This window comes from Coffea arabica, chromosome 10e (assembly GCF_036785885.1).
Source record: "Coffea arabica cultivar ET-39 chromosome 10e, Coffea Arabica ET-39 HiFi, whole genome shotgun sequence".
Classification (NCBI taxonomy): Eukaryota; Viridiplantae; Streptophyta; class Magnoliopsida; order Gentianales; family Rubiaceae; genus Coffea; species Coffea arabica.
In genome coordinates, this window is record NC_092328.1 from 20,218,217 (window position 1) to 20,290,305 (window position 72,089).

The 72,089-nt window shown below is 36.5% G+C and overlaps 3 protein-coding genes across 5 annotated transcripts; 1 reads left to right on the forward strand and 2 right to left on the reverse strand.

The window, feature by feature from the left end:
* Positions 1-4,469: 4,469 nt before the first annotated feature.
* On the reverse strand, positions 4,470-12,293 carry LOC113712486 (tetratricopeptide repeat domain-containing protein PYG7, chloroplastic). The gene is made up of 5 exons (XM_027235940.2): positions 11,426-12,293; positions 10,323-10,377; positions 7,553-7,845; positions 5,886-6,032; positions 4,470-4,919 (listed from the first exon to the last, which is right to left on the reverse strand). Exons 1-5 carry the CDS (start codon positions 11,603-11,605, stop codon positions 4,638-4,640), a joined length of 957 nt encoding a protein of 318 aa, XP_027091741.2. The 5' UTR covers positions 11,606-12,293; the 3' UTR covers positions 4,470-4,637.
* A 6,306-nt stretch (positions 12,294-18,599) lies between these two features.
* LOC113712785 (uncharacterized) lies at positions 18,600-30,032 on the reverse strand. Of its 3 annotated transcripts, XR_011821949.1 has the most exons (8): positions 29,498-30,032; positions 27,368-27,538; positions 26,033-26,267; positions 24,588-24,810; positions 24,272-24,446; positions 22,987-23,107; positions 19,186-19,316; positions 18,600-18,782 (listed from the first exon to the last, which is right to left on the reverse strand). XR_011821949.1 is itself a non-coding variant. In XM_072067523.1 (6 exons), exons 1-5 carry the CDS (start codon positions 29,912-29,914, stop codon positions 24,305-24,307), a joined length of 1,188 nt encoding a protein of 395 aa, XP_071923624.1. In that variant the 5' UTR covers positions 29,915-30,032; the 3' UTR covers positions 22,985-23,107; positions 24,272-24,304. The 3 variants fall into 3 exon arrangements, 1 of the variants encoding a protein (XP_071923624.1); XR_011821948.1 differs by lacking the exons at positions 18,600-18,782; positions 19,186-19,316 and adding an exon at positions 22,460-22,893; XM_072067523.1 differs by lacking the exons at positions 18,600-18,782; positions 19,186-19,316 and having other exon boundaries at positions 22,985-23,107.
* Positions 30,033-31,959: 1,927 nt separating this feature from the next.
* Positions 31,960-35,175, forward strand: LOC113711374 (protein FAR1-RELATED SEQUENCE 5-like). Its single transcript, XM_027234540.2, has 5 exons — positions 31,960-34,077; positions 34,201-34,281; positions 34,449-34,520; positions 34,907-34,975; positions 35,104-35,175. The coding sequence occupies exons 1-5, from the start codon at positions 31,960-31,962 to the stop codon at positions 35,173-35,175; spliced, it is 2,412 nt and encodes an 803-aa protein (XP_027090341.2).
* Positions 35,176-72,089: the final 36,914 nt, after the last annotated feature.

A 72,089-nucleotide genomic window follows, 5' to 3' on the forward strand; every position in this document is an offset into this window, starting at 1 on the left:
TGGATAACTTCTTCATTTTGCATGATATTTGGCTTGTTCTGACTTTTGTATGTGTGTAAAACTTAAGGGTATCACGCTACCATAATTGAGGAGTTTCAAACCAATAAGGAAAAATTGAAATCTCATAAAAAGAAGCTTACTAAAGAAAACGTTGAACCAGTTGAGCAGGTATTGAAGTTTATGGGGAACTAGGCTAAAACTTCAAAGAAGAAATAGCTAAAACATTTGGAGGAAAAAGCTTCCAAGAAGGCTATGAAAGAGTTTGAAAGCCCCAAGAAGTCCAAAGACTTAATGGAGAAAGCTATGGAGGACTTCAAGGAAACAAAGGAGTTCAAAAACATGGTGCACCAAATTGAGATCTAGTATTACAGTATTGGATTTGATAAAACTATTACTAAGGCCAAATGTTTCTACCCACAGTTAGACTTTAACATGATTGAGATTAGAGATGACAATAAAGATATTCTTTTTCAGAATAAGCCAGTTGATGGAGTAGAGGATGGTATGCACGGGGTTTGCTTGGATTAGAGAGAGATTCCACTCTTGATAGTGCTGCAAAAGGAGTTGATGAGTAGGAAACTACCATTGACCATGGTGATGATACTTAATTTATTTTAGCACTTGATACTTTTGAGGCTTTGACTTCAAGCCTTTCTCCATGCTAGTTCTTTCTAACATAAAATTATAGTAGTTATTTTACTTGCTTTATGATAATGAAGTAGATAGTTTTGACTATGAAGAATATGAGCTGCGGCCTCCTCATGTCAGGCAGGAGTTTCAAATTTTAAATCACCAATCGCAAGAATTCATCTTGGGTGAAAAGAAACAAGACAAACTCATTGAAAACAGGAGCCCTACCTTATAGAAGGACTAGTCTTACTCAAGCAAGATCAAGTCATATTCCTTTAGATAATTTATATAATGTGAACAGTACATTTAAATGCCATGCTACAATGGGTTACTTCCAATTCCGAAGTTCTATTTAGCACTAATATATCATGTGAACAGTCCATTTGACTATTAGAATAGTAGGCTTCTAACTTCAAAGTTAATATCACTAGAAATAAATTTGAATGACATGTTACAGCTTCTATTTCTTATTATGTAAACTTGATTAATTCAAACTCAATTGTGCAGAAGTAACCCTACATGGTACACCATGCTTCAACCTACAATAAGATTTCAAACTCAAGCATCCAATAGTTACAAAAGTTTTCTTCAGAATCCAGTTGAATAAGGATTTCCAAGTACAATTTTATGTTGCATTGAAGCAAAACAGTGTACCGAAGCTGGAAATTTACTCATCCATAAAGCCATGTGCAGGAGTGTTCCTATGAGTGAGAGCAAGCCAATTTTCTTGTTAAGGTAGAATCTACCTCAAACACTCTACTCTCAAGAAGTATGAGTAACACTTGAAAGTAGGGGCAAATAGCGATACAAAAAATATGTGACTAATTATCTTTATTAAATGATACAAAAAAAAACGTCACGTGTCAAATGCAATTGAAGGATACAAATACTATCTTTTAGTGGATCAACTCAAATTTTCCTAGGTCCAAGCCTATCAAGGTTGTTATTACCTACTTAGTAAAAATTCCATTAGCTCTCTAGGATAAAAAGAAAAAGTGCAAGATAGATTATTCCATTCTAAATTTTCCTAATACAATTCATTCATTTATATTTAAATTATTCTCTTTAGGTCCAAGTTTTGAGTTGAACATCGGAGGCTCCACCCGGACACGAAAGCCCTGCTGCTTATTTGAATTTATGCTAGATATTTAGACATACGCTTCTGGATATATATACATCCAAATTAGGCATCTTCAAAAAGTTGAATACTATGTCTCCAGCTAGACCAAAGACTTTAGCTATTATATATTGACTACTCCAGCAAGGATTCATTTTCGTATATAAACTTTGCTTTTTAGTATCAACATTTGGTGCCAACTGTGGGAATCAAACTCACGTGTCATATGCGATTGAAGGATACAAAAACTATCTTTCATTGGACAAAGTCAGAAGATGTAGATAATACTACCATTATTTCTTGCACCAATGCCTCATTTAGAAAGGAATAAATAGAAAAACCATACCAGATGTGCTATGCCTTGCAAATAATTGGCTCCTCAATATGCTTTTGCTTTTACTTGTAATTTTAGAAAAATTGCTACTTAATAAAGCGACATGAAGGCATTATTTGTGGGATTGTTCTTGTTATTGTAAGTAGGACTACAACTTACTCAAATCAGCTCATGAGCACTCACGAGCTGGTGCCATTAAAACTTGATTCGAACTCAATTAACACTGAGCTTATATATTTTTAATATTTTATAATTTTAGTGACAAAATTATATGCATGTCCCCTATATTTTTTATTATTTACTAGAGTGAAATGTCTATTTTATCCACTTTTAAAAAATAAAAATATGCGTTTCTTATTTTTTTTAGATTGAGTAGGCTCAAACTTGAGTTTGACTAAACTCGGACTGGTGTTTGAGCTCGATCTCAAGTTTTAGAATGAAAGCTTATCGATTTCAAACTTTAGTTCGAGCTTGACAAAATTGAATTGAACTCAGTTCGATAAGACAAAAACTCGATTCATCTTGACTCATTTGCAACTCTAATTGCAAGAAGATTTTGAGCTACTGTTAGGAAAGTTAAGCCTAGTTCCAATAAAAAAAAAATCCACAAGAATAATAAGTGGCATGAACTACAGCTCCAGGTTGAACTGGCAACAAAGTAGAGTTGTAATTGAATTTGGCAAATCAAAATGGGGACCGGTGGCTGAAGGTTCTACTTTAAGTTCTTCAGGAATTGGGACAGAATCTTGGCGAAAGGTCCATTTTAGATTCTTCCAAATTGGAAGTAGAACCACAACTAGGGATTTTGGTCCAGATGTGGTTTATATCCATTTAAAAGGAAAAAAAAAAAAAGAGAAAAGACAAATTCTAGGCTATAATTCTTCATTTTTCCTCTACTCTCTAGCTCTCGATATTTCTCATTTGGTCAATATATAATTTTATAATTTCTTAAATTCTCTCAACATTAGTGTATTTGGATTAAACGTACTAAACCCCCTCTGCCCTAACTATGTACTGAAATGAGCTGAAATTGTAATGGAAAGGAACCAAACGTTAATTGGAAGGAATCAAAACCATAGTCTAAAGTTTCAAAGATGTAACTACAATTATACCTACAAAGTTCAGTACCAGTTCCACCTTTCAAAAGAATTATAACTGGCAGTTTTGGAATCGTAATTGGATCCATGGCAATGGCTAATGGTAATCGGTAAGTGTCACAAATCTTTGCCCAGTCAACCCAAGTAACTCTTTGTTCAACTGCTTCTTATCACTGCTGCATCCAGGTACAAATGCTATGACAAATTTCAGCTAAGACATGAGTATTTACCTGAAAAATTACTTTTCTAAAATATAAACAAAGCACGAAAGCTGCTTCTCATTACAAAATAGGTAGTCAGTGGAATTAAAATAGTCAGTGGAGTTAAGATCATGTTGCATTAACTGTCTCAGTCTTAGTATGACCCTGCTTGATCAATAAGGGATCAAAATGATCCCATCAATAAGTGAAGGCTTGTCACACATTCTCCACCTCCTTTTTCTTCTTTCCTATGCTTTCTGTTTGTCAAGAACCAAAAAAAAAAAAGAAAAAAGTTTCTGGTGTACATCCTTCACTACGCAGTTCAGGCTTGGAGTTAAGCCATTTGAAGGGAGTCATTTGGGAGTAAAGCCATTTGAAGGGAGTCATTTTGAGTATTCATCCATCATGCCTCAACTAAATAAATCACTTTATTCAAACAATTCTTCTTCCCCTTTTGCTGTGTATAAACTAAACCGACATTCAAGATATTACCAATCAGATTTTTCGTTTGAAGCCCATCGTCTTGTAACATCTGGCATTTAGTTCCTCATGCTTGATAAGAAAGATTGAAAGCGTGGTCCGAAAGAAATTGAAATTGAGAATTCCATTTGCTTGATAAGAAAGACTGATAGCGAGGTACAAAAGAAATTGAAGTTGAGAATTTCATTTGCAATTGCACTTCAAGAGCATATTCAATGCCTAGGCTTTCAGTTTTGACACCTAACAAAGATTATGAAACAGATAAAAAAGTTTGCAGGTATTAAGCAAAGATTTACCGATGAGAATATACAAGGGTTCAACCTCCGCCTTGAGTTGAACAACTCTAAAATGCAGTAGAGAAGAGGGGAAAATAAATTTCAGAGTTTTACTTGGTAGGCCCTATGCTAAACCTAATTTTAACAATTTTTGTAAACTTGTAAGCCTGATATGATAATCTTACTTCTTTTCGTAGGATAATGTGCTGTAGCTCGATTAATAGCTGATCAATTGCCAATGAATTGCACACATGTCAATCTGTGATAAGACGAACAATGTACTCATCTTTTCCGTAAACCCTCAGTAGAGCAAGATGGCTCATTCAAGATCATACCTCAAGGACAATTAAACTCATCATGGTTCATTGATAGTTGATACCACGGCATAGGATCTGTTTTGAAAATCCAGCTATTAATGTTTCAAAATTTTGGCTGGAGCAACTATTAAACCGGTAAAGTTCAGACAAATAACGACAAAGTTCCTAAGGATGAACATAATAATAATCAACTCTTCTTGGATTTCACAGGAACTCCTTTGTACACTTTCACTTTTTCCTTCAAGGCATCTCGCTTAGGACGTGCAATTTTGTTGTTAGGATCAAAAAGGAGAACTTCTTCATATGCTTTAAGGGCAGACTTGAAGTCTTTCTTCTTCTCATAGGCATCACCAAGGTTGTTCCAGGCAGTGACATAGCCTGGTTGAAGTTTTACAGCATTTTCAAACTGGGCTATTCCCTTCTCTAATTTTTCATCACGGATGTAACTAACACCAAGGGCGTTATAAACCTGTTAAAAGTTGGGGGAAAAAAGAATAATTATGAAAGCATGCGAGAGAATGTTCATGAGAAGTCATGAACAGTACATGAATTTGATTTCATTTTCTAATTTTAGTTTAATCAGTCAATTTTATCAAATCAAGGCATTTCCACATTTACTTTCACATGGAGGATAATGCCCTTATAGTTACAGCACAAGCAATTTAGGATGACTAAATGTCAACCTCAGATGAAAAGATTAAGGAAAGATCCTGAAGGATTTTCTAAAATCTCGACAAACAGAGGTAAGCTATGAAAAACCAAGTCACAAGAAACTAAATTTTAACAATGATAATAAGGAGAAATGGAATTAAAATCCTGTAATGCCTCAACAATTGTCCATCTTAAATTAGTCAGCGACCTCCACCAATTAGGATCATTTCATATTCTTGCTACAATGACCAGTTACAAAATTCTAATACAAAATCTATTGAAATGTATCCAAGACCAGTGATATGAGGTACTAGAATGTGCTGGTAATAGTCTCATCTATTTATCAGCTACTTCGATTCCACAAAAGTTTACAGCACTTTTCACTTTCTGAAGCCAGTCCTAAATTATTAGTTTAGCTGTTTCAGACATGAACAAAGTAATTAAATTAGTCAAACTAGGGTCTTTCACATTAAACTAGCTGTCTCAGCCATAAATTTTTTTTTTGGGTGACCCTTTTGAATTGTTTATCTGTAGATTCAACCTCTTTTTGTTAATCTCTTCATACTGGAAACTTTTCTTGGGGACGATGGGGAACATTATCTGACTATCACTCATTGCTTATTGTGCAACAAACAGTGGAATTTTAAGATGGAATTAACACAGAAATAGTAACACTGATCTCTTAAGATGAGGGACCAAAAAGTTTCAACCAGTTGGTTATGGAAATGTTGGAAAAGCAGTTATGTATTCTTGGAAAACTGGAAACTAAAAGAACTTATCTTACTTGAGCAAGATCCTGATCGTCACCATCCCATCTCTCAATTGCCTGAAGCAGGTACTTAGTAGCTGCTGGATAAAATTTTCTTCTCAGCATCACTGCTCCAAGTTCAAAAAACTCCGTTGCACTAGCATCTCCACTTCTAACCTGTTCCTGAAATTTATAAACTAGCATGAGAGAGAGAGAGAGAGGTAAAAAGGGGAAGAGTTCCTATAATTATCCATAGTGTACCACTGGACGGCACAATTAGTGAATTGCAAATTGTATTTAGACTATATCAAAGTGAATTTAAACTATATCAAGAAAAATTTTTAAGTTATGCAGAGTAAGATTGAATTAAGTATTTAAGTATTTCATTAGTTGACAGGTTAGGGAAAATAACCAAGAAATCAGTGCAGTGAGTTCAAAATAACAAGATATGCCAGTTGAGAAAAGACACAATCAACAAATGGATTGTGGAAGTGTTAGATGCGATTATGATTTAGTCTCCCCTCTATTAGCTTGAGCTTTTAGATTTCGTGACACCTCAAGATGTTGTCAAAGTATGCAAAGTTTTTAGGTAAAGTTCGCAGAACCACCTATTCCAAATAATTGGTTCATTGACAAGAACCTAGCTGGTAACCTAGACTATATGATTTAAGCATTTGGTCCTGGAAATTACACTCCTTCCTAACATTTTAAGCTTTTAGGTTAACTGGTAATTCAACACCAATGGACACCATAGGGCTAACAGTCAATGGATTAAAAAGATTTGTCAGAGTAATAAGCATTCTAGCATTAGAAACCAGCTGTATATGGATTAAAAAAAAGTGTAGTATATTGAGTGAAATAGAAACTAGCTGCTGTAGAACACTACACAAGTCAGCAATTGAAGAAAAGGTTCAATCCATGGCGAAGGAGCCTACTGACTTTGTCCAGCATGTATCACTTTCCACAAAAACCATCTTTACTGGTTGACAGGGATTGAAGTGGCATTTATCTTTTTCTTTAGGATTGAAGCATTAATTCAATTCAACTAAAAAAATTTCGATAAACATATTTCACAGTATTCACATAATTTAACTTTTTTCTGCAGAGATATTTGTTCAAGCCGTATAGCACAACACAACTACCTTTAGTCTCTGGGATATCTCATAGTTTTATTCCATTTTTCAATGTTATTCTATTTTGTCTATGCAAAATTAGGATCACTTATCATTTCCCTTTTAGTATTGCAATTGAACTCAGATTGAAATTTCTTGACATGAACACTCTATGCTGAAATCAATGTATCATATAGTCTTCAGATACTTATTGGATCCGATATACCATCATCTGGTTAACTAGCTTACTCTTATCTACTTTACTAAATCAAGCATTCATTAGATGGAGGTTTACTTAATTTCTTTAGTTTTGACAAATGCAGATTTCTTTAGTATTAGATAGGGATAGAGTTCAAAGGCCTCTTACACAGTTTAATTAACAACAAACCTTGAATCCTATGGAAACAGACTTTACGAAATGGTGTTTACCCATCACTCATAGTTATATAGAAGATATAATTGGAGGGGATTTCCTTGTTGGATAATGACTGCTACATGTTTGACAAATTTCTCTGAAGTTATTCCTCCAAGACATCTTGCATACTAAAGTTTGAGATAACAAGCTTAAAAAGATCTATTAAAACTGCTTACTTGCAATTCTTTTGCAGAAAGATCAAGCTCTCTTCGGACAAGTACTTGACGGATTACGAAAAAGCTTCCAACCCCAATCAACACCAGTAGCAGAAGCAAGTAGGTGAGCTGAATTCCTAATTCAAACAATTCCCCAATCTCAAAAACTGCATTCATTCTGACATTTTCACTTGCCAATGCAGCTTGTTCAGACACGAACCATGATATTGCTCCATAAGAGAGCTCCGCTGTGTAAATTGGTTTTCTATCCACAATAGTTAAATCTTCACTATGTGGTAGGTAACTTGAGAATTCTGCAGCAAGATAAACGTGGCAGATAGATAACTTCTTTACTAGACAACTGACTCGATACATCAATAGGGAAACAGAAAACATGGAAGTAAAAAGAAAATTTTTTTTGAGTACGATAGAGGAAACTTCAACTGCCTCAAGAGATTAACAATTTTTACCAATAGAGCATCAAACGTCATTGTCTACTAGCAACTATTGTAAACTTACTTCAAGAAGCCTCAAGGAAAATATCCAAATGGAGATGCATGGTGATTATTAGAAAAAAATAGTCTCAATTTTTGCAATAGCCTGGTAAGGCTTCTTCTACTGCTAGTTAAAGTTGCCATTGTTGAATTTTCTCGAAAAACGACCATGATGTTTTTATTCATTCTTCAGCCACATATCAAATCTGTAATAGCTTTTAGTAAGAAAGATGATTTGAAGTTTCAAGGTTTATAACTCAGTTCATCTACCAAGGACGTGCTTCTGATTTCCAGATTCCAAGAGCATGAATCTTAGTCCTCTCCATGTATAAGATTCTCCTTACAAATATGTGTTACACTAACTTGTATACCTACCTACCTGTAGCCTCTCAAACTAATAAACACAAACCAATCCTTGCAAAGAGTAATTGCTTATTGTCTAAGAATCCTTGCTTAAATATTAACTGCTTACTAAAGTACAAGAACTGAATTATAAGCCTGTTTCCTACAACTGATACCCTGACAAATCGATGGTGATTAGAGTCTACTCTCTTCCAGAGTAAATTGTAGTCAAGTCCAAAGGGAATGACCTAAAACAATGACAAGACATCAACTGTATATTGGAAATTTACCATTAGCTATTCCCTTTTAACTATGCTTCAGTTCAATTATTGATTTCTGTGCCAACAGTTGGACTGACAATTAAAGTTGACATTTCCATGGAAATTACAATCCAAAGAGAGGTAAATAGGCTTCAATTCTCTATAGAGGGAATTCCAACTCAAGTGTGCAATTTATTAGTTCAAAGCATAGATCAATAACTGTTAATGTTTAAACAGATACCAAAAGGGAATAAAACCTTGGAGTTGTTTAAACTCAAAAAGTATGAGCCAGTTAAAAATGGAAAAGGTCATGTTTGATGTCACTTATTTTCATAATTCAGAGCAAATGTCCACAATATTCTCCACCTTACACTGGCATGTCTGCTCATCATTCTTTAGACATTCATCTTGAGCATCACGATATATTCTAGAGCACCTTTTTCTCATATTCTTAGTTTTTTCCAATGGTGACTGACATGAGCATTTCCATTGGATACTGAGAGGTGAGAACTTTAACTTACCTTATATTGAGATAAAACCACTGGAAGATAATATAGTAAGCTTCAATTTATGTAATAAATTATCAATCTTTCAAAAGAGAAAATCTCATGATATTGATGCTTATGCTCGCCGTGTTTCAAGGAAATCCAGAGCTCCTTTTGTCCTCAGCATTATTACTTTTGTTTTCAGTGCCGAATGACATGCGGATTTTCACTGAATACTGAGAGGTGCGTACTTTAATTTATGTTACATTGAAAAAATGAAAGATAACAGTAGAGCTTCCATTTATGGAAGAAATCAAGCTTCAATTTATGGAAGAAATCATCAATCTTTCAAAAAATATCAGACTATCAATGCTTATGATCACTGTGTTTCAAGGAAATCTTGATCTCAGGTTTGACGAGCATTATATTTGTTTTAAAATTAGTTAAATAATCCATTTAATAAGAACCAAACGTAGATGAAGAAGAATAAAGAACACAAAACTAGTCTGTTAACTTTTCACATTTACTATAACTAGGTTTATTGCAATACGGATGTTTTATGCACTCTTCAATGGGTTAGATAACAAAGTAAACATTAACACTTTTCTCCTATGTATCTGCTACCCTCAATAATCCTCTAAAGTACTCTTCGCTTCTCTTATTTCTTAATAAGCGTAATGCCAGTAACCTAAAACTTCAGCCAGGTTTGACTAGATGACTTGGTGCTGGCAATATGGAGTTAGCATCTTCAGGTCCAGAAAACTTTACGTGTCAGACAAACTGTCTGCAATGACTCTTATATTGGAAAAATTGCAGCAATTTGCGGAGCAACAAGAAAAGGTCTTATTCCTTAGAGTCTTCTTGCCAAAATTAACGCCTGTTTGGTACTAACCATATAACATAAGTGGAAAGTGAATTTATGTTTAAACAATTCTAACCCAAACATCTAGTCCATGATTGCATTAACACAGATATTCAATAGTAAAATGTTCAGAGGAAGGCTCCAAAAGTAATTTAAGCCCCAGTCTCAGAATGGCACTGTCAAGTGCATAGGTTGACAAGCGAGATCTGAACCAAAATATGGTTGGAAGTTTCTTATCATTCTGCCAATGCACAATGCCCCTTGCATATTTTGCTTTATGATTGGAAAGTGTGTCATAATAACAGATATACTCTGAAATAAGTTATGAGATAGGAAAAAAGGAGCTACCATCTAGTCTTTGTAATGGCAAGAATGAAAAGCTGCTCACTTCCCTTCCGAGTATCTGTGGCCATCAAAATGATAGAGAAACTCAGAAGCTGTTTTACAAACAGGCATGACTACACTATGAACCATTAGTTCCTGCAAAGCAAGCACACACCCACACCCCTCCCTCCCTCCGCAACCCCCACCACCCCCCCCCCCCACACAAAAAAAAAAAAAACTAGTAAGGAAGGGGAGGCGGGGGGTTTTCACATTTGGCACAAATTAAATTTACAAGGAACATTATTCATAAGAGATCTGTCTCCCACGGCATAAGTCAGAAATTTTTTGAGCTCTGTTTGTAATCAATTAGGCAGCATGCAATTTGCTTGGACTGCTGAATATATCACAGTCAAGTACATAAACTATACACCATAGAACTTCCAACTCAAAATGATAAAAATGAACAGAACTGCAAAAGCGTGTTCCATTTTGTATAACTTGATCGTTTGCCAACCAAAACTAATTGTGTGGCTTTCATCACTTCAGACATACAAGTACAAATATAGGCTCTTAATAGCAAGCATCGCACACCAATTAACTGACTTGAAAAACGTACTTTTAAGACTTCGTCTAGCCATTTCTAACAATAGCTAATTACACCATATATGAAGATTACTAAAAATCGGATACATTTGGTCTCCAATCTCCCATTCAGAATATACAAGAAGATAAAGGTTCTGGTGCATTCTACCTAAGACTAAGAGCCAAAATCCAATGCTCTAGTAATTAATTACTAAATTCTTGAAACCAATGGAGCAGGAATTGATGCATGCAAAAAATTTAATATCTAAGATAACTCCACCAAGTGTAACTTCTGTGTCAAAAAATAAAAAATCACCATAAAATTCAGAAATTGCATGAATTTGGCACTCAAATAGAAAAGTAAAACAACCCACTATCCAGAAGAAAGCATTAATCTTATTAATGAAACTATAGAAAATAGGAAAATCATTACCAACAAATTCAAGGCTACATATACAAAATCAGCCCGAAGTAAAGAACGAAGTAAATAAAAAAAAAAAAAGTATATACAAACCTAAGATCCAAATAAAGGAGTGTTTAATAACCTGAAAAGAGAGGAGCTTCTTTGGAGGTTTCAATCTGACATTGAGAGTTGTATTTGTACATGGCCACTGAGGAACTGAAGCTGAGAGCTGAAAATTACTGTTACATTTGTGGGTTGCGGTTAGAATTGGTGGTAAATGCTGCAAGGGTGAGGAGATGGTAGATTGAACCATCGTCAGCATTCTCTCTTCTTCGCCTACGTATCTGTCTATCTATCTTAGCAGCGGTGTTATACACAAATCAATCTTGAAAGCATCAAGATTCAACAGTGGAAGTGCTGGGGTGGTTTTAGGATCATGTTTTTCTTTTTCTTTTCTTCAGAGACTCCACTTTCAGATAAGTTTAGTTTGTCTTTTCCAGATAAGTTAGTTTATCTTGACCAACCCCTCGTGTGCTCGTTTTACAGCAAAAACTTGGATAGACCCGGTCTGTGACCCCACAGCTAGACCGATTGATGGAGAATTTGTGCTAAACATTGAGAAACCAGAATTCTCAGCAAATAATCATCTCTTCTCTTCGTTTCTTCCTAACTCACACGACGCTAACCCTAAATCAACCCTTTCAGCCTGCTACCACCAGCCGGTGTTCCATTGATACGGCCTCCGCCGCCAACACCTGGACCCATTAAGACTCCATTTTGCAGTTTATGATATCCTTCCACCACTCTATTAGATTAAACCCTTAACAGCAATTGCTACCTTACCTCCTTTGCTTTCCTCCTTCACCACCATCACCGTCTAGTACCCCTTGCTATTGAGGAAGTAGCGGCAGTGCCTGCCAAGAGGAGGATATCTGCCAAGAGGGATCCACAATGATTTGCATGACCCTTTTCTTCCTCCTTTCAAGCCTCAAAACCTCATTCTCTCCACTAAATTAAAGGAAATTTTCCCCCACCTCCAAATCGTTATAAAGATATCTGTAGCCTGTTATGTTAAGTGAAGCTCATAAAACTTTTTTCTTAAAAAAAAAAAATCATAAATTTTAAAGAAAACCCAACACACATAATTAGAGAACAAAGCTAAATAAATTTAGAAGAAGAACAAACATGAAGATTGGGGGATGTGTAGATCTTACTAGAATGGTTCGACGGAGTATTATGTGGAAGAAAATAGAAAGATATGTTCGCTCTGATTTGTACAAAGGAAAAAAACTATAAAAAAAAAAAAAAAAAAAAAAGATAAGAAAAAGATTTGAGGGCCAGGCACGGAGTTAACGGTTATGATGAGGAGTTTTGAATTCAGCAGCAGGTGATGTTGGCAAATTCTTGACGACTTGGTCTACAAGTGGAACCTTAGATCGGATCTACTCAAATTTTTACCATATTTTGGCCTTACTGTGGAGCATGTATGGGCAGTTCTGATGAATCTAATTAAGTTGAATATTTAAATGTTTAAATTTCTTTGTTTATTTTAATGCTATGGAAATTGTTTCTTAATTCAAGTAATTTATTTACAGAGTTTGTAGCTTGAAGTTATTTACAGATAGAGTTCAAAGCTAAATGAGTTAAGACTAAACTAAACATGAAATTTTAACTAACTATCTTCATGTGTGATTGATTCCTTTGCAACGCATGAAGTTTATTGAATTTTTATTTTTTGGATGTAAATTTAAATATTACACTAATTGAGTCAAGTTTAAATCAAGCTTAAAATTTTAATGAACAGTACATATTATTTAAAGGGAAAAGAGTCCCAATGACCCTCCAACTCTTTCCCAGATAAAGTTTTAGCCCTCCAAAAATTAATGATAAAGTTTTGACCCTCGATCTAATAAAATAACATATTTGTAGCCCTTCTGTCAAATCCAACAGTTAAAATTGATGGGAAGTATCATTTCGTCAGACACGCGATCAAATATCAAGGGCATGATAGTCTCTTTCCCAGGACAGAGTAAAAACACTTTCACCACTGATTTTCGCTCCAACAATTTCCACTCCTTTTGCTCCAAAACCCTAGTGCAAAAAAATCAGACTACTCAATTCCGATGTTGCAGCGAAAGTGCTAATTGCCGGCATCGGAGGTGTGTTACCGTTGATTGTGTGGACAATAACAGCGTGGTGGCGGAGAGGGTGGTGAGGAAGGAGGTGGTGGGCAAGGGGTGGCTGGATCACTTGAGATTAGAAATGGACAATCTAGGAAAGGAAATTGAACAAGTTACTGGACGAGATAGTGCAGGAGGCCGTGGTTGAATTGACTGGCAGTGTGTGACGAGTTTTTTTTTTCCCCTATTAATTTATGAACTATCATATTATGTGTATTTTGTTGTAGTATCATTTTTCCAGAGAGATGGCCCACATTCGTCCAGCCCATCCCCAATTCTTTACTTCAGCTCCGCTTCTAATATCGTAATGTGCATCTGTTACCTGCAGTGTCAGAGATTTATCTGTAGGAAACTGTAACCTGTTCGGAGGTTCGTCACTGGCGGTGGCATAGGTGGTGTGGTGGTGGAGGAGTAGGTGGGGGCAGAGGTGACGCTGCTGCCTGGTGGGAACAGAAAGAGGGGAGGCCTGCCTATGAGGCAGTGGGGGTAGAAGCAGAGGAGGAGGAGGAGGAGGTGGAGGAGAGGAGGTGGAGGAGAGGAGGAGGAGGGGTGGAGTGATTTTTCCTTGGATTGGATGATTGTCGGGGAGAGGTTGGGCAAGATATATGCCATCCCAGGAGTTCCCGAATAACTAGCAATTTGGCAGAATTTGTGTTCTTCTTCTATTTGGCAGAATTTGTGTTCTTCTTTAGAGACTATAATACCCTTGATATTTGGTCGTGCGTCTCACGAGATGATGCTTCCTGTCAATTTTAACCGCTGGATTTGATAGAAGAGCCACAAATATGCTATTTTATTAGATTGAGGGCCAAACCTTTATCGTTAATTATTGGAGGGCTAAAACCTTACTTGAAAAAGAGTTGGAGAACCATTGGAACTCTTTCCCCTCACTTAAATGTGGTTTGATTTGTTAGCAAAGGAAGATTCTTTTCGAGTATGTCGGTCACATTTAGGTGGCATTTGGTTCGCACATCGGAATCGGATTCGGATTCGGAATCGGATATCTTGGGTTTGAAATGAGGTCATTCATTCCAATACATTTGTTTGGTTCAAGTACCTGGAATGTGTATCATTACTATAGTTGATGTTTGGCTCATCGACTCTTTCGAAATAGAATATAATAAATATATTATAAACCACATAGTAAATGATAGTTATTGGCTCTTTGTAAATGGGATTTAAGAAATTTTCACTAATTAAATATATTAGTATAAATGTATTAGTAAATTTAGTCTAACTAATTAATAATTTCTATTAGTAAACATGTATAATTATTAGTATAATTGATAATATTAATTATATTACATAAATTAATATACATTATATAATACATATAACTAATAATATTATTATTATAAGTTTGTAACTAAATAAATTAAATATTATATATATAATTAAATATAAATATACAAATTTTATAATATAAATATATAATTATAATTATATAATATATACAAATATTAATTATACTACTATTTTATATAAATATAATATATATTACATATTAAATATAGTTATTATTATATATTATTATATTTAAAATAATAATAATTATTATAATTATATAACTTATTAATATTACATACATGTATATATTAAAATTATATGCACATATAATATACATTTATAAATATACATATATATTATAAATATATTATTATATAATATTAATAAATTTATAATAAATATTATATAGGTATAATTATATTTAACTAAATAATTATAATATATAATTATATAATATAATAATATCATTATTATAAGTTTGTAACTAATTAAATTAAATATTAAATATATAATTAATTATAATTATACAAATGTTATAATATAAATATATAATATATAATTATTAATTTTACTAATATTTTATATAAATATAATGCATATTAATATTAAATATAGTTATTATTATATATTATTATATTTAAAATAATAAATATAATTATAATTATATAATTTATTAATATTATATACATGTATATATTATAATTATATGCACATATAATATACATTTATAAATATACATATATTATAAATATATTATTATATAATATTAATAAATTTATATTATATAAATATAATTATATTTAACTAAATACTTATAATATATATTTATATAATATACTAATATTATAATAAAATATTATAATTGTAATATATTATATATATGTATATGTAATAATATAAATATAAATATAAATATATAATAAATATAAATATTAATTATACTAAATATTATGTAATTATAAGATTTTGGAATCACACTTGGGTTTTGGACAAAACCCACCCTTTTACTAGGGAATGGAGAGATGCCAAATTTTTAGAAATCATTCCAAAATTTCAATTCCCATACCAGTGAACCAAACATCAGTTATGGAGTTTATTCCATTACTTACCTTTTCCTTTTCATTTTAATTTTTTAGTTTTTTTTTTCCATTTTCTGTGGTTGAAATTTGCGTGGTTATATATTTCGCAGGGGAATGTGGGGTGAGTGAATTGAGAAGTGGGCATGGGCCCGATATTTATAGTTTCCTTTATTAGTGTCATTGATGCGTCCAAAAAAGATTTTTAAAGCAAATTGTTAAAAAAGTTAATTGCAGTAAGCTCCCTAACATTTCCAAAATCACTTTGCCCACTTAAGTAATCTTTTTAGTACTTGACTCATTTTGTCGATTAAAATCAAGCTTGACCATTAAATAATAGCCAAATTTTCAAAACGACCCTTACTTTCATCCATAGGAAAACATTAGTTTGCAATTTACCACCAAAACTAGGAACTTAGTTACACAGTGCCCATTAAAGAATTTTATAGGTAATTTACCCCAGTGTTTTAACTATTTTATTTTTCTTTGTTCCTCTCATTTTTCTCTTTTATTTCTTTTGTATCACTATTAATAATTAACTAATCACAAGCTCCAAGTTTTATGTTCATATAGAAACATTTTTTATTTCTAGATTATGTATACTTTGTAATGCAAGCAACAAACCAACTGCATCCTACAACAAATTAGTGTTGGAGTTTATGATAAATTATTTCATGATGAAAATTAACAAATAATCAACATCCCACAAAATTAAAGAATAAGCCAAAGAAAGTTAAGGAAACTAAACTTTACAATATGATAAATTATATCTTACTTGTCTTACAAAGCATCTTTCATTTAGAAATTATATTATTTAAACAAATGCATAACAATAAAATTTGTGATTACTCATTTAAAAACAATAATATAATTTTTATTAATGGTAAGAGAGAATGGAGAACAATAAGGATATTACGAGAGAGAGAGAGAGAGAGAGAGAGAGAGAGAGAGAGAGAAAAGGAAAAAAGAAAAACAAAATTTTTAAAATGAATTCAGAGATAAATTCACTATAAAAGTTCCTTGGGAGCTTATTACAAAGAGTACTAATAGAATGCAATTGCTAACTTTAGAATACTTCGCCATTTATCAAGCAGTTACTTTTTGCGGTAAATTTGAAAGGCAAAGTGCTTAAATGATTATGTTTAGGGGCTTACTACAATAACCCTTGCTGAAATTGTATAATATCTTTGCAAATTTGGGATTCCACATATTTTGTTTTAATCAAGGAGTGATACACAACGTAGTTAACTAGTTGGAACAAAGTTCTAGATGTTTGAGAGTAAAAGTGCAATAATCATGTCCATGAAAAAGACAGCACTAAAAGTCGGACCTTTTTTGGCATTCAAAATTATTCATAACCAAAAAAAAAAAAAAAACAATCAAATCCCAATGGTAGACCTGGAATAAATCAGGCTAAGAAAATCATTTGCAAAACAAGTAACGTACAAAATGATTGAAAGAGATGGGCTTAATTTAGCAAATCAGGCCAAGAAAGTCATTTGCAAAACAAGTCACGTATAAAATGATTGAAAGAGATGGGCTATTTAGTAAATCACTCAACTGTCACCCACCTACAAATTGAGTTGGATGCCGAAGTAATTGTGAATTTGATCATTAATCATCACTTCTCAAAATCACAACCTTTCCGCTGTAATTTCTGATTGCAGGCCCTCTTGGACAGCTTTCAAGTGTTACGGGTTGTTTAATTTCTTATAAGTCAGCACAACGTACGATACTAGCGATCGTTCAAAATTTAAATTATGAACGGTTAGCTAATTCAACCTAAACATTAAGTGCGCGAAAATGTGCGGAAACTAGAGTCGTGAGCAAAGAAAGAAAGTATCGGAGGCAAAGGAAAGTTTGTATTACACTTGTGAACACTTACATATGGTTGGTTACAAATGAGGGGTTTTACCCTATTTATAAGCAAGTCAAGAACCTATACAACTCTCTAGAGAATTTTAGAGACTTGCACAGAGTGTAGGTACTTTTTTTGTGTAGGTACTAGATCGAGGGCCTACACAAAAAAAGTACCTACACTCTGTGCAAGTCTCTAGAATTCTCTAGAGAGTTGTATAGTTTCTTGACTTGCCACCTTGTGTAAGTGTTCACAAGTGTAATACAAACTTTCCTTTGCCTCCGATACTTTCTTTCTTTGCTCACGACTCTAGTTTCCGCACATTTCCGCGCACTTAGTGTTTAGGCTAACCTAACTAACTGTCCATAGTTTAAATGTTGAACGATCGCTAGTACCGCACAGCGTGTTGACTTATAGGAAATTGAGCAACCCGTGACACAAAGGCACCTCTAATAGACACATCTACCAGGAAGCAAACCAACGCGCTGACTTTTTTGCAAAAATAGATGTTGAAACTAATAAAGGTTTTTTGTCTTTTCCATGTAAACCCATTTTTCACTATCTATGGATTTTGGGGGCCTTTAGCTGCCTCTGTATGTAAACTCTTACTAATAGATTTTTAATATTATTATCATTTGTACCCAAAAAAAAACAAAACAAAATGGTTGAAAGTATTCAGTATAATGGGCCATAGATTTTTATTCATACGTATTACTCCCTCCATTCCATTAAAGGTGCCATACTTTCCACTTTAAGATTTTCTAAAATATTTATGATGATAAAAAAAAGTCAAATTACCTTGTAGTTTTTTTCTTCTAATATAGTCTGTGACAGCCCCACCTCCCCCTAAGGCGAACCAAAGGGTTCGGCGGACCGCATGCCCAGCTCTCGCCGGGATTCAGTCAGTCACTACAGTTCTCAAATAAATTACAATATATATCTCAAATTTACATCAAATTCGCCAATAATTACATGTCATAAGCGAGGCGGAAACAATTCCCCAAACTATACATAAAATGATTCCAAATCCAAACTGTACAAGATATATGCCATTCAGTCACGTGAATAAGTACTACAAGCCTTCCTTCGCCACGAGCCCTGTGGAGGGGAATAAAATATTTTTGGGGTGAGCTAGAAGCTCAGTGAGTAACCAATAAAATCAGTAATCAAATATATTTCACAATAATGCATTTCGATGATGTCATGATTCCAAAATCAAATGTACGTATTTTTGCTCTCATGAACCAGTGAAATCACTGCACTTAAACACCCAACGCTCAAATAGATCAGATAACAGATAAACAGGAATGAGGAGCCATCGTGCTCCAAATAACTAGTAAACAGATAGTGGAGACGTTGGATATAAGCACACGAATTCCCAAGAACTCATTTGAGCCAAATCATGTTATGGACTCACATGCGCGCACACATGATATGCAATTGAGTAACAATGCAAGAAACAGTTCAAAAGTGACTTTGGAAACAGTTTAGGGTCACTCACCTCCACGGCTCAGGAACCATCCATCATATATCCTTACCTTGTCCGAATCCAAACCCTAAATCACAAACTCAAAGCAATCATACACTCTATAAGTTCGGACAGCATTTCCCCATAAATGCTTCATTTTCAACCTACAAGCAACACCAATTCATCTCGAATTAACCACATACACATCATAAACTATCAAATACACCTTTCGGCACAATATCCATAACTGAAGCTACACTTATCGAATTGAAACGAATCTTATGGCGTTTCGAAGCAAGACATAAGCCTACATTTCTTATGAAGACTTCAAAAGCCAAATCATGCATTTTCATGGTAAAAAATGGAAATCTCCACGAAAATAGAAATCTGGGCGCGAAACAGGGTTCAAGGGCAGTCAAGGGTATTTCGGTCATTTCACATGCTACAGTGCTCGGATCGAGCTGAAATTTTGTAGGCAGCTAGTTAACACCATTTACTACAACTTTCATGTTTTAATCTAAGCCTGATTCGGCCTCTAACATGCTCAAATAAAACCGGACAGAACAGGACAGATTCAAAACCCTAACCTGGAATTTCCGCATAAAACCGAAATTTTCCGCAAACAATCGTAACTAACATATACAAGCTTCCTTTTACACCATTACCAGCCATCATACCATGATTAAACCATGATCATCATATAAAATAAGAAAAATCTCCAATAAAATCAGAAATTGAGCTAACTTCACTTTAATCCATAAATTCTTCCATAAAATCACATCTTTAACCAACACAAACCATTAATTTGACATTAGCAAGACCAAAGAAGGAATCCATTAGCTACTCACCTTGGAACCTCAAGAAAAGAGCCAACTAAGCACCTTTGTTTCTCAAACCACTTCACCAACTACCTCAAGACCACTTAGCAAAGGGATTTTATGGAGTGATTTGAAGTTTTATCGGTTTGATTTGCGAGATCCAAGCAAGAAATTGAAGAAATAAGTTGAGGGCTTTCTTTTCTTTTCTTGTAGAGAGAGAGTCGGCCAAGAGGAGCTAAAATGAAGAGATATTTTGATCAAAATTAGCTTTAAGAAGGTATAAATATCTTGGTCAAAAGTCCAAGGGTGAATTGGATGGTGACACTTGTCACCTTTTGGTTTAAAACTTATCTTTTTGTCTCTCCAATACTAATCCATATAGGTAACATCTAATTATCTCTTAGCACCTTGTAAAATAATATCATTTAATACAAAACTCCAACAAGTTGTCAAAAATATATTGCATTTACCGCACTAGCGGGTTCCACATTCATAATACTCTTCAAAATTAACGTGGACTAACTTGTATAAAGAAAATGATTTGAAAATTATATTCCTTTATAAAAATGTATAGAAAATTAATATCTTGAAGAAAGGTACAAAATTATAAACAAGGAAACAAAATAATGTCTAGAAAATATATAAAAATTTTCGGGTTCTCACACTCATTCTTTCGGGGTGTCACATAGTCTCTTCATTTAATCATATATATGTCATCTTTCAAATTCAAATTTTAAATTGTAAGGATAAGATTAGAAAGAGAAGTACAAATATCACAATTAAAGTACTATTATTAAAATGTTGGATTCTCGAAACACGAAAAACAAATTGGAACTGAGGGAATATACACTTCTCTACGAAGAGAGGTTGCTATAATCAAATAGTGAACTATAACTAGAATTTATCATATATACTTGTAGTATGATCAACTTTTCTTTGTTATGTTCAAACATTAGTACCTTAAATGTCGTCAAAAGTGGAAGAAATGAGGCATCTGATCACCAAATTTTGTTAATAAATTCTTTTTGTGAAATTTACCAAATTGATCCCTCACATTTAAATAAAAAATTTTTTAGTCCCTCACATTTAAAATCAATTACAATAGTTCCTCAAATATAGAAATGTCCTCTTAATTGGTCCCAAACTCATTGTTGCTCACTTTTCTATCTAAAAAGTGCACACCTCTCTCATGTGCTTGTAAAAAATACATTGTTTCCTTTTAAGAATGAAAACATACTTCGTTTTCTTATAAGAAACACATCAACTATCAAAATCCTAAATATAAACCTCAATTAAATAAGAAAAATTTTAACTTCTTCATTCTTCAATATCACACAAACAACTGTGTAAGCGACGAAAGTGCAAAGATCATATTACTTTTACCTTATATGCTTCATTTCCTCTTTAGACTACAGTTAAACTCTTGTTCAACATAATCAGTAAAATGCACATCCAAGAAACAAGCAAAGTAGCCCAAAATAAATTTTCTTTTCAAATTCTTTTTTCTTGCTCAGTTTCCAGCCGATTGATAGTCTTTAACAAGGTAGGTATTAATGATATTGATCTACTGCACATTGAGGAATCATGCCACTTGAAATAACGATAAGCACAATTCACCTAAATTGCAAGAACATCAAGTATTAAGAATCAATTTTCACCTCATATTAAAAACCAATTTTTTTCAAGACAACCAAAATGAAATGTGCTTAGGCTTACTTCATAGTTTCGACACCCATAGAATCTCCTTCCTGAATTTGTAGGTTTCCAAGAAGTCATAATCATGAGCTCTTTGTCAACAATAACATTGATCATTGATTATTTCCAGTGTATTTTTCTTAAATGTCTTTTCTTGCTCTTCTTCTACTACTTGTAAGTGACCATATTGACATTTGCTTCTTTGATTAGAGGATTGTAACTTACAATTAGCTTTTTGGTAGTTGAAGAAATGGAGGGAAGGGGAAAAAAAAGGTTTGGTGGCTTACATTTCCTTTTTATATAAAAAAAAAACTTTAAAATTATGGACACGTGAAAGAGATGTGCGCTTTTTGAGGAGAGAAGTAAGCGAAAATGAGATTTGCGATCAATTGGGTGGATTTTTTTATATTCAATGGACTATTATGATTGATTTTAAATGTGAGGGATTAAAATTTTTTTTTTTTGAAAGTGTAAATAACCAATTTGGCAAATTTCCCTTTCTTTTTTGGTTCAATATATTGGGGAAAGATATTTAGATATGGAACTTGTTACCACCTACAATGAAGTAAGCATCCAACGACTGAGCTACCAGTTCAATAGCCCGTTGTCTCAGATAAGGTCATCCTAAAGGTATGCACCATTACAGCATTGTGGACTGTCAGTTGCATTGAATACTTCATTTGTTTCTTTATCACAATGACGAAAATTTCCTTATAAATATTCCGTAGTCAACATGGTTCAGGAATTTGATCAACTGCTGATACTTAAAAGAATGTCAGAAGAGAGTGAACACATGATAATAAGTCGAGTAACTCGTACATACTGCCTGTTGTAGACACTGAAGAAGCTGCAGTTTTAGAATACAAAATAGACCAAAACACCACACGAAACAGAAATAGCTTCATGGGGATCTCCAAAATTTGTTTACCACCCTATTCCAGTATTCCACATAATTTATCAGCCCAAGGATTAAACAAGTATTGGTGTGCAAGGTGAGGAGGGTTGGGTTGGATGGTAAGGGTGGAGGGATTGTAAGTAGATGGTTCTAGATTCAAGACCTCCCACTTATCCAAAAAAAAAGAAAAAGTACTGGTATGCAAACAGCAAATCTTCATAGATTACTGCAACAGTTTATGAAATGACTGTTTCATTAACAGCCACCAAGCAGTTTATTTATCTAATCTCCATTATCTTCTAGTAGGCCAAAAGTACTAGAAATACATCCTTCCTGAAAAAGGGGGAAAAGGACCTTAAATTACCATTTTACACAACTAAACAGAGTCATAACCCCAGGAGAGCAAGATTGGAGATGAGAACTTACAGTGTGCTACATAGATCAAGTTCACCTTGAGGTGCAAATGCTGCTGAAATCAACTACTGTCCTTGGGTCAGGACATGATACCATTTCTTGAGATTACCCCTGCTGAGAGCTGACGGCATACCTTAAAATGTCACCACCAGCAACATCAATGAATAAAATTGAGCCTCACATTACACTAATATTTTACGCATCTGCTACTGACAGCTCTTTTGATTGTGACGTCTTTGTTTTACAAGAAGATAAACAAAAGCAAAAGTATTCTACAAAATGAAGAAACAAAATTTACATCTGCAATATAAGCATAAGAAAAAATGTAATGTGAGATAATTAGCAGAGGCTACAAGTCAAAAGATGTCCATAGAGAACCAAAAAGGCTGAGCAGATTTGTCATAATTAACAATTGGAGAAGCTAGCTAGTATAATTATTATGTAATTGTTAATGAAAATATAATATTCAAATCAAAAGCTTACAATTGCTTATGGCCGATATATTTCATACTTAATTCCCCTCATAAGTTTCCCAAACTATTGAAGATCTATAAATCAAAAGATTGCTGCTAGAGTTCCATGATTTTATTTTGTAATCTTAATAGGAAATGTTCTTACCACAGCACAACAGTCTCTTTATTCATACTTAAAGACCTATTCTGCTTTAAAGCTAGTTTAATTCATTGCAAAAGCTGGCTATATCACCCTATGCTCCCCCATCCCCAACCACCTCCCCCCCTCCCCCCCCCCCCCCCCCCCCCCAAAAAAAAAAAACTCCTCTTTCTGATAACCGAACAATACGATTTCTAAATCAATTGCCTTCAAATAAACTGCATATTTCTCTTTCATGCCTCTATGCATATAGATAACGGTCTTACTATTCCACCTCTTTGATCCTACAGAGAACAATGGAAATGAAGGTTCAGATGTATACTGATGTTCTTTGGTTCAGAAAAAATATAATTGATTTAAAATGATATGTACACTTGCAGATCCAAAACCATATACAGATCCATTTAGAGAAGTATATCAGTTTAATCTATCATTAGATTCTTCAAATGACACCTGCAAAAAACTCTCACTAGATAATTAGTATAGCTGACTATTAAGAATATACAACAACCTATAATCTTAACTATGAGCAGCAGAAGCATCAGCAGTTACTAAATAAAACTGGAAGGATGACAAAATTTTACCTTATAAGAGCTAGGAAAATTTAAACTTTGCAATGGAAGATTTAAATTAATTTAGGGTACAGAAGAATCTCAAACAAGTAGTAGGAGGGGAATGGTTCAACCTTTTAAAGACTTCAGAAGAGTCACTTCAAAGCTTAACCATTTGGATCATATTTACTTTGCCCATCATGATTCTCAGTATCCCTCAATAAGTTGATAAAGTTGGATAATACAACCAAATCATTACAACAATTTCTCCCAGAGAGCCACTTGTCCTCAATTTGTACATCAACATCCCTGAAATAAAACAATTCAGGTGCACCATGTTTTAAAGTTGACAACAATAATAAACTGAAAGGACATCAGGATTGGAGAAGGGAGAGGGCTTAGTCATTCCTAAAGGAGTATAATTGAAAACAAAAAAGTAAAACAAGCAACCTCTTCAGGGAAAGGACTTGATAGTTTTTTCTTAAATGATCGGCATACTTCATAAGGGCATCTTGGGCATATGCTCTGCCTACAGTTCTTACAGCTGCAGCACTTAGTAGATTTTCAAGAGACCCATGCTTTTTCAAGAGCTTTAAAGCAGTCTTTCGACCAAAACCTGGAACAAAATGTTGAATTCCAGGAACACCATCAACTTCATCACCCAAGAAGCATCCTGTGTAACAGTAGCTTCAGGAAGTTACAAGTAAAAATAAATAAATAATGAAAACTAAAAAGAAATGATGAAGCATTATTTGTCAAGGAACAAATCTTCATGATTTGGGCTGAGAAATAAAACAAAAAATAGTTGAATCTCTTCCAGAAATAGTATTTTCATGATCAAGTAATGTTCTGCAAATCCTGGATCACCAAAATACTGTTTGTGGAAGAGGCTCAACTCTAATAATATCTGTTCATTTCTCAACATAAAATAACTTTTTGTTTATCCGTTAGGTACTTATGAATAATGACCAGAATATGGGTGGTCATATGACTGAGATAAGTTTGGAAAACAGAAGTAAAAAGTTGTCATGATACAGTCAAATAAAACATATATGCTTCCTTTTATAATTTTACTTGAATAGTAATTACAAGTTTGATGCCTTTCCAAGTTTTTTTTTGTTGAAATCAATCATTTAAAGAGTCAATTATGACATGCAAACTTCCCAAAACAGGAAAAGGCAAAAGGTGAAAGTATTTGGTTAATTAGAACCAGCAAGCTCCTCTGTGGAAAGGAGTACGCCAACAAAATTAGACTGTTTCCTTCATAAGCCTCAAAATCATCATTTGTTACATCTGGATCAGTATTATTATCTCCATGTTTAGTTAAACCAATGTTTCAACATGCTTTCCAATAAGCATTACAGACAGATTTGTCACTAAAGAAGCATCAGAAAGGGAATCGAAAAAATTACAACAGGGGATGTAAAACTTCAGCATACAGTGTTAGCACTAGATTCAGAACAAAAAGCACATTAATCATGAAAAAATAGTGTAAAAACTATCAATTATAGGATACATTAAAAAACTCACATCCTGCATTTGGGAAAAAAGAAAGTGCTTTGGGAATGATTTCAGTGTATATATTACTGATTGAATAAGAAAATGGGTTCTGAATTAGTTACAATTTACCAAGTTGAAGGTAAAAATGAGACTCTTGTGGTGCATATATTTCATTCTGAATTGCGTTAAAGTACAGAAGCTTACTGCACAAAAAAAAAATAAGAGGAGGTATAGCTTTGATTTGCCACTGTTTGAAAGATATAACCTGCTTTTGTTCCCAGAGTAAGACATGATGCGAGAATCAAACTGCAAGAGACAGTACCTAAGCTCCAGCAATACAGAACCTATGGAAGAGTAGCATTTGCAAGAGAACCAAAAAAAAATTAAAAACTTACTCAGACTTAAATCAGATTGCGGATCACAAGTGTACTGGGCTATGTAGTGGTTTAGGGTATAAAATGACCATCTATTGCACTTTGGCATGGGCATTACAATTTGTACATCTTGTGATAACAGTTGCCTGAAATCTTTGTCAGGAGAGGCAACAACAGCTTGGTATCCTCTTGATATAACTTGTTCTACCAGGGTGGCTATAACATCATCAGCTTCATGCGCCTCAATTTTCACAACCTGCATATCATGTCTAAACGAACCTAAGTATTCAGCGCAGACGCAGCAATTTAACTGATCTGAGCCTTGTCAAGATTCTATAAATAAAGGACATTATCACTGCCTGGAGGTGCTAAAGATCTAATAATAGGCAACAAAACAATATTGCAGAACTCATGATATTTGGCTGTCAATGTGGCTGAACGGATAGGTCTCAGAAGTTCATAAGTTGGAAGGACTTATTTTTAAGGCACAGCATATTCTGCAAAATCATCTGATCAAAATAGGTGTGGAGTGGAAATATGAAACCCAGACAAGCAAAAGCATAAATACGGGCAGGTGACCAAAGCATAACCAACTCTATAGTTCCATCTTGCTGTCAATCAATATAGTAGTAAGATGGATGGGATGGCCACAGCTGGTGGTTAGATTGTGAAATATAAAATCTTCAGATCATCAAAAATACAAATGATCATGGTCCTGGATATGCATACATGTGTGTATCTAAAGATATTTAATCAGCAAAAGTGAGACATGGTAACATGGAAGAACATATTTCTAATGTTATCGATGCAATCTATGAGCCAAGAGCTCAGGAAGGCATCTAATTCTTTTCCATTCTTTGACCTGGAGAAAGCACGTGGAAAAGCATCAGACTGAAGAGCAGAACGCTGATATGGAATCCCAGGGTGGAAGGTATTATTCTCCATTCTTCCATTTTATTCCCAAGCAAGGAGCTTGGGATGATCATTTTCTTTCAGGAAAAATCTTTTAATTTTCAAGTTTTTCATCAGTAAGTTAAAGGTTCTGTTTCCCTGAAAACACAAGGATCATACTTTTCTTAAATAAATCTATAGTATTTTGGATTAGATTACTGAATTTGAGTATCAAAAGGAATATTAACAAGGTGAAATAGACATTCAAATTTAGGTACAAAACCTTTATGTTAGGTTAATGATATGATAAATACTGTCTTGTATAACCGCTTAAGTTTTAGAAGAGTAAATTGTTCAACAATGCACACTCCTCAAATGCTGAAAACAAATATCCTTTTTCTGAAGTGACTAAAAATTCAGATATTTAAATTCAAGGAGTCCGAAAGAATCAGAAGATCAACTGACAGGCACATTGCAACCGTGAAGAACATTCAAGACGAGCTTATGTGATCTCCCAATTCTATTCCTTGGAAATCTTCCTAATGAAGAAAAATGCTGTGAAAATCTCCTTCTATTTGCCTTATACGAAGGCAAGATCTGTTTACGGTACTCATTTCCTCTTTCTCCATCCACAACCTGCAAAGAAATTCATTCAAGGACCAGAGACGAGTCAATGTTCACAGCAACTTTTTTTTCTCAAAAGTTAGAATCACAATTTCAAGAGGTAAATCATATGAAAATTTACAGAGAATCTCAACTGCCACCTCCACCCTCCTTCACCAACCACTCCATCCTTTCCACCCTCGAGAGATGAAAAAATGTTCAATGCAACACAGACTATAACCCTGAGTGCTGTCCCTTTGAAATAAATCATGTCCTAAATTTAACATCTATATTAAAAGCTAAAACTATTACAATTCTTAAGCATGAATATTGTCATGTTACATGCCATGGCAACTAAATCAGTATTTCCACATTAACAGAAAGTAGAGTAAGCTGAATGACCATGCTTCCCATGTTTATGTCATCATGGTTGGTGAAACCCCCACAATTTCACCAGTTGAGTATGTCAACATGACAAAGCAAGGCATTAATTACAAAATAAGGAAAAGTAACATGCAATTCTTGATTGACCTCAGAAAAAACCCATCTGTTTCATTTTTTCTACTTTTGTAACAAACAACAAAGAGAATACTGAATACTAGGTCACTGAAAACAGGTGAAAGAAAATCGAATGGCAAAGTGCCAGCTCTCTGTCCCTTCCACACAACATTCCTCAAACAGCCTCCTGCTTTCCACACAAAGCCTAAATTTTGTCTGTTGTAATTCCTAACAAATTGCTTTCCAAGAAAAACTGATTGCTTTTATGCAAAAATTCCAACCATTGTCCCTCAGAGATAACTTCCCAGGCAAACAACCAGACAGAGTACTCTATCATGTGAAGCTGAAACGAACCCAATAAATACACTTCATGATATCTAAACTGTTAAAAATTTCAATCAATGGAGTTAACAAAATGAATACCAAACTAAAACTAAAATCATTAAACAGCATTAAACAGTCCCACTTTTGAAAATTTAACTTTAAGAAATATGTCCCTGGAGCTTCTAACATGAGTAAGTTCTGAAAAACATTAAACCGAGAGAGAGAGAGAGAGAGAGAGAGAGAGAGAGAGGGAGAGAGAGAGAGAGAGAGAGAGAAGCAACACCACTAAATTATGTGGTCAGAAGTTTATTGGTAGGAACTCCTTTTCTTTCTCATCGGCAGGTGAATGAGCAGTTTGTTAGGGAATTAGCATGCAAATTGCTTATTCCGGAGTTCTGCATCAAGCAAGAGAAAGAAAACAAATGGAACATCTTCAACTACAGGGCTCAATTTTTCATTCTCTGCACATGTAGGGTGAAAACGAAACAAAAGATAAATGCTACTTAATGACACATATATAATAGAGGAGTTCACCCTTATAGAAACAATTATTTTGAACCAAAAATAGGTTTAACATGTAAAATCAGGCAGCGGTTCTTTCCTTCCCAAATATTTGTATTATGGTAAAGTTCAGCTCCTCCAATTTCCCGAATCCTAAAAACCATTAACTTTTTTTATTTTCTTATTTCTTTTTTCTGATTTTCACCAGCCTCATAGAAGTTCTCTTTTCCTCTCTCCAAAAGTTCCAAATATAGTGCAAGGAAGAGAAGGCTGAATAGAACGTAGACCAGTCTGAAGCACCATTTAACCTCGTACTCTCAGTAGACAATTCCCCTCACCTTACAATCAACACAAAATCCGAAAACCAAAATTATGGAAATCATCAAATGAGCTCTAATAAAATTCTCAATTAAGGCATTCAGTTCATCGAAACAACATTAACGGGTAGTATTTTGATTTCAACGGGACATTCCCACGGCTCCAAATTCCTTCATTTCCACCATTTTCCATGACTCGATAAACTGCATTACTTTAACCTAAATGATGAAAAGAACTCATTTACACACAAATAAGTTCCATTATCCTACTCAAATTTATTCATTAATTCATGCATATGGAATTAATCTTCATCAAGAAACAGAGAGAAACGGAGAAGGAGATAGAAATTACAGCAATGACAGGATCAGAGAGGCTGACTTGGGAGAAGAAAAGGAAAATCCAATGAGCAAAAGAGTGTAAACTGCGAGTGTTCCCTTGGTAACAAAGAGCATTCACATCCAAGAAAAAAACCCTCTTCTTCTTCATCCTTTTCTCCTTCTGAATTGACTGTGAATCTGAAGTTCTGGCATCTGCCCCATTAGTTTCTTCACAAGCATCAGGTGGGTTTTTATCAGAAACTGAAGATGACGATGATAGAAGGGAACTACAAATACTGAGCTTCTGAGGTTTCAGTTTTGGTTTGGTTCTTGGCTTTGCAGCTGAAATTGATAAGCTAGTGCGAGTACCGAAAGGGTAATCAGCATTGGACAAAGTAACAAGAAAATGGCGACGATGATAGAGATTGTTGGCTTGAATTTGAGAAGCCATCAAAGTAAAAACTGATGGCTTCTTTTCTAACCAAGGTCGAGTTTTTGGGATACGGGGCAGGAGCGGTCCTCAAACACCGCTCCTGAACGGTCTCCTCACAATAAAAAACGTGAGGAGACAAATGAGTCAAGTCAGCAAGGCAGAAGCAGGGCACAAAAACGATGCCGTTCCAAATAAAAAAATGTTGCCTTCCAAACGAGAGCAGACGGAGCAAACGGAGGAGAATTGGTTTTTGAAATTCAAGTTGAAATTTTGAATTAGCCGCAGAAAACAAAACTGAGGGAAGCCAAATAATTAAATTGTGAAGGTAATCTACTCTGACCAACCACTCACTGAAGGCAGAAAGCTGAAGTTCAGGTGGGATTCAACCTCCTGGGTGTTTCTAGGTGAAGTGGGTGTAGTCTACTCTGATGAAGGTAGCAATTGACAGAAAAGTGGGTGGAGAGGCAGGCGGCATGGAAGAAGCAAACAGAGATGAAGCCAAAGTTTGTCCGTAAAACTGAATAGCAGAAGCAGTTGTGGTCTCCAATTGGGTATAAGAGTGTTGTATGTATTCTGAATGCGTGCAAGAGCGGCGGTAAGGTAGAAGCAAATAGAGAAAATTCAGCATCTCACGAAACCAGATTTTGTCCTTCAACTTAATAGCAGAAGCAGCTACGTCTCCGACTTCGGTGAAACGTGAAGCGTATTAGCAGACCAAGGTAACATGACTAAACCATGTCAGTAATTGTGGCCAATAATTTGTCACCCAAATGCACATCTGTTAAAGGAAGGATGAAATTAGAGTCACTGAAGACATAATATGAAGATGATAGAAGAATAGTGAAGTTGTACTGTATTTGTATGTGTGTACCGTATCTGTGTGTGTGTGAGCATTCAGCTTTTCAGTGATGGACTATAATGGGATAGTAGTTTTTGGAAGACCTAGGGTTATGTATTCAAAGTAAACCGTCGACTGGAATTAGGAAAAGATGAGAGAAACAAAGTCACATTTAATAAGTGAATGAATATACATCCTGTTGTAAATTAGTTACATGTTATAGCCACCGTATTACAATTGATATGAATCATTGTGCATCTAGTAATTGGTCCATGCTCATGGAGCAATATTAGTTTGCCCCTCTTCTGACCATATAGTGTGTGTAAAATGGAGGCGTAGAGTTGAATGAGGTGAAGCAGAGGAAAAGACACATATGTGAATAATAAATGGGTGAACCTTGTGTTGTAAGTCAATTACATGATGTAAGAAATATATTACAATGAGTAGAAAGTAGGGTTATGTATTCAAGTAAACCATCGACTGGAATTAGGGAAAGATGAGAGAAACAAAGTCGCATTTAATAAGTGAATGAATATACATCTTGTTGTAAATTAGTTACATGTTATAGCCACCGTATTACAATTGATATGAATTATTGTGCATCTAGTAATTGGTCCATGCTCATGGAGCAATATTAGTTTGCCCCTCTCCTAACCATACAGTGTGTATAAAATAGAGGCGTAGAGTTGAATGGGGTGAAACAGAGGAAAAGACACTTATGTGAATAATAAATGGGTGAACCTTGTGTTGTAAGTCAATTATATGATGTAAGAAATATATTACAATGATTAGAAAGTACTTGTTTGGCCCTCAAAATTTAGAAAAAGTAGAAAATGTGGAGTTGGTTTATGCGGTTGTCATTAACGAATGACATAAGGTCCAGTAAGCTAAAGAATCTAGAATCAAAATATAATCACCAGCGTGGATGTACATACAGTTAAAATAGACTTACATCGTGTGACCAATACATTACAGTCCGTATAAGTTAGTGTACATGGAGTTGTATTTGTACATAGATAATGCCGTTGTCTTAGAGTAAAAGTAAGGTGATGTGAATCATTAATCATATTGATAAGCGTAACAATAGGATTTGGTATACGAGTAATGTGTGATTCATAACACATTATAAATGGTAATATACATTTATATTGTCGTTTATGTACATACTATTCATGAAATGTTGCAAATTAGGGTGTTTGATGCATAATTGGCAGGAATAGAAGTAATGGATTGCAGCAAATTGGCAGAAAATGGGACCCCTGAATTAGGAATGGAGTTCAACAGTGAAGAGGATGCGTACAAGTTTTACAACAAGTATGCCTTTAAAATGGGTTTCAGTGTACGTAAAGACTATCTGAATAAAGACAAAGACGGCGTGACCACGTCTAGGAGATATAGTTGCTGCAAGGAAGGTGTGAAACGCAAGTACGAAGGTGATGTGATGCCAAAGAGGACACGAGCGCCGACGAAAACAGGGTGTGGAGCTAAGATGGTTATCGTGTTGTTTAGAGGGACAATGAAGTACCATGTGCATGACCTTGTCTTAGAGCATAATCATGAGTTGCACATTGCTCAATGTGCTCACATGATGCCATCACAAAGAAAAGTGAGTGTGGCTCAAGGATTCCAAGCTGAAATAAGCGAGGATGCTGGGCTTTCATTGAAACAGAGCCATGAGCTTATGGGAACGGAAGCAGGTGGGATGGGTAATGTGGGATATACTCGGGATGATCTTAAACGATATCTTCGAACGAGACGGGAAAGGAGCTTGAAATATGGAGAAGCAGGTAGCATGCTGAATTATTTTCAAGAGCAAACACTCGAGAATCCATCCTTTTTTCATGCCGTACAGCTGGACTGTGAAGAACAAATAACGAATATCTTTTGGGCTGATGCAGGAATGTTAATTGACTACAACTTTTTTGGAGACGTAGTCACATTCGACACAACCTACAAAACAAATAAAGAATACCGGCCACTTGGAGTATTTGTGGGTTTTAACCAGCATAGGCAAATTGTGATATTCGGTGCTGCCCTTATGTATGATGAGACGATAGATTCTTTCAAATGGGTGTTTGGTACATTTCTAGAAGCAATGTGCGGAAAACATCCAAATACCATACTAACCGACCAAGATCACGCCATGGCAGCCGCTCTTTCAATTTTCATGCCTGAAACATTTCACGGTCTATGTACGTTTCACATAAGGCGTAATTTTATGAAACATCTTGGCAATCACTACAAGGAAAATAGTGATTTTCCATACATGTTTGGTGCTTGCATGTATGAGTTTGAAGAAGTGGAACAATTCAATAGGGTGTGGGAGGCGATGGTGAAGAAACACAATCTTAAAAATAATGAATGGCTCTCGGGGTTGTACAAAATTCGTGATAAATGGGCAAGGTGCATGATGAAAGAAAGATGGACCGCGGGAATGCGAAGCACCCAACTCAGCGAAAGCCTAAATGCAGCAATTAAAAATCATTTGAAACTGGATCATGACCTTGTGCAGTTCTTTAGACATTTCAATCGGGTGGTTGATGAAAAGAGAAATAATGAACTGATCGCAGAATATGAAATGAGGCAAAAGCTCCCCATGGTAGGGTTAAGGCAAACACCTATGCTTGTGCATGCATCAGAGACGTATTCACCAACCGTATTTGTTGCATTCCAAAATGAATATGGCGAGTCAACAGCTATGGTTATATTGAGACAACAAGATGCAGCGATGTTTGTGGAGTTTGCGGTCATGAGGTATGACGGAGGACCTGAAAGAACAATAGTATTCAATCGGAATGATCTAAGTGTACGTTGCAGTTACAAAAAATACGAGAATGAAGGCATTTTATGTGGGCACGCGTTGAAGGTGTTTGATACCGTGGGCATAAAAATAATTCCTCCTGAATACATTAAGAGGCGATGGACAAAAAGAGCTCGGGCTGGAGACTGTTTTGATCGGCGAGGACAGGAAGTTGTGGCTGATCCTAAAGTCATGATTTCAACTCGTTATCGGGAGCTCGCTCCAGCCATGATTAAAGTCGCAACTCGAGCAGCAATGTCGGAGGACACCTGCAAAGTAGCAATCACTGTCATATCCGATTTGTCAAAGAGAGTTGAGCTCCTCCTCTCAGAAAGTGAAGAGCAACCTTTGCAAAATCAAAAAAATCTGAATATGGAGGAACGAGATAAAATTGAAATTGTAAATGAAATGGGGGAGGCAGTAGTCGCAAGAGGCATTAAAAAACGAGGCGGTGGGAAGAAAAGTAGAGTGATGCGAAGTTGGGTCGATAAATTTGACAGAGTAAAAAGAAAATCTAGATTATCAAGGACTACACAGACTACGGTATGGATCAAATTTTGGTACATGGGGAACATTTATGCTAAAACTAAGTTATTATTATACTATTAACTAAAGTTTATGTAACATTCATTATGAAATAATATTATTGCCGTGTCAATACTGTAGGTCTCAGATTCGGAGCCGACATCGGTTTCATTTGAGGAATACATGTTTATGGGATGCCGTTCATCTACTGACTCTGTTTCGGTTAGTATAAAATGGACATGACTCTTGCTTTTATTTGGATGTTTCTAACAGCATAAATAGTTACATTGATGTTACATTGTGTGATAATGTTGTTACGGCCGTCATCCCTCCTGATATACGTATTTTGTTTGTCTCATACAATGATTTTGCCCATACGAAACTTGTAGACGCATTCAATGAGTCAGACAGTGAATGGCCCTCCAAATGCTGTTGCTCCCGATATCGATGAAAGTCAAACGGTATGCATACATTTAGTAGTTAAAATAAAACCTTCTTGTTCATGTAGTAGAGCTACCTTTTTTTCTTTAATTGTAACGGTGAGCTCCCGAAGGCTGTCAAATCATGCAAATTATGTAGTTAACGTATGCTCGCTTTAATAACGTATTATTTTTTATTGTTTCAACGTCCACCGTTTTGCTAATCAGGGGCCTCCTGCAAGTGTCCCTACAGAATGGATGCATCCCAAATTTTCTATTTTTTCCAAGCATAACTCCGTCAGAGATGTCTAAATGGTCTGATATATCATTTTTGTTATAATGTCTAGTCCAATTTAACTTTATAAGTGAGCAATATAGGCACTGAATTTGATTTGTTGACAGTCGATTACTTATACTATATAATGTAGGAGGAGCGTGGGGCAATTTCAACACACTGTGATGTTGATGCATATCATGTATTTGCACCATCACCTCAGGTGACAAATTTTTATCGTTACAGCACATATTTATGTAATGTTATTAATTGGAGACTTGGATATCGTATATCATTAATCGTATGTTTTATTAATAATATTTGCTGATTTGCCATCGTTACGCATTTCAGGGAAGAAATAACACACAGGGATTGCAACTACGCGTTGACGTCACCTCCCCCCAAAATGAGGTTGATGAATGATGTGTAACTATACATTTTGAACGAGACATTAAGTGGTTATCCCAACTTGAGAATGCTGCATATGTACGTTACAAGCAGTTAATAAGTTGTTACAACTTATTGACGAGGTTATACAGGCACCATTGATGTTTCACTCTTTTCAAATTTAGACAAGTGGATTACAATTGTAATCGCATCTAGTGTTAGTAGTCATCAATAGTTTGTATTGGGTTGTATAAAATTGTTAGAAAATTATAAAGTTGGTAGAAAATTGAAGTAACAATTTTACAATAGAATTGAACGTGTTTTTTGTGATCGGATATTTTTCACTAAATCGACCATAACAGTTGAATGGTTATCGTGATATGTATACCATTCTACTACATTCAATTGCATACCTTAATAACATAAAAATTGGCATAGATCGCACCACCAAAGGTACGATATATAAGATAACACAATCTAAAGTCTAATTGTCTTGATTTTGTTATGATGATAAATTCGAATTATTATTGGGCTATTTTTATAAAACATTATCATTTAGGCCATTTGTTTTGCATCGCTTGACGAATTTAGTGCACCATTGACATGATATATCACAGGCACATCAATTGGTATTACAAGTTTTTAGGTTAATTAAATTATGGTCAAGCCAGGTCATGACCACATGTTGGTAATAGGTGCGCATAAGAAAATGATTCCTTGGAGAACTAATTTGTAACGTTAAAATGAAGTTTTACAATGCAACAAAAAGGAAGAACGAACAGTACACAATGGGGTACAACCAGTTAGGGATCTGTTACTGTTACGTTACAACTAGTTACGACTGTTTAACAGGCATGATTAATATCCAAATATGGTAAGCAATTTGTTTGAGTAGAGATTATAATGAGTATAGTTTTACCGCTACCCTAACAAACATTGAACTACATCTGTTGTTATCAGTTGTATCCCATACAACACCTGGGAACGCCGTCATGCATTAGACAATGGGATATGTACCTTTGAAAGTCATCGTCGCTTGATTCAGTAAAGTCAGATAGGTCCGGATCGGATATAAGCATGGGATCTGCTAAAATGTGCTGAACATCAAATTGTTTTCCAATACCATGTCTTTTTGCGGCTTGGATCTCGTGAAACCTGTGAAGCCTACGCTCCATCTGCATAACTTCTCGCTGTAGTCTATGTAATACGCTTGCATCATTGGCTTGTGGTCCTATAACAAGATCCGCCGACCTTGTTCTCGGGACGCGGAGGCCATGCCAGCGACAAAGTATCTCTAATTCCATTCTTCGCTCACGAACAGACTCCCATATGGGTTCATGGTCCATAACGGAATAGCCAGACGGTAGATGATTATTGACGGTATTTTTAAAAATGTGACCAGCTAGTCCTAGAGAGTTATTGGTGTTAAGCGGAGCATTCTTGAACTCGCGTTTGGTACCATATAAAATCCTCCCGTCTGGTGTTTCGTACTTGCTGATGGCATTTGTTGGACCCAACGATACTTTCCGTCTTTTTTGCCGAACATTTGATGATGAGCTTGTATGAGATCCTTCGTTTGTGGATTGCATGACTATGCTGATATCTACTGCTTTTTGGTTGGATGAAAGAAAGGATCTACTGATAAAGAAAAAGGTGGGAGAAAAAAAGAGGAAGAAATTTTTAATGGAGCACCTGTTTCAGACCATGCATAGTAAATGGTTTCTTCTGGCAACTTGACCAACTGCTTGCTGTGTCATTTCATGCTGTTCTCCACAGGATAATACTCCTTGGTGAGTAGATGAAGCCATGGCAACCACCTATTAACGAGAGAATAGACTCAACGTTTGGTCAAATGTATACTGTGTGGATGGAATAATGGTTCAATTCGATTGGATCATGACCTGTACTCCAACAACAATTGGGTCGTGAATACCCAGTTATACGTCAGTCACCTTACCTTTCAAGTGTAACAAGAAGTTGCAACCAGCATATGTACGTTACAAGAAATTAATAAGCTGTTACCGCTTATTGATGTGCTTGTACAGGCACCTTGTCATTTGCTTGTATGTTAAAACTTAGACAATTTGTTTATAATTGTATTAATGATAAGTATTACAGATAGTATTACAAGCACTTCAATAGGTAGTACTCCTTCAGTATAGAAATGAACTTACAATTGGCGGCTCGGCTTGGTTCCACGTGACCACATAATAAGTAACAGTTTCACAGAAGAACATGATACTTCGTTGGGACAAGTAATTTGAAAGTATGGTAACTAATATTTAAAATGCAACAAATTTTGATTACGCCATGTACCATTTTGAGTTACAACTAGTTATATATATGTTACAATTCATTACAACTAATGAATTTGCAATCGACAGTTTTTCGTCTTATCTAGTTAAAACTAGTGATATTACAACTAGAAATTTTCTGATATTACAACTAGTGATACTACAACTAGTTAATATCTGATGAACCTTTCCTCTTCTCTTGTTTGTGCAATTGCACTTGGCACAAACAACAAGTCCTCCCCCAACACATAAAATTTCATTAGACACTTTAGTAAGTTTCTAATGAGAACATAAAGATGATCGATTCGAACCCCAAAACAATTGATGTAGCGAGGCCTTCTCGAACATCTCATTAAATTAGCGAGATCTTCTCGAACATCATACAACCTACTGGCTGCTATTTGGTAGCCAAGAACTTGATTTTTGTGTGAACCCTCTATTGATGACACTGCAAATGAAGTTAGAGGCGGGTTGAAGAATACTAATAATAAATTTCAGGCACGAGTTCATTGCCACCCTTCAGTAGAATGATATGGGAAGTGTAAAGTAATTTAAAATGAAAAATATTTGTGCAGTAATGAAAGGTGGACGAAAAATTTTTTGTTGTTGAGGGATATACTACTGCACCCGCGCCCTTTTATAGTCCGCCAACAAAGAACAATGTGCTAAAATATCACTGGACAATGCATTTCAGGGCAAACAATTTCGTCATGGCAGTGGAAGCTGTAGAGTTCAATGCATGCCATTGAACTGTGTCACATCTGTTCAGACAATAAAATAAATTATGCAGCTTTTGTCATGAAATCACCTGTACACCAATATTAAGGGTCACGTGGATAAAGAGTTACACATCAGTGGCCTGTACGTTTCACTATGTACGGATTGCATTACAACCAGTTGAGTGTAGGTTACAATTCATTATAACTAATGAATTTGCAATCAGCAACTTTTCGTCTGCTCTATTTAAAACTGAATAATATTCCAACTAGATATTCCCCGATGTTACAACTAGTGATAATACAACTAGTTAATATTCGATGAAACTTTCCTCTTCTTTTGTTTGTGCTATTGCCCTTGGCAGAAACGATAATTCCTCCCACTGACACATTAAATTTCTTAGACACTTTATTAAGTGTCTATTGAGAATAGTTACAATGATCGTTTCGAACCCCAAAACATTGGGTAGCGAGGCCTTCTCGAATATCTCATTAAAATAGTGAGATCGACATTTTTCCATATGAAGCCAACTAGTATATCACGGGAGAAGAGACTGTAGACTCACATGCAGTGCTTGAACCATGTCAGATAAGTTTCGTTACATACAAAGCGTCACATTCGTAGTACAGACAGTGAATATACGTGTTACGTGCTGTTTCTAATCGTTTACAGGACAGCAATGTCGTCCCAAATGTGGAAGCATCATGATGGGTCACATGCTGTTAGTGAACTATTTCAAATCAATTCAGACAATAAAATAAATTTTGCAGCTGTCTTCTTGTTCTGGTCCTGTACACCAACTTTGAGAGGGGTGGAAGACTACTAATAATAAATTTTGTATTCGGGTTCATTGCCACCCTTCAGTAGTATGAAATGGGAAGTGTGAAGTGGAATACAATGAAAAGTGTAAACGATAATGAAAGGGGGATGAACAAACTTTTGTTGTTGTGGGATATAAAACTACAACCGCGCCCTTTAATAGTCCGCATGACCCTCCCAATGTCCTAAAACATCAAGGGCCAACGTATTTCAGACCAACAATTTCGTCACGACAGTGGAAGCTGTAGAGTCACATGCAGCTGGTGAACTATGTCATGATTCATTTTGGACAATAAAATAAATTTGACAGCTTTTATCATGGAATGACCTGTACACCAACATTAAGGGTCACGTGCATACAAGGTTACATATCAGTGACCTTACGTTTCACTATGTGCATACACAGTTACAGTCTACAGGTAAGTTACAAACCTTCGACAACATTTTTTTGGCCCAGGTCAGATGTGTAACACTCTATGGCCTTGCAAAGTTTATGACCTAAATTTACTACCTCTGTGTGCGATTCGTACCTCCTCAACCGGAATAATAGTGTATTATTTCTTTTTATGTTATATAGTAAAAAAATTGACTTTTACGGTGTTATCGTTTTAGACACAAAGGTGCATTATCAACATTGACCCTGTGACTCGACGAGATCAACAATAATATTGTTTTTAGGTATAAAACCTTGTTTGGTTACCACTTGCACAGCTACAATGTGACAGCCCCACTTTCCCCTAAGGCGAACCAAAGGGGTTAGCGGACTGCCTGCCCAGCTCTCGCCAGGACTACGGTACAGTTTACGTCGATCTATAACGTTCCGGAACATCCCATTGCACGTAAACAAGTCAAAAGAGTCAAAATAAAAAAAAACGAAAAAATTTGCCGAAGATGAATAGTGCAGGCCACGTCAGAATCCGGCCGGAATCTGGCCGGATTACCGGCCGGATTCTTGGCCGGATACTGTCCAGTGAGCAAACTTCACGGATTCAAAATTTCTCAAACAATCCGGCCGACAATCCGGCCAGTTTCTGGCCGGATTCCTGGCCGGATTCAGTCCAGTGAGCTTCTGCCAAATTTTTTTCTTTTGCCGTTTGAAAGCCGAATCGTTCCGAAGTTCATCCAAACATCAATTTAACATATAAACATGGAAATCCAACATTTACAACCATAGTGTCATGCCAAAAACCATCTATCATGAATATACATACTCGGTTTGCCAATCAAAGAAAATGAACCCAATACACAATAGGGTTTCATTCGACAAGCTAAACAAAAGCCATTTACACTAGCTCAACTTGGCAATCGACTATCCAAATCAGTCCCAAAAGTAATTATATCCCTGTAAGGAAAACAAATGGAACGGGATGAGCTAAAGCCCAGTGAGTTACTACCACATAAGCAACTAAGAGCATATAGCATAACCTTTCATTTCAAGTACACAATTAAGGAATGAAACACATCGATAAAAGGATACGGACGGCTCTCAAGAGCCCATTTCCACGCTTCCATTCTTGATCCAACCTCATTGACCCTCCGTCAATGTTGAAGAGTAACCAACCGTAGACTCCTCTTCTCTCCCATTCCTTCCACCAAACATCCCCCTACTGGGCCCGCACTCCAAACACTTGCACTGTGGTATTACTCGAGTATACCGGAATCAAGAGTCTCTCATACTACAAGATTCCTTATAACTTTACCCAAGGCTCATTAATTGTCACGACCAAACCCTTGTCGGCTCGATTCAATCAACTACCAATGGGGTTGAGCTCAATGATAACATTTGTAGTTGTTGGATACTTGTCCAATCGATACCAAGTCATGTATTTCATTTCATATATCAGTTCATATAACTTTCCAATAACTTTCCAATAACTTTTCAATAACATGTGAAACAATAAGTGAGAGTGATAAAGTACACTCTCACATCAATCCATTAACATACAACATCTCAAGTTCAAATATCAAAGCCATATAATAGCACACAAGTGAGTAGTACACTCACCAATCAATTAAGTGCTATTTCATGCACTTCCGTCAGGAGAATGTCGTGAGCTATCGTCACGCCCTAGAACATGTAAACAAATACCATAAGACTCGATAACGAGTCATAAAGTCAAACCAATTATCGCCCAATAGGGTTTCATGCATGGAAATTCAAGGGTTCAATACTTAACCTTTACTCAAGTCGAGAATATAGTTTTCTAAATCTCGAGAAAAAAATGCGGGCAGCATGCCCTTTGTGTTTACCAAATTTTCCAGCCATAAGGCTTCATTATTTTTCTTCAATCACAACCCAACAACACACATATAAGCATTTCATGTCAAGAGCCGTTCCATAGGCTCACAATATCATAAAACAAGAAACCATACCGAGCCATAAACAACACCAATTCACAACCCCAATAGGGTTTTATAAACATATACAAGCATGAAAGCAAACCAGAAATTAAGAAAGGCTTCAATGTTGGCCTTGATAAGAAAACCGGTTTTGACGTCATAATGCGGTAATGGCACAACTCTCACTACAATGATCGGTTGGGGGTGTAAGACCCACCGTTTCGAAGCTATGAAACAGGGCTACAACAATGTAGAAGGCCTCTCAGTCCAAATCCTAGCACAACTAGGTCAAAAGTGCCAAATACCAAACCAGAATTACCAAAACAGATTTGCAAAACACAGAAAACTGTAATCGGTATATCTCAGTCCATACAAGTCTAAATGCCGAAATTCCAAAGGCATAAGTTATTTAAGACATCCAGCTACATTTCATCAGAAGACACCAACTCCAAAATCCAAACCAATTCCAGTCAAAATAGGCAATTACTATCGCAGTTCGGACATTCTGTGCACCAAAAACAGCAACAGTAAAAACGGCATAACTCACTCTACACTTGTCCAATTGCCCTGAAATTTTGCAGGCACACTAAACTCATCAATACCTACAACTTTCATGTTTTGAGCAAAGTCCAATTCGGCCTCTAGCCCTATGATCAAAAACCGGACAGAATTGGAGAATTAAGAACCCTAACTTTCCATTTTCACACCAAATCCAAAATTGATTGCATTTAACCACATTTCACATCCACTAGAGCCATTATAGTCCATTGCCCATCATCACAAACAATCACACCATCATAATCCAATTAAACCAGAAAAATTCCCAATAAATTAAAAACTTCACCAAAACAAGCCAAATCAAGGGGTAAATCACATATTCCTTCACTCATGCCCCCATTAAGCACAAAATAAGCATTATTAGAGGTAGTAGGGTGTTTCAAGCTTCACTTACCAAGAACCAAGAGAGAGGAAGATGTTGGCCACCTTAGAGCTTCAAACAAAGTTCACCAAACAACTTACTATCACTAGAAGATAAGGTTTTATGGAGTAGAATCTAGTCTAAGCCTTTGTTCATGGAAGATTAAAGCTTATGGAAGCTTGAAAGTTAGGAAATTGTCTTCTTCTTTGAGAGAGAGAGAGCCGGCCATCAAGGGTGCAAAAATGGTGAATTTTGTGCAATTTTTTGAGATATTTAACCTTTGGTCAAAAAAGTCAAAATTGTGAATAGTAATTCTTAAAAGGCATCAAATGAGAAGGTGACACTTGTTACCTCCTTAAATGCATTCCTATCTTTCTTTTCTCTCTCACATCAATCACTTCACACACTCTACTCATCTCTTAACACCCGATAAATTTTAAACAGTATCCGAAACTTAACCTTATTGGCCGAATTTTTCCAAACTTTTCGCACTAGTGGGTCCCACATCCACTATTTACTCTTAATTTTCTAAAAATTCTCCAATGCTAGAAAAATCATCTTAAAACTATAATTGCTCATAAAATCCACTAAGAAAATATTTCTAAGCCAGAAAATGCAGAAAACATGCAATTAAGAGGAAATAAACCCTAGGAAAATAATTAGGATTTTACGGGTTCTCACATACAACACCTGCTGCGCCTAAACTATGTCAATTCAGAATATTTAGGTACAAAGCGTGAAATTTGTAGTACCGCCACTGTTGATAAGTGTTACGTCGCGTGGGTAATCAGTTACAGACAATAACACAAATTTTGCAGCTTTTATCGTGAAATAACCTGTACGCCAACATCGTGGGTCACGTGGATACAGGGTTACACATCGTTGAAGTTAAATTTCACTATGTCCATACACAGTTTCATTATTTTTCACGACAACTTGCAAGGTTATGTAAGATAAATTATTGAATTAGTACACGACATCTATGGTTTACTACAGCTTGCTCATCAACTGACAAAATGAGAAGCCAACAGTTGTTAGAAGCACCTACTTTGCGTTAATACCATACAAGGATGAAAAACTACCCGCCAAACCGCTCACGAATACGGGTCCAATCTGGATAAATCGGAGTCAGCGAAAAATTGCTATTAGTAGCAACAGAAGGGCGACCGCTACCGAAATCCTCATGAAGGTTTTCATTTGTCGAATGTCGTGTTCGATGCCGTGCATATGGTGCGAGAACGAGGTTGAATCATGGAGCACTCTTCCGGGACTGTCGAAGGAGCTTTCTCTGCTTATAGCCTGTCGATTAGGTGAGGTGGGACAGTAGTTAGTCTGAATTTGCTCGTCATCCCTCCCTATTGGATGGCACCAAGCAAAGAAAGTACATGCTTTTGTTTCACACACGAAGTACAGCAACCCCTTCGTTGGTTTCTGTGACTCGACGATCTTCAGGGCTGCCCTTCTTCCACAACTACAGTAGCGATATTGGTACCTTAGGTCAGTAGATCCGCCTCCAGTATTGCTAGATGAAGACATTTGAAAGATGTAAACCTCCCTTGGAGCAGATGTTAGGAATTGATGTTTGTAATAAGGGATGATGTAATGGTAATGTGTGTTGAACGGGATAATTCACAAAGCTTCAGATTTAGGTATGTGGGAAGAGACGATATAGGAAAAAATACACTTTTCATCCCCAATGTTTAAGGTGTTCACTAATTTCGTCCCTAAATTTTCACACAAAACACATTTCATCCTCATAATTTTGTAATTATGAACAATTTTGTCCCTAAAATTTATGTATAACACATTTCATCATCATAATTTTATAATTCCTACCAATTAAAGGATTGTTAACCATTTTAGACATAATATCATCACATGTCCCATTCATAATTGTATTATTAATACTTAATTCAATTATTGATTAAATTATAGAAATAACAACAAGTATTTTTTTGATACGAGACTATATCTTTTTTTTCCTTTAAATGGTGATATGATATATTTGAGACTAAATAAATAGATTGAAAGATAAATAGATGATTGAAAAACATGTATATGATACAACAAAACAAAATCTTGCAAATAAATGACAATCTAAACCATTCATTCTTTTGCATTAATATTTTTCTCACATTTTCGTGTACCTCATTGTGATTAAGAAGAAAGTAATGGTGGCTAAAAATTTCTTAGTCTTTTTTGTACTAAAATGAGAAAGTGAATAAAGAAAAGATTTTTGAGGTTTTAGTTAATTCGTTTTTTTTTACTAATGGCCATGTTGTGATCAAGTGACGCTATCCCATTCAAATTGATTGACAATCTACCAATTGTCCTTAATTTGCCAAATTTAGGAAATTATGAGGATGGAATGTGTTTTTATGAACTTGAAGGATGAAATTAATCAAAATTATAAAATTACAAGGATAAAATGTGTTGTGCATGAAACTTTATGGATGAAATTGGTTAACACCTTAAACATTAGGGGTGAAAAATATATTTTTGTCGACGATATAAACTAGCAAAGATGCTTCTCAGAAATTAGCAAGTATGAAATAAGTAACATGTTGACTGGGATCTAACACAAAAACATCTCAGACATCAAACGACACGTTTGCGAGCTGTTCATGGCTAATATTCGGCCAAACAAAATTAGTCCAGTTTAGATATCATCTTATACCACATTTTTTAACAATATGTGTGGAACCCTTCTAATTTTGTACTACAATTACACGTTGTCGAACGGGAGTTACACCATGTGCAAACAGAGTTATGGAGTATACAAAATGCACACACCTTCAGCAACGATTGCACTTGGAACCTTTCCTGTGTATGTCCGCAAATTTTGCATTGCTGCACCTATGAAATAGGCATGCCAGGAAGTAGGTGACGGGATTGAAATCTATAGAGTAACATCCTTTCTTGGGAATCATGTCCATTTGATTTCACACCTACTTTGAGTACAAGGCGTACAGGAGATAGTATTGAGACGTTTGATGAGTGTTACGGCGAGTTACTAAACAGTTACGGAAAATTGCAGCTTTTATCATGAAAGGAACTTAACAAAAACTCAGCAGGTCATGTGCGTTGGTTGAGGGTTCCGACCTTCCGTATACCGTTTATATGTGTATAAAGTTTTTTCATGCAGTATTTGTTAAAAACAAGAATTTTTTCATGCTTTATGCCTTACCTGTACATTATTTCATCACACACTTTATCATCTTGACCCCATATTTAATATTTGATGCACAAGTACTTGACGTGGCTTTACACCTTGTTCAAAGAAGTGTTACGTTTGAGCAAGTGTGGTAGTTACTGACAATAAATGGATACAGATAATAAAACCTCCAAACTTAATGCTGTGGTCGGTATTACAAGTTCTTAGCATATAGTTACGTTTTGTTTTTATAAAAATACTTGTACAAGGGAGGTTATTAATGACAATAAATGGTGTCTTTGGTCCATATAATAGGGAGATTTGGAAGGGCAGCGTCCTTCTACAGTTACACATTGTTGAAGGTAAGTTCCTGTATGTGCATATAGAGTTACACTCCGTACATTTTGCACAAAACTTACTTGATTGAAGGTAACTATGGTCAAGTGAATGGTGTGTAACACTGTGCCCTCTTAAAAGGGCATGTCATTAATGCCTATATTTTTTTACTGACAAGTAATTGATCTTCATTGTCCATACTCTTCATCGTACCACAATCTAAATGGCATTGGTGCCATGGGTCTTCATTGTCCATACTCTTCATAGTGCCCGTATTACAAGTAGTTGGCATAGAGTTACGGAAAATATACATAAATATACATGTTCGGCTAATGTTATTACTGACAACTGCAACACCTTTGAACGCAAAATACATGACTTAAAATCACATTTTATGGCCAAAACCGATAAATAAACAGTATGTTACAAAAAGACGCACATTTCGTCGCTAATATGGCCAGGTCGAAAAACTACTGTTTCAAAAACATCCTTTGCTACTATACAAAAAGAGTCCTGAATTTACATCCTTAACTATGATGATCTTGCAACCTTTTACTGTTTACTCCCAACCATGGCGACAATAGTGTCCTGAAACTTTGTATTATGCTCCGAACTACAAAGCCGTGCGGTGTACATAATTCGATATTTCGCAACATTTTCCTGCACAATTTCACCTCTTGTATTAGTAAACCCGGGGATTGAGGTATTTATTACCCGTTTTATTGCCACAAGTAGAAAAACAGATAGTTATAGAATATGATCACACCTCAGTAATTCGCACAGCCAATCTTCCACTCCAGTGTTCAAGAAAGGTCATCGTGAAAACTCCACTATCGAACCTGTACAGATCAACATATTGTGACTCAGAAATATGGACAATATACTAAAGTGATTGTAGTACACATTGCAATAGTAAGGTATCGGGGTGGTATTGAAAGATCCCATATTTTACATGCGATCGGGTGACACATGAGGTACATCAGCAACTAAAAGTTTGAAAGTTGCAAAGTCAAGTTCCATCCCAAATTTAGCTGCCATTATCAGTCCGAGGGCACGTTGCTGCATGAAACAGAGTCAAGTAACTATTTGTATGATAAAAATTAATGAACAACTCCTATAAACACTCATACCAAACGCTTTAGAACTGTAATATCTTTGCTCTTTGCTTGTTGTGGGTCAGGGTCTAGCAGATGCACTATGCGTTGTGAGACATGGAAGGAGTACACAAACCAGCAGCTGTCTACGAGGATAGGAACAAGAATCTGCAGCATAAAAAAAAATTTCATCAGCACGAGCATAATAGAGTAGTTTACCAATAACTTGCCAATATATAGCATGTCTCATCAATAGTTACGATAAGGTTATATCCATACCAACTGACACTTAGATGGATCAGCCGCTTTATTAGGCCTGCGGATCTTGAACAACTTCATAAGCTTAGTAGTTAGGATGTCATCGGGTTGTGTTTCGAATTTTCGAAGATTCAAAATGCCATCCTGTTAGCAATCAGTACAAGGGGATATAGATATTTAGGGTGAATTTCACTGACTCGGGTAATAGATTGGTACATGCATTTGTGCGAAACTTTGATAATATTTTATTGAATGGTAACCATTATCTAACAACAATTTTAATACTTACAACTGCTATAGGCTCGACAATATAGCGCTTGACTCTACTGGTTGTACTAGCCTCCCCACCCCAGTTTATATGCCTGGCAAATATGTCCATGACCTGCGTACAGTTACAGCCAAGTAACAGAATGAGTTTAGTTACTGCCATTTGGAAAACGTATCGCTTTACCTTACCAAACCAACACAATGTATTATTTCTCGGGCTGAAAAAATATGCCTAACCCGAGTCGACACATGCATGCCATCACAAAGAGTCCTGAGGTCATCTCGTGTTAGAGAAAGTTGGAACATCTGAATGAGTGTCTCCCTGTCATTAAGTCAGACAAAGAGTTACTTTTAAAATTGGCAGTTGTTAGCAACCATGTTCTACAAAAAAGTAAATGCTTTATCATAAAGTTACATTCAACTTCAGCCAACAAATACTAGCGCTAATAAACCATGCATTCCCTAATATTCATCAATTTTACTACCTTATGCTAGTTCTTCATTACAAAAAGGATGTTCAAGAAACGTAACTCGGGAGAAATGTTACAATCTTATGGTTACAATTGATACCATTTTAGCCTAAATTGAATTCCAATTCGAAGAGCATAAAAATGCATGAATTGATTACGAATGGACTGGAGGGATGCATTTAACAAATAGTGGCACCAATAAATTCTTAAGTGCCTGTATTATAACCTCATAATCGTATGATAAATATATAGGAACCTTACTTGGGATTCTTATGTACCTCTCACGCGAATGCAGCGATCCTTTTGTCGTAAATGCTGATTGTCACGTGCGAAGGCAGAACGTACTCGGCTGACCGTAGCATGCTGCTTTTCTTCGTTGCCCGAGCTGGCCTGTGCTCATTCTCATCTTCAACAACTGCTGCAGATATCAATACATCAGAAAATCGAAATGTTATGTAGTTCACACTGACAGAATAATGATTAGGTATACATGTTATACAAAAATTTAATGGGGCAGCACATTGCAATAACGTTTAACCAATCAGCTAAGAATTCTTCAATTCATATGCAAAACTCAAATGTAACTATTAATTCAGACTGAATACTATCAAGGTTTCCATCCTCTGGACACAACATAATAAAATTAATTTGTGAGTACTTGTACATCAAATTCAAGACACTGTTTTTTTATTCACTAACCTTTCCTTTTGCGACTATAAGACCGCAACCTTCTCGGTGTGTGTGGCAGATCCAAAGGATGCTCAATTCGAAAGGGACCTGTTGAGTCATCTTGGATGATTGTTGGGGTATCATTTGACTTGTACACCCTGTCTGAAATGTCCTTCCCATCACTTGTGTTGCCAACATTTTCTGCCTCCTTCCCATCAGTGGTTCTCCCACTTTGCTCTTTTCCAACTGTCTTCTGCCCCATCGAATGTCGATTTGTTGGTTCAGTCTCATCTATTGCTCTGGTTGAGGTCCCAATGTCATCATCATTACCGCCTGCATCTTGTTCTTTTTCACTATCACCGTCATCATCAGCATTGGAGTCCTTTCCTGCTTCTGCCGATTGATATTCCGAATGATCTTCACTGTCCATATCAAGATGTATTTGCTCTGAATCAGACATCCTCTGTTTCTGCTTTTCGTTTGAAACGACCTCTATTTTTGCTGTTTTGGCCCTAGGATGAGAACACAGCAATTCTGCAATATTTAATATCCTTTTTTGGCAACTCACTGTCATACTGTACACTTCTGAAAGCTCAACCTGCTTATACATTAACAAACCACAATGAATAGCCCGTTTCGACTTAATCTGAACAGATGAATTCATCATATTATGCATTGATCTGTATTACTTCCTCATAGACCTCATGAAATCTGCCTGTTCGCTTTCAGGTGGTGAAATATTTTTCAAGAAAAGTTACATGAAAATGATTAAGGTGTATTTGGCACACGAATTGCATGAAGTATACAATTAACTTTGTATTTTGCATGAATAACATTCGAGAATTTTTTTTCTCTCTCATTTCTGTCATAAAATATGGAACAAACGACATGAGCACACTACGTTTCAAATGTAGCTAGATTATAGCTGACCACTAGTGTTATTTGTGATCGGCGTTTGAAAAATCTTGCCACCTTTTTACAAAGCTTAACTACTTCTTTGTCCCATACTCCATTTACAACTAACTTTCCTGATTTTGTATGTCAAGCATAGCGTGGGGCAAAATGATTGTATGTTGTACGTCAACACTTAATGATTGTATTTGACAAGATTACTTTCCTAAGTTACGTAGCTGTGGCTGCTTACAAATGATTGTTCAAATTATAAAAAATGTATAACTTTAACTTAAGCAACAATAGCGCATAATGAAGTATCAGTTTTAACAGTTAGGCAGCTTACTACAATATCATGATGCCCGCTGTCCATCATTATTCCAACTAGTTCAGGGGGTAGTTCATTTATCTGTGCACCAGATTCAGCCTCTTCCTCTTCATGCGTCCTAATCTACGAAAACAAAATCAAACCATCACTTCATAAGTACATGGTATGTGTGGCCTATACATACAAACTAGTAAGTTAAAATCCATCAAAAAAAAATTATCGCTCTTACTAGTTTTCCTTTTCCATAACCTCCGAGATTATCGATCTCCAATGCATCCCGTTCTGAAATTAAAGCATCTGTCCATGCCTTTGCTCTTGGTGTAACTCGAGCCACTCTGTGCTTCAGTATTGTCACTCGATCAAGGTAATGCACCTGCAATTTAATTAGACACTGACACATCAATTATATCACATGCAATTCAAGTACTATGCATAAACAACCTTTATGTGCCTACTTAAAATTTCTTTTGGTTGCATCCCCTACTACTTAGATCACTTACTAACTTTACCAGTAGGACAAACATGCAACCCCCAACATATTGGTGCTGCTTTTCGCTTTTCTTCTGTACTTCTAATAGCCTATTGCATAGTACATTTCTAACGTACTCTGCCCAATTTAATGAGGGCACCTCAGTAACCACCTTCGTGCAACCCCATAGCCAAATTTTATGCTCAGCCCGTGTAGTTGGAGCTAATAGACATCCACAAGCAAATGCAACAAATAGTCGCTTGAACTCGTCCCCACCGCTCATGCTTACTAACTCTTCGGGTAACTCTTTCCATTTGTATGTTCGGCGACTTGGTCCAGAATCTCCACCCTCACTGCTATCAGTATCTTCAACTGGTAAGGGGCCATCATTTGGGATTCCAAGGATTAAACTGATGTCTTTTGCTGTTAAGGGTAGCACACCATCTCTATGTAGCTGAAAGCTACTTAGTGTAGGATTAAAATTGTCGATCAGCCAGGTTGCTATGCCGTTCGGAATGGAGCGACACTTTATTTCCAGTAGCCCTCCAAACCCCAAATCTCTGATTTGCTGTTTTTTTGTTTCATCAATGTTCGATGCTAACCAAACCATCTGATTTGGAGAACAACGAATGGTGTACTTCGGATTCTATAACCAAGTTCAAGCACAAAAACTAGTTAGACATACACACATTATCACGTAACAACCTATTTCAGCATCCATGCCTTGTGCTTACCTTAATCTGCTGTTTTTCCGATATAGTCTTTCCAAGTAGCGCCATTTCTCTCTTGTACTCCTCTTTCTCTTTTCGATAGTTCTCTTTTCGATTCTGGACTTCTTCTTCGCTCAACTTATCATATGCTGCTTTAACCATTTTATTATACTGCATTGGATGCATATAATCGTGAATCATGTTATATGTAATTCAGTATTTTCTAACACACATTAATATCAGAAACCTCCCCTAATGTTTGTTCTAATCACATGTAGCACCCCCCAAGTATTCGAAATCACACATAGCATTCCCGACAGTAGGATGTGACAGGTTCTCCTAATCAAAAGGTGAGAAAGTACCCAAAAATCACCAACATCTATCCCATGCCACAAACAACCTTAACTCGTTCAGAGGCAAAAAGAAATTCGGATAAGTATTGTTATACCATAACCAAAGTTGAACGGTCATAATTTAAAAATAATCAATGCAGTATACGGAGACCAATACTCCACTACAAGAACTAAGAAGAAAACTGCATACCAAAAAAGATAAAAAAAAATCAAAAAATTCTTTTGACAAACTGCTGATAACTGTTTTGAATTATGTAATATTCCTTGTACAACGTGTAACTCTAATTGAACAATCTGTAAAACTTACCAACACAAGTACGATTATTACATAATGTACCCATATCTACACTAATAACTTATCACACTTGTGTTGCAAGGATGTACAAGAAGTTTATACAAAATTACAAAATGATCAAAAAATGTTACATTATTTAGGGATGATTGATCTAACAACTGTTCTTATCCCCCTCCCTAATATTAATTAGTCATACTGTTTCCAGTAATGTTAACTTTTGGCAATGGACATAGTGCTATTGCCAAAATCGCAATTCCTAACTACATAATAACACAATCTAAATGTAGTTCAAAGTTGATGGGAATTCATGAGTATATACCCTAAGCGAGCCATTTCTACTACATAATGGGGTATTGCAATCCATATGTTTCCAAAACACCATCTACAAGCAATAATCTAGACACTGAGGATTGCAATATTAATAACTTACAAACTCCATTCGACTACGATGCAGAAAAAAGCTATTTATACGACCGCATTTTCCCAAATATGGAAGAGCAAGTTTATTTACAACTACAACCACATTCTGAAACTATTGCTGCCATTATGAGAATCCATACTCACATTTTTTATCCCCGTTCGGATCAATGTAACATTTTTTAAATAATGTGTAACTCTACGTGAATTATTTATAAACCTTAATAGCAGACATGCAATCTATTGTAAAGATATACAAGAAACTTATATAAAATTACAGAATGTTCAAAACGTGTTACACTATTCAAGGATGATTGATCTAACACCCTTCCCTACCTCGCATCCCTCCAAACGATACATATCAGCATACTCCATGGTGTATGAAGATATGTAATTGTGTTACAACCCTGATGGTATCCTATTATTTATTAGATAATCATTTACATATACTAAAAAACAAGATTTAGACCTGTTTTGCTACTAGGAAATAAACTCTTTTTGGGCTATAGGTACAGGTGGAACAAAAATAAAGTCTCTATCCTACAATTCATTTTTTTGCTATCATTTTGAAATAGAGAGGCTGACAATGACACCAAAATTGTCATTGCAGGGGTGCTAAGTGTGATTTCGAACACATGGAGGGTGCTAGGTGTGATTAAAAGAAACCTCAAGGGAGGTTTCTGATATTAACCCTTTTCTAATTGTGTTTTTTACTTTTACCGTGCAACAACTATAAACAATTAATGCTTTATTTAGTTCTTAATACATACCTCTGTTATCTTAATGCCTTTCGCTGGAACGGTGCTTTGATACTCCTTCCTACACACATTAAATATTAACCAATTAGCTGTGCATTCTACTCATGATTATTATTTTCAATAAACATCAATATTACCTAAACTTCATCCACGCATTCAACGGTGGAACTGGTTCTCTAACTTCACTTGTACCCGCTGCCTCTATTCCTTCATTTTCGCCTAAACTCTTGTTCCGTCTTTCGCTTCTTATTCGTGCCATCCTGTTCATGCATAACAACAAATACAATAAACATATACCACCGAAGTTTCAAATACGACATACCAGTTACATGCTAACATTTCTACTCTGTTTCTTCTATGTACTTGTTAATCCACACCATATAACATTTATCCAACACTGTGTTCATGCACAATAAATAATACAATCTAACATACATCAATGCAGTCCAAAATGCGACATTTCAATTTCAATCTAACAATTCTCTTCTCTTTCTCGTCGGTACCTACTAATCCACACCATGTAACATTTATCCAACACCACGTAACACTTATCCAACACTTTGTTCATGCACAACTAATACCATAAACATACATCAATGCAGTCCCACTACGACATTCAAATTTCAATCTAACATTTCTCTTCTCTTTCTGACTGGTATCTACTAATACACACCATGTAACAGTTATCCAACACCATGTAGCATCTATCCAACATTTTGTTCATGCACAACAACTAATACAATAAACATACATCAATGAAGTCCCAAATACGCCATTCAAATTTCAGTCTTAACATTTCTCTTTTCTTTCTATCCTGTACCTATTAATCTACACCATGTAACAGTTACCCACCAATATGTAAGATTTATCCAACATTGTCTTCATGCACGTGAACTAATAGAACAGATACACTAATGAAAATCACAAAATGAGACATACCAATTTTACACTAACATTTCTACTCTTTGCTTCTCTGTGCCTGTTAGTCCACAACATGTAAGACTTATCCAACATTGTGTTCATGTACATCAACTGATACACTAGACATACACCAATGAAATCTCAAATATAACATACCAATCTCAGACTATCATTTCTAATTTGTCCTTCGCCTCTACCTTTTGTCATTTTCTAGATCTTTTCCTTATACTATGTACTACATCTCACAAGTTTTGACTTTCTTATGTTAATGCTTTACACTTTAACACACCGTATCAATGTTTCTCCATGTCACTTTTTTCCTACATAACATAATTTTTAGCCAACGTGCTATATTACCCTTCATTGCACTGAATTATCTTGTCACTATTTAGTTTCGCAGTGTATGATACACTCAACGCATTGTACTATCTATTTAGCATTTCGTAATTCAGCATGTACAGCCATTTTTTACGCCTACGAAATCCCAAACCCATTCACACATTTTATCAAGCAGTTGTGCCGCAAGATTTCCCCCTCCTTTCCCACTCTCCTGTTTCAACAATCATATACAATTTTACATAACACTTCTATCATGCTGAACTTTTTTACTTACTATACACAAAAGCGTCATAGTGTACACCAAAAACAACCACAAGTAAGGTCCTTCCACTTTGAAATATAAATTACACACATTACTGTATCATCCCAGGTTTCCACATATTTTACCTTTACGATTTGTGGTCTTTCACTACTCAGGATCCCACGCTCTTCAACTTTGTAACTTGGGTTCACGTTTCTTCTTCTTTTACTAAAGCCGATTCATAACAAATGTGAACTTCTGCCACCACTTCTTCCTTCTGCTTCCTCTGCTCAGCCTTCAACAATGCCACAGTTCCACAGCTTGACTCCAATGTCACACTGTTCTTGTCAATCTCCTATTTTTCTCTATTATTTCTCCTCTCGTCTATTGCCCTAGTTTTTGACAGTTATTAATTTCGAATTTCAGCAACTGCTTTGTGGGTTTAGGAGAGAGTCTAAGTGGGAACCTTCATTTTCAACCTTTCATTTTGGGCGGGAGGACGCTTACCAACGTTGCTGCCGTTCCGTAACTTGCCGTTACCCCAGATACGGTTTTAGATTTTTGTTTCCCTTCTCAGTTAATAGAACGGCGTCGTTCTTTGCCCTGCTAAGCACTTGCTGACTTGGACCATTTCTCGCCTCACGTTCGGTTTTGTGAGGGGACCGTTCAGGAGCGGTCCTCAGAAGGACCGCTCCTGCCCCGTATCCGAGTTTTTACAGGAATAGTCGAAGGTGACGGGGAATTTGGACAGTCAGCTCATTTTTTGGAGTGGCTGTGACATACAGGAATGGGTTTGGTTTTATATTTATCATCATTTATCTAATTTAGTATACTTATTTACCCTATTTCAGAATCTGAAACATAAGTAAATGTACTTTCAAATTGGATTAATTCCACTTTGTACCCCCAAAATTTGGGCAATAACCCACTTTAGTTCCTAAACTTCAAAATGCGACACTTAAATCCCTAAACTTATAAATACTTCCCAATTGAGGAAAATCATTGATAGAATCGTGAACGCCGTTAGTGGTCGAAGAGCGTGGCAAACACTAGCATTTGATCGAGGGCAACAATGAATTTTCATTGAAAAACCACATATATAGATTAAAAAAAGGTGGTGAACTATGGAGGGAAAGTTTCCCTCGGTGCAACTGGTGCACACATAAGGTAACATACTTGACCCGATCCAAATCATAAAAGGGCATCGATGTTCTCTATGCTGCAAATAGAGACCCAAGTGGTCATTCTGCAAGCCCGAATATAGGAAGAAGAAATGGAGAACCCAAAACTTCATTCAACAAACAAGGAGAGATTGTGAGGACCCGAAAGTTATCACATTTCATTTATTTATTTTTATATTACTTGCCTTAAATTCTTGGTTGCTTTAATGGTTAAGTCATAATTTTTATCCTTTTAACTTATTTAATTTGGTACATGTTGAGTTTTGTAGTGTATTATGCAAGTATGACCAACTAGTAAGGTGTGTGCAATAAATTTAGTAGACAAGAAGGAGTTGCGTGCAAAAGGGATTATGTGACAAGAAGTGTTAAGAATTAATTGGAAGAACATTAGATATTTTGGTGCTTAGAGACAAATAGAGAAACAAAGAGATAGACATTAACCTTGTGACACCGCGTGTCAACCATCTAAGAACCTCTTGACTTTGTATTTGTCAAGTTTTACTTGTATTTCACCACCAAAAATTTTTCTTTTCCTTCTTGTTGTGGCCAACTTTAGAGAGAGAGAAGGGGAGAGTTAAAACCTCAAGTTCTATCCTTGATCTCTGACTTGATTCGTGGGAAATCCAAAAAATCCCTAATCTACACCATAAATCTTTGAAGCAAGTGCGGAAGGAAGCTTTTGATGAAGTTCTTGGAGGAAGGAAGATCTTGATTTGCTTTGTATCTTAGAATTTTGAGGTAATTTGCTAGGAAACTTCTCTTGCTTCTCTTAACTTTAAGTTTATTCGATGTATGAAGTGATAGAAGCTGAAGGGAGGATGTTTATGGAAGATTTCATGTTTTGTCAAGTTGGATTGCAATTTCCAGCTTTGGTTCAAGATATATGTAACTTAATTTAGAACTTTATATATGTGGAATTTTGATAGATTTCTTTGCCTAGAACATGTACCATACACCCTATGACATGTTATCTTGATTGCTCGTGGTTTTTTCATGAAAGTAGAGCTGAAAGTTCGAGGTTTTCCTAGAGGAACTTGATAGATCTTTGCTCAAGATACTTGAGAAACCCTTTTTCTTCACATATAGGTTGGATTTGAGTCAAAACAAAGCAATTTAAGAGGAAGAAGGTAATTTTGCCCCAAAAATATTTTAAAGCTGGACACTTCCACCTATAAAACATTTTTGGGGCAAATATTACTTTCTTCCTCTTAAATTGCTTTGCTTTGACTCAAATCCAACTTATATGTCAAGAACAAAGGTTTCTCAAGTATCTCGAGCAAAGATATATTAAGATTAGCCTTGTGACGCCCCCACCTCTCCCAAGGGCGAACCCAAGGGTATCCGCGGAATGCCTGCTCAACTCTCGCCAGGACTCGGTATAATTCGAATTCAAACTTAAAGTCTAATACTAACAATGAAAGTCGAGATAAAGGTCCAAAGTCATTTCCATACATAAATATTCAATCTTACATCACAATTTCAAATTTACAATTACTTTTTCTAAAATATACAACCTCTAAAAGTATCTAGTCGATTACAATCAAAACACTAATACAAAAGTGCCTCAAGTCGGCATTTCCTTAACTTCTTCCATTCCGGTTCTTGTTCAGGAAAACAAACTAATGGGATGAACCAATACTCAGTGAGGCCAAGAAAATCATGCAAGCACATAGTCCATGTATCAATAACATTTATACTAAAAATAAAGCGATAAAATCAAGTAATTCACGATTAACAATTAAACACACTTGAGTAGGATACGGGTGCTCTCAGGAGCTAATTTCCACATGCTTTGCCAATGCTCGATCCACTACCTCCACGAGTTGACACTCCGTCAATCGGACAGGTTTTGAAGTCCGTAGAAGCTCTACTTACTATCTTCAGCCAGCATTCCACCCTCTCGGATCCGTAACCAAACACGTACGAAAAAGGCGATACTTGACGAGTATGTCGAACAAGATCTCAAAAGATCAAGTTTTGTTTTGTTATTCTCTTGGTTTATCAAGTTTCTCAACCAAGCCCATGCCGGCTCGAATTGCAAGATTGGCTAAGAGAATTGGGCGTCCCCATAAGTTGAGGAGGTTCACTCCACTCGACAATACGACACGCACGATAACACGACATGCACACATAAATGAGTATATTTTGCCAACGAGATTCACTCCAATCAACTTTGAAAATCAAGTTTAATGCAAGTAAAGTTTGAGTAAAGGAGAGCGAGTGCGATAAAGTACACACTCGTCTCACCAAGTGATATTCACGTATATAAGCAGATAAATCAAGTAAACACAACAAGTCATGCACTTGACACTCACCAATTCAAAAGTAATTGAGCGAGTAAAGTATTTAGTTGTCCCCTCCAGGATTCTCTTCATGACTCGCTTGAGCACCTGAAGAAATAGTGACCATACATCACTCACGTAAACCCACTACCACGTAACACACAAGAAAGAATATCCACTTGTTTAGATTAAACCAAAGTCTCAAAAGAGAACCTATTTTTCTCGAAAATCGAAGTTCAAAAGTGATGGTTTAATAACACAAGAAAAACTTATTTCCTTCATGAAATTGAGTTTAAAGCGATCAATTAACATCAAGAAAGAATAACGAGTTCTCAAAATTTCATTTTTTAAGAAATCGGCAAATTTCAGCTTTGCGCATCAAAATTAGAAAAATCAGATCTTGCACTCAGTACGTCCAAAATTGGAAAACTTAGCACTGTTGGAAACTAGTTTTAAAGTACTAAAAGTTCCTAGAAGACACTCTTCCAAGATTCTAAATGAAGATACTCAAATTTCAGCTTAAAGTGGCTGACTCGCACTACAAGACAGTTTAAATATTGGTTTTTGGCAAAATTTGGAAATTCGGCAAAATTCACAGAAAATGAACTAGCCTCTGAAATTTGTAACTCAATTAGAATTCCAGCAAAGTTTAAAACGCAACAAACGGAACTGAAATCAGAGTTTTGAGCATTGAGATATAACAGCTCAAAGTTGGTCGCATTTTATAAACTGTTCAGTCATTTTCCAGATTTGAAAGGCTATTTTTGAAGTATTATTTGGCCATCGAATTGGCATTGAAAATACACCAAATTTGGTACACTAAATCTTCCATATATGAACTATATCTCTACCAAATTTCACCCAAAAACTCAAGTGAGAAGATAGTTAACAAGACAACTGAAGTTTGTGAAATTTTCAAAACAAATCTGCCAACTCAAGCTTCTCTTCCCTTTTCAAACACTTTGTATCATGAAATCAGTCCAATTTTTGGGTCATTTGTGAAACCAAGGTCTAAGAAACATTTCACAAGCAATTTTTAGTTGGTTGACATCAAAATCTCAAAATAAAACCTGTCACAAGCAACCAAACCAGTCCGCCAGCATGAAAAGAGGGTTTTCCAGATTTGCTGCAGTTTGGGACTTGGACCATAACTCACTCAATACAGGTTGGAATTGGGAATAGTTGGTGGTGTTGAAAACTAAATTCAAAAGACTACAATTCATCAGAACAACTCATTTTGAAATTCAGTTGGCAAGTGAGACAAAACAGAGCCACAAGTTGCAGCTTCTAGCTTTCCCTCGGTTGGACTGACAGAACAGGACAACCAACTTTGATCAATCACTACAGATGACTCGGTTCGAATTAGAAGGTACATGATATACCGTTAGAAAAATACGGATATCTAGTTTTAGATGCTACTGATGGTACTCAATTCCGACATCCGGACAGGGAGATATGCTCGTTCAAAAAACACTACTAGAGGACCACAGTTACACGTTTTCCAGATTTTGTTCTTGCTAAAATTCAATTTTTATCCAACCAATCCAAATGATATTTTGGTAGAAACTTTATACACACCACACACAACATATATACATCAGCTTCAAGGTCAATTGAGCATAAAAAATTCGAAATCAAACCACTGCAAAAATAGGACAGATTCATTCATACCTAACATCAACTTCCATCGGTTTCCTTTTCACTTTCCTACCCAAATATCATCTTGTTTAACATATAATTACCTCAAACAACATTCATTATCACTATATCAGTCTAATATATCCATTGTGGGATTTCATGGAGCCCACTCCAACATTTAAATTCTAACCACAACAATAACCATGAAGCTACAAGTTTCCTAGCAAAAATAATCCCACTAAAGTTAAGATTAAGTGATCGGATGATTACCTCCTACACTTTGGAGTAAAATCAGAAATTTTGCACCTCTAAAGCCCAAGAATAAAAACAGTGAGATGATGTCCTTCTTCTAGCTTAAGTGATCTCCAAGTTGTTTTGAGATTGGATGCAAAGTTTGAGGTGATTTGGAGTAGAATTTGGAGTGAAATGGTGAAGTCTTTTTCTTCCTCTTCCTTGAAGAGTTTCCGCCAGCACTTGAAGTGAAAAGAGAAGGGTTGCTGGTGAATGAAGCTTCCTTGAGAAGCTTGAGGTTTTATGGCTAAGATTCCTTCAAAAGTCATCTCTTAATAGTGCGCGCACACGCGCGTTTTGTGTCCGTTTCTCTCGGGTTTGTTTCACGTGCACTAAACCTCTAATGTACTTCCTTTAACATTATAATTGTTCACTCTTAGTAGTCTAAAATAAGTTTCTTAAATCTCCAATTAACTGCTCTGGCTCGATATACGCGAACTTCCAATTCGCGCGCAATAAAGTGCAACCTAAAAGGAATTCTTGTAACGATAATATAAGTAACTGATGCTAGGGTAATTAATTATAAAAATAACTATTTTAAAACTAACGCATGAGTCCTCAAATCTCCAAGGTCACTGTACTCTCAGATCGAATATTGCCTCCAAATGCGTATTCACTATTTCTTACTAAACGAGCTTCCGAAAATTAAATTTACTAACGGAACGTTTTAAAAATATATGCAAGTCATAGTTCCATGTAAATGGTTTTAAAATGGTTTGAAATAAATTATTCGAAGAAAATGAGTGAATAAATATTTAAATAAGCTAGTAATATACGATAGAATAAGAAAATTTTCGGGTCCTCACATCCTCTCCTCCTTAAAAAGAATTTCCTCCTCGAAATTCACACTTAGGATAATAGTCATACCCCTTAATAGTCACGCTTATCAGATCAATCAATAACTTATACTCTCCAACCCATATCTCACAATTTCTATTCACCCAATTAGCAGTCAAACTTTGATTCTATCTCATGAATCTAGGGTTTTGTAAAAGTGTGTGTCATACTATCGCCACTCAGAACCTTAACTAAACAATGGAAAGCAAGAATCATATCTTCAATGACCTTAGCGGGATCAGAAACCTGTTGATAGCCTAATGTATAAATCCTAGCCGGCTCTTTAGGTCGACTGCCTCCAGTACTGGATTGTTTAGATACCGACTTGTCTGACCGTTGAGCACTACCTCCTTCCTTCAGTATACTCGGACAATTCGCGATCTGATGTTCAGTGCTGCCACAATACAAATACTTTCCTGGTTTCTTCCAGCACTCATTCTCTATATGGTTAGGTTTATGACAATAACCATAAATAACTTGAGGAGCCACAGCCTGACCACTTGGAGGTTTCCCCTCGATTGACCTTGTCCATTCCCCATTGGTTGATCTCGTCCATTGTGGCCTCTGTGAGACCCCGGTTGCCCTAAATTGTGATTTTATGTGAAAATAATAAGTTTAGTGTGATTTTTATTCCAAATAATCCGAAAATCCCTAATTGGGAATTTGAGAAACCCTAATTGCTCAAAAAAAATCGAAATTTTTTTTAAACGATACCCTAGATAGCCATTTCTATTGCAATTGCATGTTTGAATGTGTATTAGACATGTGTAGGTATGTGTTTGTATAGATTGATATAGGGTTAAGTGGGTTTAAAAGGTTAGAAAACCCTAAACGAGGAGAAACCCTAGTTAACTCTTGGTTTAACGTGTTTAAGTTAGTTTATACTCTAATTTTAGCCTTGACATAAAAGTGGTTATTTGGTTGATTTTAAGTGTGATAAAGATTGATTTAGAATAGGTAAGTAAGGTTTAAGGGTGATTAGTGCAATTGCTAAGTGAGATTAGGGCATTTGGATTAAGCTAAGATTAAGTCCTATGGAGTAAAATGATAGAAAATGAAAGTTTTTAGGGCAAGAGTGGAGGATTTGGCAAGACAAGGTTGCAAGGACTTAAAGGCAATTCCTATGCTATTTTGTGATTGGTTGATGTAGGAAAATATCTTTAGTTGTTGGATGGGTTTGTCTTATAACCCTTAAGTCATAAGACATAAGGAACCATAAGTGTCCTAAGCCAAAACAACAAGAGAAAGAAAGAGAGAGTGAGCCGTGAGAGAGACAAGAGAAAAGGAGAAAAAACTTTGCAAAATTCTTGCACTTGGAGCTTTCATCTTTGGTCTTGAAGCTTGCTAGGAGCATCTTGGAGCTTGGTGGAGGTTGTCCTACTCTTGTACTACATCTTAGTTGGAGGTAAGAAACTCCTCTTGAAAGTTGCTTGGAGGATGAAGGATTGTAGCCTTTGAAATTGTTGATTCATGTTGTTTGGCTTGCATTTGGAGTGGTTTATATGGTTTCTATGGTTTAAATAGTTTATGTTAGATTAATGCTTTGGTGGTGAAATTGAGCTTGTAAATGACTTGCTTAAGTTGTTAATTTCGTTTGTTGGGTGAGGTGTGTTGATGTCCGAAATTTGGGTAAGAAACCCTAGGTTGAGGGGCTGATGTTTTGGGTTTGATTAGGGCTTAAATGATTATGCCTTGGTTAGATATGGATTAGCTTTGGTTAGAGATGTTAATGAATGTAGAACTTGCCTTTTTGGTTAGAAAAGGTTAGGGTTTAGGGGCTGTTTTCATGAGGTATTTCGGGAGTCTTGATAGGGCAATTAGGGAGTGCTTTATATGTGTTAGAATGGTGTAGCAATGGCTTAGAAACTTGTGTGTGTGGTGCGAATTCGTTTCACGCGATTGCGCGCGTTAGTCCAGCAAAACAGCAAACCAAGACAGTTTACAACTGGAACTTTGGCTTCGAATTTGACCAGGTTACAAGTTGATTGGGCTTATGAAAAAACACCAAACTTATAGCCCTATATCAGAGCTTTCCAACGCCTTTGGAATTTCATGAATCGGATTTATAAAACCTGAGATATAGCCAATCAAACAGGGCCTGTCCGCGAAAATGACCTTAATCTGTCCGAACCTGTTTTGGTCTAGATGACCTATTTATGTTTGGATTCAGGTTTTCCAGCCTTCATGAAAGTTGTTCATCTTGGAATGAACTTTCTAACTGTCAAGTTTCAGATAAATTGGATATGTGTAGCATATAAAACGGCCAGCACCCCTGAAACTGACCATTTGACCTTGGACAGCTTTCGTGACCCAATTTGTTTGGTTCGTTTGGTACTGAAGATCCCAGTTTCAGTTCTTGAGGTCTTCACAAAAGTTATAGTGTATCCTCTTAGCTTCGAAACGGCATCTCATACGCCTTAAACCGACACTAGTAGCCCAACTTATGATCAAAATGAAAAGAGATAGCAAATCTGCCATTTCCGCACTAACGGCCGTTTCCGTTTTCACCGACCGTTTCCATTTCCGTCTGTCGTTTCCGCGCGCGCGCGTGTCGTTTTTGCCGTTTTGCTTATGATTTGCTATTTGATAACCGTTTATGGTCTAATGTGACGCAATCTTCTATTGCAGACAGCGACGAGCTAGAGGCGGCTGCTGGGGCCCACTAGCGGAGTGGACGACGCTTTTGCTTAGTTGTAACTCTTTTGTACTTTTGTAAGTATCTAGGGCTATGTGTCTAAGTCAACGCTCTTATGTGTTATGCTTTGAATGAAAGGGACTTTAGGCGAGGGTGTACTTTATCACACTCGACCTAAACCCTAAAATGTAGCAGTACTTATACTTGATATGTGTAAATAGCATGCTGTTGGGACTGAACCCCTAGTGTTTGTAGCTCGGGGTGACATTTGTGATATGTGTGGGGCCCGATCTCAGGACCTAGTTGGACTATTCGAGTCGGCAGGGGCTTGGTCGGAGCTAGTCTAACTTAGACTTGAGATCATCAGGTTAACTAAATATGTGAATTGGTTTGTGAACCAAATATGTGAACCTGTGTGCATGAACCAACCTTGCTCGAGCTATTATGTGTGTGTGGGTGACTGGCCAGTGTGGGTGCTAAGGTGGATGGCGGGTTGACAAGTGGAGCTCTACGGACCGTAATTTGCGGTCGACGGAGTGTCGGCAGATGGTCAATCATGACAAACTACTTGGCTTTGAAGCCAATCTGTATCCTACATCTGTGTTATTATTTTGCTTTTAACTTGGCACTATGTGTCTTTAATTGCTCCTACCATGTGAAATTTACGCTTTTAACCCTGCGTACTTACTAAGTGTTTAGCTTACCCCTTCCCTTTGTTTTCCTTATAGGGGTCGACGCGGGGACCGCATTTGGACGTTCGACTAGTTTAGTTAGGTTTAATACCTTTCTTTGGACAATTGAAATGCGTGTAATAGTAATAGTGATAAGTGTTCGGACCCACCTTAGGGTCCACCTTATGGTTATAGTTGTAGTGATAGCATGAAGCAGTAGTCCGGACTTCTACTTTTGAATTGTACATAGAACACTTTTGCTGCTGTATATGATGTACATAGTGAACTTTTGATATAATGTGTATAGTAACCGTTTGGGTGTGAATAGTTGTTATTAGTTTTTGATTTCGAGTCCTGGCGCGAACTAGGCAGACGGCCTGCTAAGCCCTTTGGTATGCCTCTGGGTACGGTGGGGTCGTTTCAGCCTCCTCTTGATTGAGTCCTTTTTGGTGTACTAGATGTCTCTACTCCTCCCGTTCCTTTTTCCTTTTAAGAAGGTGGGGCACCCTTATCTGTTTGTCCAGGAGGATGACTAGGAGTGCCCCTTTTTTTGGCAAGAAAATCCTTAACTTGCAGCCTTGCACTTTCGACTCTCTACGCCTTCTCTAGGGTTTCGGTGAAAGTAGAGATTTGGGCTGCTGCTAACCCCTCTTGAATCTCCACGTTAAATCTCTGTACAAATCGCCTTATCCTTCTCCTCTCAGTGGCTACCAATTCTGGGGCATACCTAGAAATTTTAGTAAATTTTCCCTCATACTCAGCTACACTAGACGCTTCCTGCTTCAATTTTATGAATTCGTCCTCCCGTTTCTCTTGAATCAAGGGTGGGAGAAACTTCTCATTAAACTCTCTTAAAAGGTTTTCCTAGGTCCAAGGAGTTTGTACTCTTTCCCATTTTTCCCTTCTCATATCCGACCAAGCACGCGCTGCACCCTCAAACTGAAAGATAGCTAAAGTCACTCGTCTCTCCTCCGCATAATCTAGGGTGGCGAAAATATTGGTCATTCTTTCTAACCAATTCTCCGCTAATTCGGGGTCAGGTCCTCTAATAAACTTAGGCGGATTAAATTTCAGAAACCTCTCCAAGGCTCTATCTTCCTCTTTATCCTGTCCCCCAAGTTGGTTAAGTGGTCCTGGACCCTGTCTCTCAGCTAACCGTTCAAGGATATAAGTCATTCTATTAATGGTAGTAACCACTTGGTTACCCTCTACATTCTCTTGTCCCTGGGTCGGTCCAGTTGCCGATCCTTGTTCATCCCCTTGAGGTTGGTTTTGCCTAGACTCTCGCCCACAGCCTCTACCACTCTTTCTTCCATCCATAATTCTAGTTATGCCTAGTGCAGGAAATAAAAGTAATTACGCAAGAAAATATTTAAAACAAGGACCAATCATGAAAACATTGGAAATAACAATAATTTACATACATTAACACTTTGAAATTCATACAATTAGCAAGTCATGGGGTATTACAAAAATTTAGCACACAGGTGCCATAAAAATACTTTTAGTCACATACGACCAAAGTAAAATCAAGTGCCTCAAAAGTAGGCCACACAGTCAAACAAAAATATAATGGTCTTGGCACTAGCATCACCCCAGCTATTTCTAACCACAAAAGTCAAAAGACTATCACTCTAGGTCTAGTCCACGGTAGGGCTATCAGGTGGAACCTCCTCCTCAGGATCCTCTTCTGGATCCTCCTCAGTGCCCTCAGGGACTAGACTCTGTACAGTATCCATCACCTCATCAATCAGCATGGAGGTGTCAGCTAGAATCCCGGAAGCCCGATCCCGGACCTCCTCGACTATCCTAGTGAGTCGAGCTCTAACCCTCCGAACCTCGTCACGTGCGGCCTCAGTCCTAGCCATCTCATTCACAACAGTCCCCTCTAAATCTGCTATCCTCTCACCCTGAGCGTTTACCGTATGACTCAAATCCTCAATCTCCTGAAGTAGAGATCGGTTGGTATCCACCAACTGGCATCGCTAATCATCAAGAGCAAGTACGAGATCATTCGGATAGGCGTACGTCGTCCTACAGTGACAACGGGGAATCCTCGAAGACACGAGCTCCCCTACCACGAGTTCGGTAGTAAATAGGCCTAAGGGGTCCCACGTGGCCATTTGCATAACCATTACCATTAGCAGCCGGTCCCCCATTTTCATTCTCCATCCCTGCAAAACAACTACAATTTTCCAGGTCAGAAACTTAAAGTCACTAACACGCACAAACATTGTGAGAACCCGTATTTTTCATTTTCTAGGTTATATATATATATTTTTTTCATGGCTTGTTTTCTGCATTTTCGTGATTAGAAAAATTTCTAGATGAATTTAAGGAACAGATATAATTTTTAGATGTTTTTTCTAGTATCGAATGGATTTTGAGAAATTAAGAGCGTATACCGGACGTGGGACCCACTAGTGCGAAAAGTTCGGAAAAATTCGACCAACTAGGTTAAGTTTTAGATACTGGAGTTAATTTATCGGGTGTTAAGAGATAAGTAGAGGTTGCAATTTGGATTGATATGAGAGAGACAAGTTAGGTAGGTAATTAATAAAAGGTGACAAGTGTCACTTGGCTATTGGTTGGACCATTTGACTACTATTGCATGTCTTACCAATTGACTTAAATATCTTAAAAATTCACCAAAAATCCCTCATTCTTCTCTTCCTCTTGGCCGAATCTCTTAAGCAAGGAAAGAAAGAAAACTCTTCAAGATTTTGGCTTCCATCTTGCTTCAATCAACTTACTCAACCATCCAACCTTGATTTTGCTCCATAAAACCACTTAAGGAAGTGTTGGTGAGTTGTTGTGTGGAATTATTTGGAAAGCTAAGGTGACCAATAGCTCTCTCTCTCTCTTGTTTTAAGGTAAGTTGTGAAGAACCACCCTCCTCCTTTAATTGATGCTTAAATCATGCTTAGTGGTAGTAGAAGATGCAAGTTTATGGATTAATTCTTGATTTGTGGTTGAAATGATCAAGTTTTATTATTTTTGGGGATTTTTCTGTTTTAATATAAGCATGATTGTGTGGCTATCTATGATGATTGGAAATGGTCTATAATGACTTAAGGAGGTGGGAAAAGTGATTAATTGCAACCAATTTCTGGTTTGGAAGAAATTTCAGAAAACTAGGTTTCTTGAGGGAGCATTCTGTCCGAAATTTTAGGTCCTAGATATAGGCCGAATTGGCCTTGGATTAAAACATGAAAGTTGTAGGGAATGACATTTTATAGGTGCCTACAAAAGTTCAGGTCAATCGGAGTAGTGTAGAATGAGATAAGTCGAAATTACTATTGCTGTTCTGGTTTTACCCGAATGTAAGAATTGCGCCTGTAATTGGTTGTTTTGGCTGGAATTTCTTCCAAATTGGTTGTTGAGGCCTTCTGATGCAATTTATCCCTGTTTCTTAGCTTTCAGATGGTTTTTGAATTTCTGGATTTGGACTTGTAGAGCCTGAGTTATGATGTTTCCGCTAGAATGCGTTTTGGTGAATCTGTTTTACGTTTTTGATGTAGTATCTTGCATTCTCGACCCGTTTGAACTCAAAACTGGGTTGAGTGACCTTCTGTGATGTTGTAGCCCTGTCTCTTAGCTTCGAAATGGTGGGTCTTGCACCCTCATCCGATAATCGTAGTGAAATTGGTGCCATTACCGCAAAATGAAAACAAAAACTGTTTTTTTTTTCAGGGCCAAAGCTAGTTACATTTCCGAAATTTCTGGTTTCCTTTAATGTTTGTATATGCTTATGGAACCCTATTGGGGTCATGTTTGGCCTTGGTTTATGACTCGTTATCGAGTCTCATGGTATTTGTTTGCATGTTTTAGGACGTGACCGTGGTGCACAACGTTCTTTTGACGGAAGTGCATGAAACCACATTTGCGAGCTGTGAGTGTTCTATATACGTTTTGTTTCTATGACTATGTGGATTGTTGTGACTATGTGGTTATTTGTGAACATTTGATTAAATGTTAATTGTTTTCTACGATTTCTAAAATGATCTTTTGCTAGGTGAGTGCGTACTTTATCGCACTCGACCTAAATAAATATGAGATTTTTGGTGTTTAAATGTTGAAATATTAATTGCGCATGAATGTAAGCCTTTTGGCTGAACTGGGCCCTTGCCTTTGTTACCGATCGACTCGAGCCAGAAGCGGACTCGGTCGGGCGATTTGGTGACCTGGGTGCACATTTGGTATACTCGAGTATTATCTTGTAGTCCGGTCAACGTCCGGATGGGTGGAGTCTGGTCAACGTCCGGATGGGGGGAAAAGCCTGGCCAACGTCCAGGAGGAGGTAAACAAGAATGAACAAACGAACGTCAAAGAAAGAAACGAGGGGTTTTACTTACAAAGATGCAATTTTAAATAATTGGAGGAATAAGGAAATGAATGGGAAACAAACAACGAATTGCTCCTTGTGAGCCTGTATCCTTTTAATGAATGTATTATAATTGCTTTATATTGGACATGTTTTCTGGATTATTTGTTATTACATGATTAATGTCCTTGTTCAATTACTTGTTTTTGTATATAGAATCTCTCTGAGCTTTTAGCTCACCCCTTTAGTTTGTTTTCCTTAACAGGGGAAGGCAAGCAAGGACGAGAGCTCAGTTTAGACTAGCCTAGACTAGTTTTTGGTTTTGTAATGGTTCTCGCCCTAGTGCTTGGCACGGGCTGGATGTGTGGTGAACTGAGAACCTTTGTATATTCGATGTTTGTACTCCCTTTTGAGATAGTAATGTATATAAGTTTTGCGTTAAGTTTTGGATCGTCGTTATATTTATTCTCGTGATTTATTTCGATTTTTAATTGAGGATTGAAGTGAACGAGTGAGTCCTGGCGAGAGCAGGGCAGGCGGTCCGCCGAACCCTTTGGTACGCCCTAGGGGGAAGTGGGGCTGTCACAAACATCGCTTAAGGAATAACTAAGTTATCTCATTCTTATTGTCAAGGCTAAAGTCTCTAACACATTTCCCCAAATAGATCTCTAAACGTAGGCTTTGAATTTCATCCCTACAAGTAGTCACTTAACTTTTCAACCAGTCCCACAGTCCGACATCCTAAACTTTTAGGCTAAGATACACTACAAAGATCTGAAACCTAGACTCTGATACCAACTGTGACGCCCCCACTTTTCCCATGGGCGAACTCAAGGATATCCGCGGAACGCCTGCCTAGCTCTCGCCAAGACTCGGTACAATTCCAATTCAAACTTAAGTCTAATACTAACAATGAAAGTCGGGATAAAGGAACCAAATCATTTCCATACATAAATATTCAATCTTACATCACAATTTCAAATTTACAATCACTTTTCCCAAAATATACAACCTCTAAAAGTATCTAGTCGATTACAATCAAAACACTAATATAAAAGTGCCTCAAGTCGGCATTTCCTTAACTTCTTCCATTCCAGTTCCTGTTAAGGAAAACAAACTAATGGGATGAGCCAATACTCAGTGAGGCCAAGAAAATCATGCAAGCACGTAGTCCATGTATCAATAATATTTATACCACAAATAAAGTGATAAAATCAAGAAATTTACGATTAACAATTAAACACACTTGAGTAGGATACGGGTGCTCTCAGGAGCTAATTTCCACATGCTTTGCCAATGCTCGATCCACTACCTCCACGAGTTGACACTCCATCAATCGGACAGGTTTTGAAGTCCGTAGAAGCTCCACTTACTATCTTCAGCCAACATTCCACCCTCTCGGATCCGTAACCAAACACGCACGAAAAAGGCGATACTTGACGAGTATGTCGAACAAGATCTCAAAAGATCAAGTTTTGTTTTGTTATTCTCTTGGTTTATCAAGTTTCTCGACCAAGCCCATGCCGGCTCGAGTTGCAAGATTGGCTAAGAGAATTGGGCGTTCCCATAAGTCGAGAAGAGCCTTAGAATTTCTTGTGATTTCAATAGTTTTGTTAACCCACTTTCTATGCTTATTTATCTTTGAAATTTGGTAGAGGAACAACCCTTATATGGTAGTATTATACTGCTAAATTTGGTGCTATTCCGAGGCCGTTTCATTGCTCAACTAAATTCCAAAGTCCGTGACTTGATTTTGGAAAAACCCTTGTTTCCCAAGAAAATTTTGGTAACTTTGAGTTGCCATATCTTAGTGCTCAAAACTCTGTTTCTTGTTCCACTTGTTTTGTTGTAAACTTGGATTGCAACTCTAATGGTGTTCCAAATTTCAAAGGCTAGTTCCAATCAAGTGAATTTTGCCAAATTTTCAAAGTTGGCCAAAAACCAACCTAAACCTGTCTTTAGTGCCCCAGAACAGCAACTTTGAGCTAATGTTTGGATACCTTCTGTTTGGAATCATGGAAAATTATCTTCTAAGAACTTTTAGTACTTTCTAAGAGGTTTCCAACGGTATCAATTTTTCTAAATTTGGACCTACTGAGTACAAGATCTGATTTTTCTAAATTTGACGCGCAAAGCTGAAATTTGCCAATTCCTTAGAAAATGAAATTTTGAAAACTCGTTATTCCTTCTTGATGATAATTGGTCGCTTTAAACTTGATTTCATGAAGCAAATCAGTTTTTCTTGTGTTAATAAATCCTCACTTTTGAACCTTTATTTTGAGTGGCTAAGGTTCTTGGTTTGAGGTATTGACTAGTCCAAATGAGCGTAACTCCTTTCTTGATTAATACGTGATTGTGAGTGAAAAATACTTGTTAATTGCTTCAGGTGCTCAAGCGAGTCTTGAAGAGAATCCCGGAGGGGACAACTAAAGATTTTCTTGCTCAATTACTTTTGAATTGGTGAGTGTCAAGTGCATGACTTGTCGTGTTTACTTGATTTACCTGCTTATATAAGTGAATATCACTTGATGAGACGAGTGTGTACTTTATCGCACTCGCTCTCCTTTACTCGAACTTTACTTGCATTAACTTGGTTTTCAAAGTCGATTTGAGTGAATCTCGTCGACTAAAATATACCCATTTTCGTGTGCATGTCGTGTTGCCGTGCGTGTCGTGTATGCCGTGTGTGTCGTGTTGTCGGGTGGAGTGAATCTCCTCGACTTATGGGGACGCCCAATTCTCTTAGCCAATCTTGCAACTCGAGCCAGCATGGGTTTGGTCGAGAAGCTTGATAAACCAAGAGAATAACAAAACACAACTTGATCTTTTGAGATCTTGTTCGGCATATTCGTGAAGTATCACCCTTTTCGTGCGTGTTCAAAAATCAAAACTTGATCTCTTGAGATCTCGTGAGGCATACTCGACGAGTATTGCCTTTTTCGTGCGTGTTTGGTTACAGATCCGAGAGGGTGGAATGTTGGCCGGAGGAAGTAATAAGTGAAGTTTCTATGGATATAATACCCACCCGGATGATGGAGTGTCATCACGAGGGGGTATCGGATCGAGCCATGGCGAAGCAAGAGGAAAATAGCTCCTGAGAGCTCTTATATCCTTGAATTGTTTCTGTTTAATTTTCTCGCTCGTATTGTTATATATTGAAATTTCATTGCTCTACTTGTTAAATTGGGATTGTTACTTGAACAACGTGCTCGCATGTGTGTTTTTGCCTCACGAGCTATTGGCTCACCCTGTAGATTTGTTTTCCTTAATAGGATTGGACATAGAGCGAACTCGGAGAAACCCCGTTTGATGTACTTTTGGCTTAGGGTTTCTAATGTCATTTGGGCTAGACCTCTTGATTGGATGTATTTTGGGATTTTAATGTATGATTGGAATATTTGATGTACCTGGATGTATATATTTTGGGAATTGAAGTTTCCTTGGATATTCTATGTAAGGTTTGGGTAATCATTTAAGTTGTTAAGTTTGAAAGCTTCCGCATTATTTGATTTGCCTTACCTAGTTGTGATGTCTAGTATTGCATTAAGCTTGAATAAAAATTGCTTGAGTCCTGGCGAGAGTTGGGCAAGCGTCCCACGGATACCCTCTGGTTCGCCTTAGGGAGAAGTGGGGGCGTCACAGGGTTGGCTGGTGAATGAAGCTTCTTTGAGAAGCTTGAGGTTTTGTGGTTAAGATTCCTTCAAAAGTCAACTCTTAATAGTGCGTGCACGTGCGCATTTTGTGTCCGTTTTCTCTCGGGTTTGTTTCACGTGCACTAAACCTCTAATATAATTTCTTTAACATTATAATTGTTCACTCTTAGTAGTCTAGAATAAGTTTCTTAAATCTCCAATTAACCGCTCCGGCTCCATATACGCGAACTTCCAATTCGCGCGCGATAAAGCGAAACTTAAAAGTAATTCTTGTAACGATAATATAAGTAACTGATGCTAGGGTAATTAATCATAAAAATAACTATTTTAAGACTAACGCATGAGTCCTAAAATCTCCAAGGTCACTGTACTCTCAGAT

Excerpts from the sequence above, each read along its gene's own strand:
- LOC113711374 (XM_027234540.2), top strand. The coding sequence starts at position 31,960 with ATGGATTGCAGCAAATTGGCAGAAAATGGGACCCCTGAATTAGGAATG. Across the intron at positions 34,282-34,448 it reads CATCTACTGACTCTGTTTCG|ACGCATTCAATGAGTCAGAC; the intron begins GTTAGTATAAAA and ends CGAAACTTGTAG. Across the intron at positions 34,521-34,906 it reads ATATCGATGAAAGTCAAACG|GAGGAGCGTGGGGCAATTTC; the intron begins GTATGCATACAT and ends TATATAATGTAG.
- LOC113712486 (XM_027235940.2), bottom strand. The coding sequence starts at position 11,605 with ATGCTGACGATGGTTCAATCTACCATCTCCTCACCCTTGCAGCATTTA. Across the intron at positions 10,378-11,425 it reads AGAAGCTCCTCTCTTTTCAG|ATACTCGGAAGGGAAGTGAG; the intron begins GTTATTAAACAC and ends TGATGGCCACAG. Across the intron at positions 7,846-10,322 it reads GCCATTACAAAGACTAGATG|AATTCTCAAGTTACCTACCA; the intron begins GTAGCTCCTTTT and ends ATCTTGCTGCAG.
- LOC113712785 (XM_072067523.1), bottom strand. The coding sequence starts at position 29,914 with ATGGCTTCTCAAATTCAAGCCAACAATCTCTATCATCGTCGCCATTTT. Across the intron at positions 27,539-29,497 it reads TCTCTGATCCTGTCATTGCT|GTTGTGGATGGAGAAAGAGG; the intron begins GTAATTTCTATC and ends ATTTCTTTGCAG. Across the intron at positions 24,447-24,587 it reads CAAGTCCTTTCCCTGAAGAG|GGATGTTGATGTACAAATTG; the intron begins GTTGCTTGTTTT and ends GTTTTATTTCAG.